The sequence below is a fragment of the Chiloscyllium punctatum genome, chromosome 41 (assembly GCF_047496795.1).
Source record: "Chiloscyllium punctatum isolate Juve2018m chromosome 41, sChiPun1.3, whole genome shotgun sequence".
In the NCBI taxonomy this organism is placed as follows: domain Eukaryota; kingdom Metazoa; phylum Chordata; class Chondrichthyes; order Orectolobiformes; family Hemiscylliidae; genus Chiloscyllium; species Chiloscyllium punctatum.
In genome coordinates this window covers 145138-214873 of record NC_092779.1, presented here as the reverse complement: position 1 = coordinate 214873, position 69736 = coordinate 145138, and positions in this window count along the sequence as shown.

The window sequence follows — 69736 nt, the reverse complement described above, 5'->3', positions numbered from 1 at the left end:
GGCTGAAACAGAGGGCGAGAAACAGAGGGGCTAAAACAGAGGGCGATAAACAGAGGGGCTGAAACAGAGGGCAAGAAACAGAGGGGCTGAAACCGAGTGGCTGAAACAGAAGGGCTGAAACAGAGGGGCTGAAACAGAGGGCGAGAAACAGAGGAGCTGAATCAGAGGGGCTGAAACAGAGGGGCTGAAACAGAGGGGCTGAATCACAGGGGCTGAAACAGAAGGCGAGAAACAGACGGGCTGAAACAGAGGGCGAGAAACAGAGGGGCAGAAACAGAGGGCGAGAAACAGTGGGGCTGAAACAGAGGGGCTGAAACAGAGGGCAAGAAACAGAGGGGCTGAAACAGAGGGCGAGAAACAGAGGTGCTGAAACAGAGGGGCTGAAACAGAGGGGCTGAAACAGAGGGCGAGAAACAGAGGGGCTGAAACAAAGGGCGAGAAACAGAGGGGCGGAAACAGAGGGGCAGAAACAGAGGGGCTGAAACAGAGGGGCTGAATCGGAGGGGCTGAAACAGAGGGGCTGAAACAGAGGGGCTGAAACAGAGGGCAAGAAACAGAGGGGCTGAAACAGAGGGGCTGAAACAGAGGGGCAGAAACAGAGGACGAGAAACAGAGGGGCTGAATCAGAGGGGCTGAATCAGAGGGGCTGAAACAGAGGGGCTGAAACAGAGGGCGATAAACAGAGGGGCTGAATCAGAGGGGCTGAATCAGAGGGGCTGAAACAGAGGGGCTAAAACAGAGGGCGAGAAACTAAGGGACTGAATCAGAGGGGCTGAAACAGTGGGGCTGAAACAGACGGGCTGAAACAGAGAGCCTGAAACAGAGGGGCCGAAACAGCGGGGCTGAAATAGAGGGGCTGAAACAGAGGGGCTGAAACAGAGGGCGAGAAACTAAGGTACTGAAGCAGAGGGGCTGAAACAGAGGGGCTGAATCAGAGGGGCTGAAACAGAGGGGCTGAATCAGAGGGGCTGAAACAGAGGGGCTGAAACAGAGGGCGAGAAACAGAGGGGCTGAAACAGAGGGCGAGAAACAGAGGGGCTGAAACAGAGGGGCTGAAACAGAGGGGCTGAAACAGTGGGTGAGAAACAGAGGGGCTGAAACAGATGGCGAGAAACAGAGGGGCTGAAACAGAGGGCGAGAAACAGCGGGGCTGAATCAGAGGGGCTGAAACAGAGGGCGAGAAACAGAGGGGCTGAAACAGAGGGCGAGAAACAGAGGGGCTGAAACAGAGGTGCTGAAACAGAGGGTGAGAAACAGAGGGGCTGAAACAGAGGGCGAGAAACAGAGGGGCTGAAACAGAGGGGCTGATTCAGCGGGGCTGAACAGAGGGGCTGAATCAGAGGGGCTGAAACAGAGGGCGAGAAACAGAGGGGCTGAAACAGAGGGCGAGAAACAGAGGAGCAGAAACAGAGTGCGAGAAACAGAGGGGCTGAAACAGAGGGGCTGAAACAGAGAGTGCGAAACAGAGGGGCTGAAACAGAGGGCGAGAAACAGAGGGGCTGAAACAGAGGGCGAGAAACAGAGGGGCTGAAACAGAGGGCAAGAAACAGAGGGGCTGAAACCGAGTGGCTGAAACAGAAGGGCTGAAACAGAGGGGTTGAAACAGAGGGCGAGAAACAGAGGGGCTGAATCAGAGGGGCTGAATCAGAGGGGCTGAAACAGAGGGGCTGAATCAGAGGGGCTGAAACAGAAGGCGAGAAACAGAGGGGCTGAAACAGAGGGCGAGAAACAGAGGGGCAGAAACAGAGGGCGAGAAACAGAGGGGCTGAAACAGAGGGGCTGAAACAGAGGGGCTGAAACAGAGGGCAAGAAACAGAGGGGCTGAAACAGAGGGCGAGAAACAGAGGGGCTGAAACAGAGGGGCTGAAACAGAGGGGCTGAAACAGAGGGCGAGAAACAGAGGGGCTGAAACAAAGGGCGAGAAACAGAGGGGCTGAAACAGAGGGGCAGAAACAGAGGGGCTGAAACAGAGGGGCTGAATCGGAGGGGCTGAAACAGAGCGGCTGAAACAGAGGGCAAGAAACAGAGGGGCTGAAACAGAGGGGCTGAAACAGAGGGGCAGAAACAGAGGGCGAGAAATAGAGGGGCTGAAACAGAGGGGCTGAAACAGAGGGCGAGAAACAGAGGGGCTGAATCAGAGGGTCAGAATCAGAGGGGCTGAAACAGAGGGGCTGAAACAGAGGGGCTGAAACAGAGGGCGAGAAACAGAGGGGCTGAATCAGAGGGGCTGAATCAGAGGGGCTGAATCAGAGGGGCTGAAACAGAGGGCGAGAAACAGAGGGGCTGAAACAGAGGGGCTGGAACAGAGGGGCTGAAACAGAGGGCAAGAAACAGAGGGGCTGAAACAGAGGGCGAGAAACAGAGGGGCTGAAACAGAGGGGCTGAAACAGAGAGCGAGAAACAGAGGGGCTGAAACAGAGGGCCAGAAACAGAGGGGCTGAAACCGAGTGGCTGAAACAGAAGGGCTGAAACAGAGGGGCTGAAACAGAGGGCGAGAAACAGAGGGGCTGAATCAGAGGGGCTGAATCAGAGGGGCTGAAACAGAGGGCCTGAATCAGAGGGGCTGAAACAGAAGGCGAGAAACAGAGGGGCTGAAAGAGAGGGCCTGAATCAGAGGGGCTGAAACAGAAGGCGAGAAACAGAGGGGCTGAAACAGAGGGCGAGAAACAGAGGGGCTGAAACAGAGGGGCTGAAGCAGAGGATCTGAAACAGAGGGCGAGAAACAGACGGGCTGAAACAAAGGGCGAGAAACAGAGGGGCTGAAACAGAGGGGCAGAAACAGAGGGGCTGAAACAGAGGGGCTGAATCGGAGGGGCTGAAACAGAGGGGCTGAAACAGAGGGGCTGAAACAGAGAGTGCGAAACAGAGGGGCTGAAACAGAGGTGCTGAAACAGTGGGGCTAAAACAGAGGGCGATAAACAGAGGGGCTGAAACAGAGGGCAAGAAACAGAGGGGCTGAAACCGAGTGGCTGAAACAGAAGGGCTGAAACAGAGGGGCTGAAACAGAGGGCGAGAAACAGAGGGGCTGAATCAGAGGGGCTGAAACAGAGGGGCTGAAACAGAGGGGCTGAATCAGAGGGGCTGAAACAGAAGGCGAGAAACAGACGGGCTGAAACAGAGGGCGAGAAACAGAGGGGCAGAAACAGAGGGCGACAAACAGAGGGGCTGAAACAGAGGGGCTGAAACAGAGGGCAAGAAACAGAGGGGCTGAGACAGAGGGCGAGAAACAGAGGGGCTGAAACAGAGGGGCTGAAACAGAGGGTCTGAAACAGAGGGCGAGAAACAGAGGGGCTGAAACAAAGGGCGAGAAACAGAGGGGCGGAAACAGAGGGGCAGAAACAGAGGGGCTGAAACAGAGGGGCTGAATCGGAGGGGCTGAAACAGAGGGGCTGAAACAGAGGGGCTGAAACAGAGGGCAAGAAACAGAGGGGCTGAAACAGAGGGGCAGAAACAGAGGGCGAGAAACAGAGGGGCTAAATCAGAGGGGCTGAATCAGAGGGGCTGAAACAGAGGGGCTGAAACAGAGGGCGAGAAACAGAGGGGCTGAATCAGAGGGGCTGAATCAGAGGGGCTGAAACAGAGGGGCTAAAACAGAGGGCGAGAAACTAAGGGACTGAATCAGAGGGGCTGAAACAGTGGGGCTGAAACAAACGGGCTGAAACAGAGAGCCTGAAACAGAGGGGCTGAAACAGAGGGGCTGAAATATAGGGGCTGAAACAGAGGGGCTGAAACAGAGGGCGAGAAACTAAGGTACTGAATCAGAGGGGCTGAAACAGAGGGGCTGAATCAGAGGGGCTGAAACAGAGGGGCTGAATCAGAGGGGCTGAAACAGAGGGGCTGAAACAGAGGGCGAGAAACAGAGGGGCTGAAACAGAGGGCGAGAAACAGAGGGGCTGAAACAGAGGGGCTGAAACAGAGGGGCTGAAACAGAGGGCGAGAAACAGAGGGGCTGAAACAGATGGCGAGAAACAGAGGGGCTGAAACAGAGGGCGAGAAACAGCGGGGCTGAATCAGAGGGGCTGAAACAGAGGGCGAGAAACAGAGGGGCTGAAACAGAGGGCGAGAAACAGAGGGGCTGAAACAGAGGTGCTGAAACAGAGGGTGAGAATCAGAGGGGCTGAAACAGAGGGCGACAAACAGAGGGGCTGAAACAGAGGGCGAGAAACAGAGGAGCAGAAACAGAGGGCGAGAAACAGAGTGGCTGAAACAGAGGGGCTGAAACAGAGAGTGCGAAACAGAGGGGCTGAAACAGAGGGCGAGAAACAGAGGGGCTGAAACAGAGGGCGAGAAACAGAGGGGCTGAAACAGAGGGCGAGAAACAGAGGGGCTGAAACCGAGTGGCTGAAACAGAAGGGCTGAAACAGAGGGGCTGAAACAGAGGGCGAGAAACAGAGGGGCTGAATCAGAGGGGCTGAATCAGAGGGGCTGAAACAGAGGGGCTGAATCAGAGGGGCTGAAACAGAAGGCGAGAAACAGAGGGGCTGAAACAGAGGGCGAGAAACAGAGGGGCAGAAACAGAGGGCGAGAAACAGAGGGGCTGAAACAGAGGGGCTGAAACAGAGGGGCTGAAACAGAGGGCAAGAAACAGAGGGGCTGAAACAGAGGGCGAGAAACAGAGGGGCTGAAACAGAGGGGCTGAAACAGAGGGGCTGAAACAGAGGGCGAGAAACAGAGGGGCTGAAACAAAGGGCGAGAAACAGAGGGGCTGAAACAGAGGGGCAGAAACAGAGGGGCTGAAACAGAGGGGCTGAATTGGAGGGGCTGAAACAGAGGGGCTGAAACAGAGCGGCTGAAACAGAGGGCAAGAAACAGAGGGGCTGAAACAGAGGGGCTGAAACAGAGGGGCAGAAACAGAGGGCGAGAAATAGAGGGGCTGAAACAGAGGGGCTGAAACAGAGGGCGAGAAACAGAGGGGCTGAATCAGAGGGGCTGAATCAGAGGGGCTGAAACAGAGGGGCTGAAACAGTGGGCGAGAAACAGAGGGGCTGAAACAGAGGGGCTGAAACAGAGGGCAAGAAATAGAGGCGCTGAAAAAGAGGGCAAGAAACAGAGGGGCTGAAACAGAGGGTGAGAAACAGAGGGGCTGAATCAGAGGGGCTGAAACAAATGCCGAGAAACAGAGGGGCTGAAACAGACGGCGAGAAACAGAGGGGCTGAAACAGAGGGGCTGAAACAGAGGGTGAGAAACAGAGGGGCTGAAACAGAGGGCGAGAAACAGAGGGGCTGAAACAGAGGGGCAGAAACAGAGGGGCTGAATCAGAGTGGCTGATTCAGAGGGTCTGAAACAGAGATGCTGAATCAGAGGGGCGGAAACAGAGGGCGAGAAACAGAGGGGCAGAAACAGAGGGCAAGAAACAGAGGGGCTGAAACAGAGGGCGAGAAACAGACGGGCAGAAACAGAGAGCGAGAAACAGAGGGACTGAAACAGAGGGGCTGAAAAAGAGAGCGCGAAACAGAGGGACTGAAACAGAGGGCGAGAAACAGAGGGGCTGAAACAGTGGGTGAGAAACAGAGGGGCTGAAACAGAGGGCGACAAACAGAGGGGCTGAAACAGAGGGCGAGAAACAGACGGGCCGAAACAGAGGGCGAGAAACAGAGGGACTGAAACAAAGGGGCTGAAACAGAGAGCGCGAAACAGAGGTACTGAAACAGAGGGCGAGAAACAGAGGGGCTGAAACAGCGGGCAAGAAACAGAGGGGCTGAAACAGAGGGGCTGAAACAGAGGGGCAGAAACAGAGGGCGAGAAATAGAGGGGCTGAAACAGAGGGGCTGAAACAGAGGGCGAGAAACAGAGGGGCTGAATCAGAGGGGCTGAATCAGAGGGGCTGAAACAGAGGGGCTGAAACAGAGGGCGAGAAACAGAGGGGCTGAATCAGAGGGGCTGAATCAGAGGGGCTGAATCAGAGGGGCTGAAACAGAGGGCGAGAAACAGAGGGGCTGCAACAGAGGGGCTGAAACAGAGGGGCTGAAACAGAGGGCAAGAAACAGAGGGGCTGAAACAGAGGGCGAGAAACAGAGGGGCTGAAACAGAGGGGCTGAAACAGAGGGGCTGAAACAGAGAGCGAGAAACAGAGGGGCTGAAACAGAGGGCCAGAAACAGAGGGGCTGAAACCGAGTGGCTGAAACAGAAGGGCTGAAACAGAGGGGCTGAAACAGAGGGCGAGAAACAGAGGGGCTGAATCAGAGGGGCTGAATCAGAGGGGCTGAAACAGAGGGCCTGAATCAGAGGGGCTGAAACAGAAGGCGAGAAACAGAGGGGCTGAAAGAGAGGGCCTGAATCAGAGGGGCTGAAACAGAAGGCGAGAAACAGAGGGGCTGAAACAGAGGGCGAGAAACAGAGGGGCTGAAACAGAGGGGCTGAAGCAGAGGATCTGAAACAGAGGGCGAGAAACAGACGGGCTGAAACAAAGGGCGAGAAACAGAGGGGCTGAAACAGAGGGGCAGAAACAGAGGGGCTGAAACAGAGGGGCTGAATCGGAGGGGCTGAAACAGAGGGGCTGAAACAGAGGGGCTGAAACAGAGAGTGCGAAACAGAGGGGCTGAAACAGAGGGCGAGAAACAGAGGGGCTAAAACAGAGGGCGATAAACAGAGGGGCTGAAACAGAGGGCAAGAAACAGAGGGGCTGAAACCGAGTGGCTGAAACAGAAGGGCTGAAACAGAGGGGCTGAAACAGAGGGCGAGAAACAGAGGAGCTGAATCAGAGGGGCTGAAACAGAGGGGCTGAAACAGAGGGGCTGAATCAGAGGGGCTGAAACAGAAGGCGAGAAACAGACGGGCTGAAACAGAGGGCGAGAAACAGAGGGGCAGAAACAGAGGGCGAGAAACAGTGGGGCTGAAACAGAGGGGCTGAAACAGAGGGGATAAGACAGAGGGCGAGAAACAGAGGGGCTGAAACAGAGGGGCTGAAACAGAGGGGCTGAAACAGAAGGCGAGAAACAGAGGGGCTGAAACAAAGGGCGAGAAACAGAGGGGCTGAAACAAAGGGCGAGAAACAGAGGGGCGGAAACAGAGGGGCAGAAACAGAGGGGCTGAAACAGAGGGGCTGAATCGGAGGGGCTGAAACAGAGGGGCTGAAACAGAGGGGCTGAAACAGAGTGCAAGAAACAGAGGGGCTGAAACAGAGGGGCTGAAACAGAGGGGCAGAAACAGAGGGCGAGAAACAGAGGGGCTGAATCAGAGGGGCTGAATCAGAGGGGCTGAAACAGAGGGGCTGAAACAGAGGGCGAGAAACAGAGGGGCTGAAACAGAGGGGCTGAAACAGAGGGCAAGAAATAGAGGCGCTGAAAAAGAGGGCAAGAAACAGAGGGGCTGAAACAGAGGGTGAGAAACAGAGGGGCTGAATCAGAGGGGCTGAAACAAATGCCGAGAAACAGAGGGGCTGAAACAGAGGGCGAGAAACAGAGGGGCTGAAACAGAGGGGCTGAAACAGAGGGTGAGAAACAGAGGGGCTGAAACAGAGGGCGAGAAACAGAGGGGCTGAAACAGAGGGGCAGAAAGAGAGGGGCTGAATCAGAGTGGCTGATTCAGAGGGTCTGAAACAGAGATGCTGAATCAGAGGGGCGGAAACAGAGGGCGAGAAACAGAGGGGCAGAAACAGAGGGCAAGAAACAGAGGGGCTGAAACAGAGGGCGAGAAACAGACGGGCAGAAACAGAGAGCGAGAAACAGAGGGACTGAAACAGAGGGGCTGAAAAAGAGAGCGCGAAACAGAGGGACTGAAACAGAGGGCGAGAAACAGAGGGGCTGAAACAGTGGGTGAGAAACAGAGGGGCTGAAACAGAGGGCGACAAACAGAGGGGCTGAAACAGAGGGCGAGAAACAGACGGGCAGAAACAGAGGGCGAGAAACAGAGGGACTGAAACAAAGGGGCTGAAACAGAGAGCGCGAAACAGAGGTACTGAAACAGAGGGCGAGAAACAGAGGGGCTGAAACAGCGGGCAAGAAACAGAGGGGCTGAAACAGAGGGGCTGAAACAGAGGGGCAGAAACAGAGGGCGAGAAATAGAGGGGCTGAAACAGAGGGGCTGAAACAGAGGGCGAGAAACAGAGGGGCTGAATCAGAGGGGCTGAATCAGAGGGGCTGAAACAGAGGGGCTGAAACAGAGGGCGAGAAACAGAGGGGCTGAATCAGAGGGGCTGAATCAGAGGGGCTGAATCAGAGGGGCTGAAACAGAGGGCGAGAAACAGAGGGGCTGCAACAGAGGGGCTGAAACAGAGGGGCTGAAACAGAGGGCAAGAAACAGAGGGGCTGAAACAGAGGGCGAGAAACAGAGGGGCTGAAACAGAGGGGCTGAAACAGAGGGGCTGAAACAGAGAGCGAGAAACAGAGGGGCTGAAACAGAGGGCCAGAAACAGAGGGGCTGAAACCGAGTGGCTGAAACAGAAGGGCTGAAACAGAGGGGCTGAAACAGAGGGCGAGAAACAGAGGGGCTGAATCAGAGGGGCTGAATCAGAGGGGCTGAAACAGAGGGCCTGAATCAGAGGGGCTGAAACAGAAGGCGAGAAACAGAGGGGCTGAAAGAGAGGGCCTGAATCAGAGGGGCTGAAACAGAAGGCGAGAAACAGAGGGGCTGAAACAGAGGGCGAGAAACAGAGGGGCTGAAACAGAGGGGCTGAAGCAGAGGATCTGAAACAGAGGGCGAGAAACAGACGGGCTGAAACAAAGGGCGAGAAACAGAGGGGCTGAAACAGAGGGGCAGAAACAGAGGGGCTGAAACAGAGGGGCTGAATCGGAGGGGCTGAAACAGAGGGGCTGAAACAGAGGGGCTGAAACAGAGAGTGCGAAACAGAGGGGCTGAAACAGAGGGCGAGAAACAGAGGGGCTAAAACAGAGGGCGATAAACAGAGGGGCTGAAACAGAGGGCAAGAAACAGAGGGGCTGAAACCGAGTGGCTGAAACAGAAGGGCTGAAACAGAGGGGCTGAAACAGAGGGCGAGAAACAGAGGAGCTGAATCAGAGGGGCTGAAACAGAGGGGCTGAAACAGAGGGGCTGAATCAGAGGGGCTGAAACAGAAGGCGAGAAACAGACGGGCTGAAACAGAGGGCGAGAAACAGAGGGGCAGAAACAGAGGGCGAGAAACAGTGGGGCTGAAACAGAGGGGCTGAAACAGAGGGGATAAGACAGAGGGCGAGAAACAGAGGGGCTGAAACAGAGGGGCTGAAACAGAGGGGCTGAAACAGAAGGCGAGAAACAGAGGGGCTGAAACAAAGGGCGAGAAACAGAGGGGCTGAAACAAAGGGCGAGAAACAGAGGGGCGGAAACAGAGGGGCAGAAACAGAGGGGCTGAAACAGAGGGGCTGAATCGGAGGGGCTGAAACAGAGGGGCTGAAACAGAGGGGCTGAAACAGAGGGCAAGAAACAGAGGGGCTGAAACAGAGGGGCTGAAACAGAGGGGCAGAAACAGAGGGCGAGAAACAGAGGGGCTGAATCAGAGGGGCTGAATCAGAGGGGCTGAAACAGAGGGGCTGAAACAGAGGGCGAGAAACAGAGGGGCTGAATCAGAGGGGCTGAATCAGAGGGGCTGAAACAGAGGGGCTAAAACAGAGGGAGAGAAACTAAGGGACTGAATCAGAGGGGCTGAAACAGTGGGGCTGAAACAGACGGGCTGAAACAGAGAGCCTGAAACAGAGGGGCTGAAACAGAGGGGCTGAAATAGAGGGGCTGAAACAGAGGGGCTGAAACAGAGGGCGAGAAACTAAGGTACTGAATCAGAGGGGCTGAAACAGAGGGGCTGAATCAGAGGGGCTGAAACAGAGGGGCTGAATCAGAGGGGCTGAAACAGAGGGGCTGAAACAGAGGGCGAGAAACAGAGGGGCTGAAACAGAGGGCGAGAAACAGAGGGGCTGAAACAGAGGGGCTGAAACAGAGGGGCTGAAACAGAGGGCGAGAAACAGAGGGGCTGAAACAGATGGCGAGAACAGAGGGGCTGAAACAGAGGGCGAGAAACAGCGGGGCTGAATCAGAGGGGCTGAAACAGAGGGCGAGAAACAGAGGGGCTGAAACAGAGGGCGAGAAACAGCGGGGCTGAAACAGAGGTGCTGAAACAGAGGGTGAGAAACAGAGGGGCTGAAACAGAGGGCGAGAAACAGAGGGGCTGAAACAGAGGGGCTGATTCAGAGGGGCTGAAACAGAGGGGCTGAATCAGAGGGGCTGAAACAGAGGGCGAGAAACAGAGGGGCTGAAACAGAGGGCGAGAAACAGAGGAGCAGAAACAGAGGGCGAGAAACAGAGTGGCTGAAACAGAGGGGCTGAAACAGAGAGTGCGAAACAGAGGGGCTGAAACAGAGGGCGAGAAACAGAGGGGCTGAAACAGAGGGCGAGAAACAGAGGGGCTGAAACAGAGGGCAAGAAACAGAGGGGCTGAAACCGAGTGGCTGAAACAGAAGGGCTGAAACAGAGGGGCTGAAACAGAGGGCGAGAAACAGAGGGGCTGAATCAGAGGGGCTGAATCAGAGGGGCTGAAACAGAGGGGCTGAATCAGAGGGGCTGAAAAAGAAGGCGAGAAACAGAGGGGCTGAAACAGAGGGCGAGAAACAGAGGGGCAGAAACAGAGGGCGAGAAACAGAGGGGCTGAAACAGAGGGGCTGAAACAGAGGGGCTGAAACAGAGGGCAAGAAACAGAGGGGCTGAAACAGAGGGCGAGAAACAGAGGGGCTGAAACAGAGGGGCTGAAACAGAGGGGCTGAAACAGAGGGCGAGAAACAGAGGGGCTGAAACAAAGGGCGAGAAACAGAGGGGCTGAAACAGAGGGGCAGAAACAGAGGGGCTGAAACAGAGGGGCTGAATTGGAGGGGCTGAAACAGAGGGGCTGAAACAGAGCGGCTGAAACAGAGGGCAAGAAACAGAGGGGCTGAAACAGAGGGGCTGAAACAGAGGGGCAGAAACAGAGGGCGAAAAATAGAGGGGCTGAAACAGAGGGGCTGAAACAGAGGGCGAGAAACAGAGGGTCTGAATCAGAGGGGCTGAATCAGAGGGGCTGAAACAGAGGGGCTGAAACAGAGGGCGAGAAACTAAGGGACTGAATCAAAGGGGCTGAAACAGAGGGGCTGAAACAGACGGGCTGAAACAGAGAGCCTGAAACAGAGGGGCTGAAACAGAGGGGCTGAAATAGAGGGGCTGAAACAGAGGGGCTGAATCAGAGGGGCTGAAACAGAGGGGCTGAATCAGAGGGGCTGAAACAGAGGGCGAGAAACAGAGGGGCTGAAACAGAGGGGCTGAATCAGAGGGGCTGAAACAGAGGGGCTGAAACAGAGGGCGAGAAACAGAGAGGCTGAAACAGAGGGCGAAAAACAGAGGTGCTGAAACAGAGGGCAAGAAACAGAGGGGCTGAAACAGAGGGCGAGAAACAGAGGGGCTGAAACAGAGGGGCTTAAACAGAGGGCAAGAAACTGAGGGGCTGAAACAGAGGGCGAGAAACAGAGGGGCTGAAACAGAGGGGCTGAAACAGAGGGGCTGAAACAGAGGGGCTGAAACAGAGGGCGAGAAACAGAGGGGCTGAAACAGAGGGCGAGAAACAGAGGGGCTGAAACAGAGGGCGAGAAACAGAGGGCGAGAAACAGAGGGACTGAAACAGAGGGTCTGAAACAGAGGGGCTGAAACAGAGGGCGAGAAACAGAGGGGCTGAAACGGAGGGCGAGAAACAGAGGGGCTGAAACAGAGGGCGAGAAACAGAGGGGCTGAATCAGAGGGGCTGAATCAGAGGGGCTGAAACAGAGGGCCTGAATCAGAGGGGCTGAAACAGAAAGCGAGAAACACAGGGGCTGAAAGAGAGGGCCTGAATCAGAGGGGCTGAAACAGAAGGCGAGAAACAGAGGGGCTGAAACAGAGGGCGAGAAACAGAGGGGCAGAAACAGAGGGCGAGAAACAGTGGGGCTGAAACAGAGGGGCTTAAACAGAGGGCAAGAAACCGAGGGGCTGAAACAGAGGGCGAGAAACAGAGGGGCTGAAACAGAGGGGCTGAAGCAGAGGGGCTGAAACAGAGGGCGAGAAACAGAAGGGCTGAAACAAAGGGCGAGAAACAGAGGGGCTGAAACAGAGGGGCAGAAACAGAGGGGCTGAAACAGAGGGGCTGAATCGGAGGGGCTGAAACAGAGGGGCTGAAACAGAGGGGCTGAAACAGAGAGTGCGAAACAGAGGGGCTGAAACAGAGGGCGAGAAACAGAGGGGCTAAAACAGAGGGCGATAAACAGAGGGGCTGAAACAGAGGGCAAGAAACAGAGGGGCTGAAACCGAGTGGCTGAAACAGAAGGGCTGAAACAGAGGGGCTGAAACAGAGGGCGAGAAACAGAGGCGCTGAATCAGAGGGGCTGAAACAGAGGGGCTGAAACAGAGGGGCTGAATCAGAGGGGCTGAAACAGAAGGCGAGAAACAGACGGGCTGAAACAGAGGGCGAGAAACAGAGGGGCAGAAACAGAGGGCGAGAAACAGAGGGGCTGAAACAGAGGGGCTGAAACAGAGGGCAAGAAACAGAGGGGCTGAAACAGAGGGCGAGAAACAGAGGGGCTGAAACAGAGGGGCTGAAACAGAGGGGCTGAAACAGAGGGCGAGAAACAGAGGGGCTGAAACAAAGGGCGAGAAACAGAGGGGCGGAAACAGAGGGGCAGAAACAGAGGGGCTGAAACAGAGGGGCTGAATCGGAGGGGCTGAAACAGAGGGGCTGAAACAGAGGGGCTGAAACAGAGGGCAAGAAACAGAGGGGCTGAAACAGAGGGGCTGAAACAGAGGGGCAGAAACAGAGGGCGAGAAACAGAGGGGCTGAATCAGAGGGGCTGAATCAGAGGGGCTGAAACAGAGGGGCTGAAACAGAGGGCGAGAAACAGAGGGGCTGAATCAGAGGGGCTGAAATAGAGGGGCTGAAACAGAGGGGCTGAAACAGAGGGCGAGAAACTAAGGTACTGAATCAGAGGGGCTGAAACAGAGGGGCTGAATCAGAGGGGCTGAAACAGAGGGGCTGAATCAGAGGGGCTGAAACAGAGGGGCTGAAACAGAGGGCGAGAAACTAAGGTACTGAATCAGAGGGGCTGAAACAGAGGGGCTGAAACAGAGGGCGAGAAACAGAGGGGCTGAAACAGAGGGGCTGAAACAGAGGGGCTGAAACAGAGAGTGCGAAACAGAGGGGCTGAAACAGATGTCGAGAAACAGAGGGGCTGAAACAGAGGGCGAGAAACAGAGGGGCTGAATCAGTGGGGCTGAAACAGAGGGCGAGACACAGAGGGGCTGAAACAGAGGGCGAGAAACAGAGGGGCTGAAACAGAGGTGCTGAAACAGAGGGTGAGAAACAGAGGGCAGAAACAGAGGGCGAGAAACAGAGGGGCTGAAACAGAGGGGCTGAAACAGAGGGGCTGATTCAGAGGGGCTGAAACAGAGGGGCTGAATCAGAGGGGCTGAAACAGAGGGCGAGAAACAGAGGGGCTGAAACAGAGGGCGAGAAACAGAGGAGCAGAAACAGGGGGCGAGAAACAGAGGGGCTGAAACAGAGGGGCTGAAACAGAGAGTGCGAAACAGAGGGGCTGAAACAGAGGGCGAGAAACAGAGGGGCTGAAACAGAGGGCGAGAAACAGAGGGGCTGAAACAGAGGGCAAGAAACAGAGGGGCTGAAACCGAGTGGCTGAAACAGAAGGGCTGAAACAGAGGGGCTGAAACAGAGGGCGAGAAACAGAGGGGCTGAATCAGAGGGGCTGAATCAGAGGGGCTGAAACAGAGGGGCTGAATCAGAGGGGCTGAAACAGAAGGCGAGAAACAGAGGGGCTGAAACAGAGGGCGAGAAGCAGAGGGGCAGAAACAGAGGGCGAGAAACAGAGGGGCCGAAACAGAGGGGCTGAAACAGAGGGGCTGAAACAGAGGGCAAGAAACAGAGTGGCTGAAACAGAGGGCGAGAAACAGAGGGGCTGAAACAGAGGGGCTGAAACAGGGGGGCTGAAACAGAGGGCGAGAAACAGAGGGGCTGAAACAAAGGGCGAGAAACAGAGGGGCTGAAACAGAGGGGCAGAAACAGAGGGGCTGAAACAGAGGGGCTGAATCGGAGGGGCTGAAACAGAGGGGCTGAAACAGAGGGGCTGAAACAGAGGGCAAGAAACAGAGGGGCTGAAACAGAGGGGCTGAAACAGAGGGGCAGAAACAGAGGGCGAGAAACAAAGGGGCTGAAACAGAGGGGCTGAAACAGAGGGCGAGAAATAGAGGGGCTGAATCAGAGGGGCTGAATCAGAGGGGCTGAAACAGAGCGCATGAAACAGAGGGCGACAAACTAAGGGACTGAATCAGAGGGGCTGAAACAGAGGGGCTGAAACAGACGGGCTGAAACAGAGAGCCTGAAACAGAGGGGCTGAAACAGAGGGACTGAAATAGAGGGGCTGAAACAGAGGGGCTGAATCAGAGGGTCTGAAACAGACGGGCTGAATCAGAGGGGCTGAAACACAGGGCGAGAAACAGAGTGGCTGAAACAGAGGGGCTGAATCAGAGGGGCTTAAACAGAGGGGCTGAAACAGAGGGCGAGAAACAGAGAGGCTGAAACAGAGGGCGAGAAACAGAGGGGCTGAAACAGAGGGCAAGAAACAGAGGGGCTGAAACAGAGGGCGAGAAACATAGGGGCTGAAACAGAGGGGCTGAAACAGAGGGGCTGAAACAGAGGGGCTGAAACAGAGGGCGAGAAACAGAGGGGCTGAAACAGAGGGCGAGAAACAGAGGGGCTGAAACAGAGGCGAGAAACAGAGGGCGAGAAACAGAGGGACTGAAACAGAGGGTCTGAAACAGAGGGGCTGAAACAGAGGGCGAGAAACAGAGGGGCTGAAACGGAGGGCGAGAAACAGAGGGGCTGAAACAGAGGGCGAGAAACAGAGGGGCTGAAACAGAGGGGCTGAAACAGTGGAGCTGAAACAGAGGGGCTGAAACAGAGGGTGAGAAATAAAGGGGCTGAAACAGAGGGCGAGAAACAGAGGGGCTGAAACAGAGGGCGAGAAACAGAGGGGCTGAAACAGAGGGCGAGAAACAGAGGGGCTGAAACAGAGGGGCTGAAACAGAGGGGCTGAAACAGAGGGCAAGAAATTGAGGGGCTGAAACAGAGGGCGAGAAACAGAGGGGCTGAAACAGAGGGTGAGAAACAGAGGGGCTGAATCAGAGGGGCTGAAACAAATACCGAGAAACAGAGGGGCTGAAACAGAGGGCGAGAAACAGAGGGGCTGAAACAGAGGGGCTGAAACAGAGGGTGAGAAACAGAGGGGCTGAAACAGAGGGCGAGAAACAGAGGGGCTGAAACAGAGGGGCAGAAGCAGAGGGGCTGAATCAGAGTGGCTGATTCAGAGGGTCTGAAACAGAGATGCTGAATCAGAGGGGCGGAAACAGAGGGCGAGAAACAGAGGGGCAGAAACAGAGGGCAAGAAACAGAGGGGCTGAAACAGAGGGCGAGAAACTGACGGGCAGAAACAGAGAGCGAGAAACAGAGGGACTGAAACAGAGGGGCTGAAAAAGAGAGCGCGAAGCAGAGGGACTGAAACAGAGGGCGAGAAACAGAGGGGCTGTAACAGTGGGCGAGAAACAGAGGGGCTGAAACAGAGGGCGACAAACAGAGGGGCTGAAACAGAGGGCGAGAAACAGACGGGCAGAAACAGAGGGCGAGAAACAGAGGGACTGAAACAAAGGGGCTGAAACAGAGAGCGCGAAACAGAGGTACTGAAACAGAGGGCGAGAAACAGAGGGGCTGAAACAGCGGGCAAGAAACAGAGGGGCTGAAACAGAGGGCGAGAAACAGAGGGGCTGAAACAGAGGGCAAGAAACAGAGGGGCTGAAACAGAGTGGCTGAAACAGAGGGCGAGAAACAGAGGGGCTGAATCAGACAGGCTGAATCAGATGGGCTGAAACAGAGGGGCTGAAACAGAGGGCGAGAAACAGAGTGGCTGAAACAGAGGGCGAGAAACAGAGGGCGAGAAACAGAGGGGCTGAAAAAGTGGGGCTGAAACAAAGGGGCTGAAACAAAGCGCCTGATACAGAGGGCGAGAAACAGAGGGGCTGAAACAGAGGGCGAGAAACAGAGGGGCTGAAACAGAGGGGCTGAAACAGTGGGGCTGAAACAGAGGGTGAGAAACAGAGAGGCTGAAACACAGGGCGAGAAACAGAGGGGCTGAAACAGAGGGCGAGAAACAGAGGGGCTGAAACAGAGGGACTGAAACAGAGGGGCTGAAACAGAGGGGCTGAAACAGAGGGCAAGAAACAGAGGGGCTGAAACAGAGAGCGAGAAACAGAGTGGCTGAAACAGAGGGCAAGAAACAGAGGGGCTGAAACAGAGGGCGAGAAACAGAGGGGCTGAAACAGAGAGCGAGAAACAGAGGGGCTGAAACAGAGGGGCTGAACCAGAGGGCGAGAAACAGAGGGGCTGAAACAGAGGGCGAGAAACAGAGGGGCTGAAACAGAGGGCGAGAAACAGAGGGCGAGAAACAGAGGGACTGAAACAGAGGGTCTGAAACAGAGGGGCTGAAACAGAGGGCGAGAAACAGAGTGGCTGAAACAGAGGGCGAGAAACAGAGGGGCTGAAACAGAGGGCGAGAAACAGAGTGGCTGAAACAGAGGGGCTGAAACAGAGGGGCGGAAACAGAGGGGCTGAAACAGGGAGCGAGAAACAGAGGGGCTGAAACAGAGGGGCGGAAACAGAGGGGCTGAAACAGAGGGTGAGATACATAGTGGCTGAAACAAAGGGGCTGAAACAGTGGGGCTAAAATTGAGGGGCTGAAACAGAGGGCGAGAAATAGAGGGGCTGAAACAGAGGGCGAGAAACAGAGGGGCAGAAACAGAGGGTGAGAAACAGTGGGGCTGAAACAGAGGGGCTGAAATAGAGGGCAAGAAACAGAGGGGCTGAAAAAGAGGGGCTGAAACAGAGGGCAAGAAATAGAGGGGCTGAAAAAGAGGGCGAGAAACAGAGGGGTTGAAACAGAGGGTGAGAAACAGAGGGGCTGAATCAGAGGGGCTGAAACAAATGCCGAGAAACAGAGGGGCTGAAACAGAGGGCGAGAAACAGAGGGGCTGAAACAGAGGGGCTGAAACAGAGGACGAGAAATAGAGGGGCTGAAACAGAGGGGCTGAAGCAGAGGGGCTGAAACAGAGGGCGAGAAACAGAGGGGCTGAAACAAAGGGCGAGAAACAGAGGGGCTGAAACAGAGGGGCAGAAACAGAGGGGCTGAAACAGAGGGGCTGAATCGGAGGGGCTGAAACAGAGGGGCTGAAACAGAGGGGCTGAAACAGAGAGTGCGAAACAGAGGGGCTGAAACAGAGGGCGAGAAACAGAGGGGCTAAAACAGAGGGCGATAAACAGAGGGGCTGAAACAGAGGGCAAGAAACAGAGGGGCTGAAACCGAGTGGCTGAAACAGAAGGGCTGAAACAGAGGGGCTGAAACAGAGGGGCTGAATCAGAGGGGCTGAAACAGAGGGGCTGAAACAGAGGGGCTGAATCAGAGTGGCTGAAACAGAAGGCGAGAAACAGACGGGCTGAAACAGAGGGCGAGAAACAGAGGGGCAGAAACAGAGGGCGAGAAACAGAGGGGCTGAAACAGAGGGGCTGAAACAGAGGGCGAGAAACAGAGGGGCTGAAACAGAGGGGCTGAAACAGAGGGGCTGAAACAGAGGGGCTGATACAGAGGGGCTGAATCAGAGGGCGAGAAACAGAGGGGCTGAAACAGAGGGCGAGAAACAGAGGGCGAGAAACAGAGGGCCAGAAACAGAGGGTCTGAAACAGAGGGGCTGAAACAGAGGGCGAGAAACAGAGTGGCTGAAACAGAGGGCGAGAAACAGAGGGGCTGAATCAGAGGGGCTGAAACAGAGGGGCTGAATCAGAGGGGCTGAAACAGAAGGCGAGAAACAGAGGGGCTGAAACAGAGGGCGAGAAACAGAGGGGCAGAAACAGAGGGCGACAAACAGAGGGGCTGAAACAGAGGGGCTGAAACAGAGGGCAAGAAACAGAGGGGCTGAAACAGAGGGCGAGAAACAGAGGGGCTGAAACAGAGGGGCTGAAACAGAGGGGCTGAAACAGAGGGCGAGAAACAGAGGGGCTGAAACAAAGGGCGAGAAACAGAGGGGCTGAAACAGAGGGGCAGAAACAGAGGGGCTGAAACAGAGGGGCTGAAGCGGAGGGGCTGAAACAGAGGGGCTGAAACAGAGGGCAAGAAACAGAGGGGCTGAAACAGAGGGGCTGAAACAGAGGGGCAGAAACAGAGGGGCTGAAAAAGAGGGCGAGAAACAGAGGGGTTGAAACAGAGGGTGAGAAACAGAGGGGCTGAATCAGAGGGGCTGAAACAAATGCCGAGAAACAGAGGGGCTGAAACAGAGGGCGAGAAACAGAGGGGCTGAAACAGAGGGGCTGAAACAGAGGACGAGAAATAGAGGGGCTGAAACAGAGGGGCTGAAGCAGAGGGGCTGAAACAGAGGGCGAGAAACAGAGGGGCTGAAACAAAGGGCGAGAAACAGAGGGGCTGAAACAGAGGGGCAGAAACAGAGGGGCTGAAACAGAGGGGCTGAATCGGAGGGGCTGAAACAGAGGGGCTGAAACAGAGGGGCTGAAACAGAGAGTGCGAAACAGAGGGGCTGAAACAGAGGGCGAGAAACAGAGGGGCTAAAACAGAGGGCGATAAACAGAGGGGCTGAAACAGAGGGCAAGAAACAGAGGGGCTGAAACCGAGTGGCTGAAACAGAAGGGCTGAAACAGAGGGGCTGAAACAGAGGGGCTGAATCAGAGGGGCTGAAACAGAGGGGCTGAAACAGAGGGGCTGAATCAGAGTGGCTGAAACAGAAGGCGAGAAACAGACGGGCTGAAACAGAGGGCGAGAAACAGAGGGGCAGAAACAGAGGGCGAGAAACAGAGGGGCTGAAACAGAGGGGCTGAAACAGAGGGCGAGAAACAGAGGGGCTGAAACAGAGGGGCTGAAACAGAGGGGCTGAAACAGAGGGGCTGATACAGAGGGGCTGAATCAGAGGGCGAGAAACAGAGGGGCTGAAACAGAGGGCGAGAAACAGAGGGCGAGAAACAGAGGGCCAGAAACAGAGGGTCTGAAACAGAGGGGCTGAAACAGAGGGCGAGAAACAGAGTGGCTGAAACAGAGGGCGAGAAACAGAGGGGCTGAATCAGAGGGGCTGAAACAGAGGGGCTGAATCAGAGGGGCTGAAACAGAAGGCGAGAAACAGAGGGGCTGAAACAGAGGGCGAGAAACAGAGGGGCAGAAACAGAGGGCGACAAACAGAGGGGCTGAAACAGAGGGGCTGAAACAGAGGGCAAGAAACAGAGGGGCTGAAACAGAGGGCGAGAAACAGAGGGGCTGAAACAGAGGGGCTGAAACAGAGGGGCTGAAACAGAGGGCGAGAAACAGAGGGGCTGAAACAAAGGGCGAGAAACAGAGGGGCTGAAACAGAGGGGCAGAAACAGAGGGGCTGAAACAGAGGGGCTGAAGCGGAGGGGCTGAAACAGAGGGGCTGAAACAGAGGGCAAGAAACAGAGGGGCTGAAACAGAGGGGCTGAAACAGAGGGGCAGAAACAGAGGGGCTGAAACAGAGGGCGAGAAACAGAGGGGCTGAATCAGAGGGGCTGAATCAGAGGGGCTGAAACAGAGTGGCTGAAACAGAGGGCGAGAAACAGAGGGGCTGAAACAGAGGGAGAGAAACAGAGGGGCTGAAACAGACGGGCTGAAACAGAGAGCCTGAAACAGAGGGGCTGAAACAGAGGAGCTGAAATAGAGGGGCTGAAACAGAGGGGCTGAAACAGAGGGCGTGAAACTAAGGTACTGAATCAGAGGGGCTGAAACAGAGGGGCTGAAACAGACGGGCTGAAACAGAGAGCCTGAAACAGAGTGGCTGAAACAGAGGGGCTGAAATAGAGGGTCTGAAACAGAGGGGCTGATTCAGAGGGGCTGAAACAGAGGGGCTGAATCAGAGGGGCTGAAACAGAGGGGCTGAAACAGAGGGCGAGAAACAGAGAGGCTGAAACAGAGGGCGAGAAACAGAGGGGCTGAAACAGAGGGCGAGAAACAGAGGGGCTGAAACAGAGGGGCTGAAACAGAGGGGCTGAAACAGAGGGCGAGAAACAGAGGGGCTGAAACAGATGGCGAGAAACAGAGGGGCTGAAACAGAGGGCGAGAAACAGAGGGGCTGAATCAGAGGGGCTGAAACAGAGGGCGAGAAACAGAGGGGCTGAAACAGAGGGGCTGAAACAGAGGGGCTGAAACAGAGGGCGAGAAACAGAGGGGCTGAAACAGAGGGCGAGAAACAGAGGGGCTGAATCAGAGGGGCTGAAACAGAGGGCGAGAAAAAGAGGGGCTGAAACAGAGGGGCTGAAACAGAGGGGCTGAAACAGAGGGCAAGAAACAGAGGGGCTGAAACAGAGGGCGAGAAACAGAGGGGCTGAAACAGAGGGGCTGAAACAGAGGGGCTGAAACAGAGAGCGAGAAACAGAGGGGCTTAAACAGAGGGCCAGAAACAAAGGGGCTGAAACCGAGTGGCTGAAACAGAAGGGCTGAAACAGAGGGGCTGAAACAGAGGGCGAGAAACAGAGGGGCTGAATCAGAGGGGCTGAATCAGAGGGGCTGAAACAGAGGGCATGAATCAGAGGGGCTGAAACAGAAGGCGAGAAACAGAGGGGCTGAAAGAGAGGGCCTGAATCAGAGGGGCTGAAACAGAAGGCGAGAAACAGAGGGGCAGAAACAGAGGGCGAGAAGCAGTGGGGCTGAAACAGAGGGGCTGAAACAGAGGGCAAGAAACAGAGGGGCTGAAACAGAGGGCGAGAAACAGAGGGGCTGAAACAGAGGGGCTGAAGCAGAGGATCTGAAACAGAGGGCGAGAAACAGACGGGCTGAAACAAAGGGCGAGAAACAGAGGGGCTGAAACAGAGGGGCAGAAACAGAGGGGCTGAAACAGAGGGGCTGAATCGGAGGGGCTGAAACAGAGGGGCTGAAACAGAGGGGCTGAAACAGAGAGTGCGAAACAGAGGGGCTGAAGCAGAGGGCGAGAAACAGAGGGGCTAAAACAGAGGGCGATAAACAGAGGGGCTGAAACAGAGGGCAAGAAACAGAGGGGCTGAAACCGAGTGGCTGAAACAGAAGGGCTGAAACAGAGGGGCTGAAACAGAGGGCGAGAAACAGAGGAGCTGAATCAGAGGGGCTGAAACAGAGGGGCTGAAACAGAGGGGCTGAATCAGAGGGGCTGAAACAGAAGGCGAGAAACAGACGGGCTGAAACAGAGGGCGAGAAACAGAGGGGCAGAAACAGAGGGCGAGAAACAGTGGGGCTGAAACAGAGGGGCTGAAACAGAGGGCAAGAAACAGAGGGGCTGAAACAGAGGGCGAGAAACAGAGGGGCTGAAACAGAGGGGCTGAAACAGAGGGTCTGAAACAGAGGGCGAGAAACAGAGGGGCTGAAACAAAGGGCGAGAAACAGAGGGGCGGAAACAGAGGGGCAGATACAGAGGGGCTGAAACAGAGGGGCTGAATCGGAGGGGCTGAAACAGAGGGTCTGAAACAGAGGGGCTGAAACAGAGGGCAAGAAACAGAGGGGCTGAAACATAGGGGCTGAAACAGAGGGGCAGAAACAGAGGGCGAGAAACAGAGGGGCTGAATCAGAGGGGCTGAATCAGAGGGGCTGAAACAGAGGGGCTGAAACAGAGGGCGAGAAACAGAGGGGCTAAATCAGAGGGGCTGAATCAGAGGGGCTGAAACAGAGGGGCTAAAACAGAGGGCGAGAAACTAAGGGTCTGAATCAGAGGGTCTGAAACAGTGGGGCTGAAACAGACGGGCTGAAAAAGAGAGCCTGAAACAGAGGGGCTGAAACAGAGGGGCTGAAATAGAGGGGCTGAAACAGAGGGGCTGAAACAGAGGGCGAGAAACTAAGGTACTGAATCAGAGGGGCTGAAACAGAGGGGCTGAATCAGAGGGGCTGAAACAGAGGGGCTGAATCAGAGGGGCTGAAACAGAGGGGCTGAAACAGAGGGCGAGAAACAGAGAGGCTGAAACAGAGGGCAAGAAACAGAGGGGCTGAAACAGAGGGCGAGAAACAGAGGGGCTGAAACAGATGGCGAGAAACAGAGGGGCTGAAACAGAGGGCGAGAAACAGAGGGGCTGAATCAGAGGGGCTGAAACAGAGGGCGAGAAACAGAGGGGCTGAAACAGAGGGGCTGAAACAGAGGGGCTGAAACAGAGGGCGAGAAACAGAGGGGCTGAAACAGAGGGCGAGAAACAGAGGGGCTGAATCAGAGGGGCTGAAACAGAGGGCGAGAAACAGAGGGGCTGAAACAGAGGGGCTGAAACAGAGGGGCTGAAACAGAGGGCAAGAAACAGAGGGGCTGAAACAGAGGGCGAGAAACAGAGGGGCTGAAACAGAGGGGCTTAAACAGAGGGGCTGAAACAGAGAGCGAGAAACAGAGGTGCTGAAACAGAGGGCCAGAAACAGAGGGGCTGAAACCGAGTGGCTGAAACAGAAGGGCTGAAACAGAGGGGCTGAAACAGAGGGCGAGAAACAGAGGGGCTGAATCAGAGGGGCTGAATCAGAGGGCCTGAAACAGAGGGCCTGAATCAGAGGGGCTGAAACAGAAGGCGAGAAACAGAGGGGCTGAAAGAGAGGGCCTGAATCAGAGGGGCTGAAACAGAAGGCGAGAAACAGAGTGGCAGAAACAGAGGGCGAGAAACAGTGGGGCTGAAACAGAGGGGCTGAAACAGTGGGCAAGAAACAGAGGGGCTGAAACAGAGGGCGAGAAACAGAGGGGCTGAAACAGAGGGGCTGAAGCAGAGGATCTGAAACAAAGGGCGAGAAACAGAGGGGCTGAAACAAAGGGCGAGAAACAGAGGGGCTGAAACAGAGGGCGAGAAACAGAGGGGCTGAATCAGAGGGGCTGAAACAGAGGGCGAGAAACAGAGGGGCTGAAACAGAGGGGCTGAAACAGAGGGGCTGAAACAGAGGGCGAGAAACAGAGGGGCTGAAACAGAGGGCGAGAAACAGAGGGGCTGAATCAGAGGGGCTGAAACAGAGGGCGAGAAACAGAGGGGCTGAAACAGAGGGGCTGAAACAGAGGGGCTGAAACAGAGGGCAAGAAACAGAGGGGCTGAAACAGAGGGCGAGAAACAGAGGGGCTGAAACAGAGGGGCTTAAACAGAGGGGCTGAAACAGAGAGCGAGAAACAGAGGTGCTGAAACAGAGGGCCAGAAACAGAGGGGCTGAAACCGAGTGGCTGAAACAGAAGGGCTGAAACAGAGGGGCTGAAACAGAGGGCGAGAAACAGAGGGGCTGAATCAGAGGGGCTGAATCAGAGGGCCTGAAACAGAGGGCCTGAATCAGAGGGGCTGAAACAGAAGGCGAGAAACAGAGGGGCTGAAAGAGAGGGCCTGAATCAGAGGGGCTGAAACAGAGGGCGAGAAACAGAGTGGCAGAAACAGAGGGCGAGAAACAGTGGGGCTGAAACAGAGGGGCTGAAACAGAGGGCAAGAAACAGAGGGGCTGAAACAGAGGGCGAGAAACAGAGGGGCTGAAACAGAGGGGCTGAAGCAGAGGATCTGAAACAAAGGGCGAGAAACAGAGGGGCTGAAACAAAGGGCGAGAAACAGAGGGGCTGAAACAGAGGGGCAGAAACAGAGGGGCTGAAACAGAGGGGCTGAATCGGAGGGGCTGAAACAGAGGGGCTGAAACAGAGGGGCTGAAACAGAGAGTGCGAAACAGAGGGGCTGAAACAGAGGGCGAGAAACAGAGGGGCTAAAACAGAGGGCGATAAACAGAGGGGTTGAAACAGAGGGCAAGAAACAGAGGGGCTGAAACCGAGTGGCTGAAACAGAAGGGCTGAAACAGAGGGGCTGAAACAGAGGGGCTGAAAGAGAGCGGCTGAAACAGAGGGGCTGAATCAGAGGGGCTGAAACAAAGGGCGAGAAACAGAGGGGCTGAAACAGAGGGGTAGAAACAGAGGGGCTGAAACAGAGGGGCTGAATCGGAGGGGCTGAAACACAGGGGCTGAAACAGAGGGGCTGAAACAGAGAGTGCGAAACAGAGGGGCTGAAACAGAGGGCGAGAAACAGAGGGGCTAAAACAGAGGGCGATAAACAGAGGGGTTGAAACAGAGGGGTAGAAACAGAGGGGCTGAAACAGAGGGGCTGAATCGGAGGGGCTGAAACAGAGGGGCTGAAACAGAGGGCGAGAAACAGAGGGGCTGAATCAGAGGGGCTGAATCAGAGGGGCTGAAACAGAGCGGCTGAAACAGAGGGCGACAAACTAAGGGACTGAATCAGAGGGGCTGAAACAGAGGGGCTGAAACAGACGGGCTGAAACAGAGAGCCTGAAACAGAGGGGCTGAAACAGAGGGGCTGAAATAGAGGGGCTGAAACAGAGGGGCTGAATCAGAGGGGCTGAAACAGAGGGGCTGAATCAGAGGGGCTGAAACAGAGGGCGAGAAACAGAGTGCCTGAAACAGAGGGGCTGAATCAGAGGGGCTTAAACAGAGGGGCTTAAACAGAGGGGCTGAAACAGAGGGCGAGAAACAGAGAGGCTGAAACAGAGGGTGAGAAACAGCGGGGCTGAAACAGAGGGCAAGAAACAGAGGGGCTGAAACAGAGGGCGAGAAACAGAGGGGCTGAAACAGAGGGGCTGAAACAGAGGGGCTGAAACAGAGGGGCTGAAACTGAGGGCGAGAAACAGAGGGGCTGAAACAGAGGGCGAGAAACAGAGGGGCTGAAACAGAGGGGCTGAAACAGAGGGCGAGAAACAGAGGGACTGAAACAGAGGGTCTGAAACAGAGGGGCTGAAACAGAGGGCGAGAAACAGAGGGGCTGAAACGGAGGGCGAGAAACAGAGGGGCTGAAACAGAGGGCGAGAAACAGAGGGGCTGAAACAGAGGGGCTGAAACAGTGGGGCTGAAACAGAGGGGCTGAAACAGAGGGTGAGAAATAAAGGGGCTGAAACAGAGGGCGAGAAACAGAGGGGCTGAAACAGAGGGCGAGAAACAGAGGGGCTGAAACAGAGGGCGAGAAACAGAGGGGCTGAAACAGAGGGGCTGAAACAGAGGGGCTGAAACAGAGGGCAAGAAATAGAGGGGCTGAAAAAGAAGGCGAGAAACAGAGGGGCTGAAACAGAGGGTGAGAAACAGAGGGGCTGAATCAGAGGGGCTGAAACAAATGCCGAGAAACAGAGGGGCTGAAACAGAGGGCGAGAAACAGAGGGGCTGAAACAGAGGGGCTGAAACAGAGGGTGAGAAACAGAGGGGCTGAAACAGAGGGCGAGAAACAGAGGGGCTGAAACAGAGGGGCAGAAACAGAGGGGCTGAATCAGAGTGGCTGATTCAGAGGGTCTGAAACAGAGATGCTGAATCAGAGGGGCGGAAACAGAGGGCGAGAAACAGAGGGTCAGAAACAGAGGGCAAGAAACAGAGGGGCTGAAACAGAGGGCGAGAAACAGACGGGCAGAAACAGAGAGCGAGAAACAGAGGGACTGAAACAGAGGGGCTGAAAAAGAGAGCGCGAAACAGAGGGACTGAAACAGAGGGCGAGAAACAGAGGCGCTGAAACAGTGGGCGAGAAACAGAGGGGCTGAAACAGAGGGCGACAAACAGAGGGGCTGAAACAGAGGGCGAGAAACAGACGGGCAGAAACAGAGGGCGAGAAACAGAGGGACTGAAACAAAGGGGCTGAAACAGAGAGCGCGAAACAGAGGTACTGAAACAGAGGGCGAGAAACAGAGGGGCTGAAACAGCGGGCAAGAAACAGAGGGGCTGAAACAGAGGGCGAGAAACAGAGGGGCTGAAACAGAGGGCAAGAAACAGAGGGGCTGAAACAGAGTGGCTGAAACAGAGGGCGAGAAACAGAGGGGCTGAATCAGACAGGCTGAATCAGATGGGCTGAAACAGAGGGGCTGAAACAGAGGGCGAGAAACAGAGTGGCTGAAACAGAGGGCGAGAAACAGAGGGCGAGAAACAGAGGGGCTGAAAAAGTGGGGCTGAAACAAAGGGGCTGAAACAAAGCGCCTGATACAGAGGGCGAGAAACAGAGGGGCTGAAACAGAGGGCGAGAAACAGAGGGGCTGAAACAGAGGGGCTGAAACAGTGGGGCTGAAACAGAGGGCGAGAAACAGAGAGGCTGAAACACAGGGCGAGAAACATAGGGGCTGAAACAGAGGGCGAGAAACAGAGGGGCTGAAACAGAGGGACTGAAACAGAGGGGCTGAAACAGAGGGGCTGAAACAGAGGGCAAGAAACAGAGGGGCTGAAACAGAGAGCGAGAAACAGAGTGGCTGAAACAGAGGGCAAGAAACAGAGGGGCTGAAACAGAGGGCGAGAAACAGAGGGGCTGAAACAGAGGGGCTGACACAGAGGGGCGGAAACAGAGGGGCTGAAACAGAGAGCGAGAAACAGATGGGCTGAAATAGAGGGGCTGAACCAGAGGGCGAGAAACAGAGGGGCTGAAACAGAGGGCGAGAAACAGAGGGGCTGAAACAGAGGGCGAGAAACAGAGGGCGAGAAACAGAGGGACTGAAACAGAGGGTCTGAAACAGAGGGGCTGAAACAGAGGGCGAGAAACAGAGTGGCTGAAACAGAGGGCGAGAAACAGAGGGGCTGAAACAGAGGGCGAGAAACAGAGTGGCTGAAACAGAGGGGCTGAAACAGAGGGGCGGAAACAGAGGGGCTGAAACAGAGAGCGAGAAACAGAGGGGCTGAAACAGAGGGGCGGAAACAGAGGGGCTGAAACAGAGGGTGAGATACATAGTGGCTGAAACAAAGGGGCTGAAACAGTGGGGCTAAAATAGAGGGGCTGAAACAGAGGGCGAGAAATAGAGGGGCTGAAACAGAGGGCGAGAAACAGAGGGGCAGAAACAGAGGGCGAGAAACAGTGGGGCTGAAACAGAGGGGCTGAAACAGAGGGCAAGAAACAGAGGGGCTGAAAAAGAGGGGCTGAAACAGAGGGCAAGAAATAGAGGGGCTGAAAAAGAGGGCGAGAAACAGAGGGGCTGAAACATAGGGTGAGAAACAGAGGGGCTGAATCAGAGGGGCTGAAACAAATGCCGAGAAACAGAGGGGCTGAAACAGAGGGCGAGAAACAGAGGGGCTGAAACAGAGGGGCTGAAACAGAGGACGAGAAACAGAGGGGCTGAAACAGAGGGGCTGAAGCAGAGGGGCTGAAACAGAGGGCGAGAAACAGAGGGGCTGAAACAAAGGGCGAGAAACAGAGGGGCTGAAACAGAGGGGCAGAAACAGAGGGGCTGAAACAGAGGGGCTGAATCGGAGGGGCTGAAACAGAGGGGCTGAAACAGAGGGGCTGAAACAGAGAGTGCGAAACAGAGGGGCTGAAACAGAGGGCGAGAAACAGAGGGGCTAAAACAGAGGGCGATAAACAGAGGGGCTGAAACAGAGGGCAAGAAACAGAGGGGCTGAAACCGAGTGGCTGAAACAGAAGGGCTGAAACAGAGGGGCTGAAACAGAGCGCGAGAAACAGAGGGGCTGAATTAGAGGGGCTGAAACAGAGGGGCTGAAACAGAGGGGCTGAATCAGAGGGGCTGAAACAGAAGGCGAGAAACAGAGGGGCTGAAACAGAGGGCGAGAAACAGAGGGGCAGAAACAGAGGGCGAGAAACAGAGGGGCTGAAACAGAGGGCAAGAAACAGAGGGGCTGAAACAGAGGGCGAGAAACAGAGGGGCTGAAACAGAGGGGCTGAAACAGAGGGGCTGAAACAGAGGGGCTGATACAGAGGGGCTGAATCAGAGGGCGAGAAACAGAGGGGCTGAAACAGAGGGCGAGAAACTGAGGGCGAGAAACAGAGGGCCAGAAACAGAGGGTCTGAAACAGAGGGGCTGAAACAGAGGGCGAGAAACAGAGTGGCTGAAACAGAGGGCGAGAAACAGAGGGGCTGAATCAGAGGGGCTGAAACAGAGGGGCTGAATCAGAGGGGCTGAAACAGAAGGCGAGAAACAGAGGGGCTGAAACAGAGGGCGAGAAACAGAGGGGCAGAAACAGAGGGCGACAAACAGAGGGGCTGAAACAGAGGGGCTGAAACAGAGGGCAAGAAACAGAGGGGCTGAAACAGAGGGCGAGAAACAGAGGGGCTGAAACAGAGGGGCTGAAACAGAGGGGCTGAAACAGAGGGCGAGAAACAGAGGGTCTGAAACAAAGGGCGAGAAACAGAGGGGCTGAAACAGAGGGCGAGAAACAGAGGGGCTGAAACAGAGGGGCTGAATCGGAGCGGCTGAAACAGAGGGGCTGAAACAGAGGGGCTGAAACAGAGGGCAAGAAACAGAGGGGCTGAAACAGAGGGGCTGAAACAGAGGGGCAGAAACAGAGGGCGAGAAACAGAGGGGCTGAATCAGAGGGGTTGAATCAGAGGGGCTGAAACAGAGGGGCTGAAACAGAGGGCGAGAAACAGAGGGGCTGAATCAGAGGTGCTGAATCAGAGGGGCTGAAACAGAGGGGCTGAAACAGAGGGCGAGAAACAGAGGGGCTGAAACAGAGGGAGAGAAACAGAGGGGCTGAAACAGAGGGGCTGAAACAGAGGGGCTGAAACAGAGGGGCTGAAACAGAGGGGCTGAAATAGAAGGGCTGAAATAGAGGGGCTGAAACAGAGGGCGTGAAACTAAGGTACTGAATCAGAGGGGCTGAAACAGAGGGGCTGAAACAGACGGGCTGAAACAGAGAGCCTGAAACAGAGTGGCTGAAACAGAGGGTCTGAAACAGAGGGGCTGATTCAGAGGGGCTGAAACAGAGGGGCTGAATCAGAGGGGCTGAAACAGAGGGGCTGAAACAGAGGGCGAGAAACAGAGAGGCTGAAACAGAGGGCGAGAAACAGAGGGGCTGAAACAGAGGGCGAGAAACAGAGGGGCTGAAACAGAGGGGCTGAAACAGAGGGGCTGAAACAGAGGGCGAGAAACAGAGGGGCTGAAACAGATGGCGAGAAACAGAGGGGCTGAAACAGAGGGCGAGAAACAGAGGGGCTGAATCAGAGGGGCTGAAACAGAGGGCGAGAAACAGAGGGGCTGAAACAGAGGGGCTGAAACAGAGGGGCTGAAACAGAGGGCGAGAAACAGAGGGGCTGAACCAGAGGGCGAGAAACAGAGGGGCTGAATCAGAGGGGCTGAAACAGAGGGTGAGAAACAGAGGGGCTGAAACAGAGGGGCTGAAACAGAGGGCAAGAAACAGAGGGGCTGAAACAGAGGGCGAGAAACAGAGGGGCTGAAACAGAGGGGCTGAAACAGAGGGGCTGAAAAAGAGAGCGAGAAACAGAGGGGCTTAAACAGAGGGCAAGAAACAGAGGGGCTGAAACCGAGTGGCTGAAACAGAAGGGCTGAAACAGAGGGGCTGAAACAGAGGGCGAGAAACAGAGGGGCTGAATCAGAGGGGCTGAATCAGAGGGGCTGAAACAGAGGGCCTGAATCAGAGGGGCTGAAACAGAAGGCGAGAAACAGAGGGGCTGAAAGAGAGGGCCTGAATCAGAGGGGCTGAAACAGAAGGCGAGAAACAGAGGGGCAGAAACAGAGGGCGAGAAGCAGTGGGGCTGAAACAGAGGGGCTGAAACAGAGGGCAAGAAACAGAGGGGCTGAAACAGAGGGCGAGAAACAGAGGGGCTGAAACAGAGGGGCTGAAGCAGAGGGGCTGAAACAGAGGGGCTGAATCGGAGGGGCTGAAACAGAGGGGCTGAAACAGAGGGGCTGAAACAGAGAGTGCGAAACAGAGGGGCTGAAACAGAGGGCGAGAAACAGAGGGGCTAAAACAGAGGGCGATAAACAGAGGGGCTGAAACAGAGGGCAAGAAACAGAGGGGCTGAAACCGAGTTGCTGAAACAGAAGGGCTGAAACAGAGGGGCTGAAACAGAGGGCGAGAAACAGAGGAGCTGAATCAGAGGGGCTGAAACAGAGGGGCTGAAACAGAGGGGCTGAAACAGAGGGCAAGAAACAGAGGGGCTGAAACAGAGGGCGAGAAACAGAGGGGCTGAAACAGAGGGGCTGAAGCAGAGGGGCTGAAACAGAGGGGCTGAATCGGAGGGGCTGAAACAGAGGGGCTGAAACAGAGGGGCTGAAACAGAGAGTGCGAAACAGAGGGGCTGAAACAGAGGGCGAGAAACAGAGGGGCTAAAACAGAGGGCGATAAACAGAGGGGCTGAAACAGAGGGCAAGAAACAGAGCGGCTGAAACCGAGTGGCTGAAACAGAAGGGCTGAAACAGAGGGGCTGAAACAGAGGGCGAGAAACAGAGGAGCTGAATCAGAGGGGCTGAAACAGAGGGGCTGAAACAGAGGGGCTGAATCAGAGGGGCTGAAACAGAAGGCGAGAAACAGACGGGCTGAAACAGAGGGCGAGAAACAGAGGGGCAGAAACAGAGGGCGAGAAACAGTGGGGCTGAAACAGAGGGGCTGAAACAGAGGGCAAGAAACAGAGGGGCTGAAACAGAGGGCAAGAAACACAGGGGCTGAAACAGAGGGGCTGAAACAGAGGGTCTGAAACAGAGGGCGAGAAACAGAGGGGCTGAAACAGAGGGGCTGAATCGGAGGGGCTGAAACAGAGGGTCTGAAACAGAGGGGCTGAAACAGAGGGCAAGAAACAGAGGGGCTGAATCAGAGGGGCTGAATCAGAGGGGCTGAAACAGAGGGGCTGAAACAGAGGGCGAGAAACAGAGGGGCTAAATCAGAGGGGCTGAATCAGAGGGGCTGAAACAGAGGGGCTAAAACAGAGGGCGAGAAACAGAGGGGCTGAAACAGAGGGGCTGAAACAGAGGGGCAGAAACAGAGGGCGAGAAACAGAGGGGCTGAATCAGAGGGGCTGAATCAGAGGGGCTGAAACAGAGGGGCTGAAACAGAGGGCGAGAAACAGAGGGGCTAAATCAGAGGGGCTGAATCAGAGGGGCTGAAACAGAGGGGCTAAAACAGAGGGCGAGAAACTAAGGGACTGAATCAGAGGGGCTGAAACAGAGGGCGAGAAACAGAGGGGCTGAAACAGAGGGGCTGAAACAGAGGGGCTGAAACAGAGGGCGAGAAACAGAGGGGCTGAAACAGAGGGCGAGAAACAGAGGGGCTGAATCAGAGGGGCTGAAACAGAGGGCGAGAAACAGAGGGGCTGAAACAGAGGGGCTGAAACAGAGGGGCTGAAACAGAGGGCAAGAAACAGAGGGGCTGAAACAGAGGGCGAGAAACAGAGGGGCTGAAACAGAGGGGCTGAAACAGAGGGGCTGAAACAGAGAGCGAGAAACAGAGGGGCTGAAACAGAGGGCCAGAAACAGAGGGGCTGAAACCGAGTGGCTGAAACAGAAGGGCTGAAACAGAGGGGCTGAAACAGAGGGCGAGAAACAGAGGGGCTGAATCAGAGGGGCTGAATCAGAGGGCCTGAAACAGAGGGCCTGAATCAGAGGGGCTGAAACAGAAGGCGAGAAACAGAGGGGCTGAAAGAGAGGGCCTGAATCAGAGGGGCTGAAACAGAAGGCGAGAAACAGAGGGGCAGAAACAGAGGGCGAGAAACAGTGGGGCTGAAACAGAGGGGCTGAAACAGAGGGCAAGAAACAGAGGGGCTGAAACAGAGGGCGAGAAACAGAGGGGCTGAAACAGAGGGGCTGAAGCAGAGGATCTGAAACAGAGGGCGAGAAACAGAGGGGCTGAAACAAAGGGCGAGAAACAGAGGGGCTGAAACAGAGGGGCAGAAACAGAGGGGCTGAAACAGAGGGGCTGAAACAGAGGGGCTGAAACAGAGTGTGCGAAACAGAGGGGCTGAAACAGAGGGCGAGAAACAGAGGGGCTAAAACAGAGGGCGATAAACAGAGGGGTTGAAACAGAGGGCAAGAAACAGAGGGGCTGAAACCGAGTGGCTGAAACAGAAGGGCTGAAACAGAGGGGCTGAAACAGAGGGCGAGAAACAGAGGAGCTGAATCAGAGGGGCTGAAACAGAGGGGCTGAAACAGAGGGGCTGAATCAGAGGGGCTGAAATAGAGGGCGAGAAACAGACGGGCTGAAACAGAGGGCGAGAAACAGAGGGGCAGAAACAGTGGGCGAGAAACAGTGGGGCTGAAACAGAGGGGCTGAAACAGAGGGCAAGAAACATAGGGGCTGAAACAGAGGGCGAGAAACAGAGGGGCTGAAACAGAGGGGCTGAAACAGAGGGGCTGAAACAGAGGGCGAGAAACAGAGGGGCTGAAACAAAGGGCGAGAAACAGAGGGGCGGAAACAGAGGGGCAGAAACAGAGGGGCTGAAACAGAGGGGCTGAATCGGAGGGGCTGAAACAGAGGGGCTGAAACAGAGGGGCTGAAACAGAGGGCAAGAAACAGAGGGGCTGAAACAGAGGGGCTGAAACAGAGGGGCAGAAACAGAGGGCGAGAAACAGAGGGGCTGAATCAGAAGGGCTGAATCAGAGGGGCTGAAACAGAGGGGCTGAAACAGAGGGCGAGAAACAGAGGGGCTGAATCAGAGGGGCTGAATTAGAGGGGCTGAAACAGAGGGGCTAAAACAGAGGGTGAGAAACTAAGGGACTGAATCAGAGGGGCTGAAACAGTGGGGCTGAAACAGACGGGCTGAAACAGAGAGCCTGAAACAGAGGGGCTGAAACAGAGGGGCTGAAATAGAGGGGCTGAAACAGAGGGGCTGAAACAGAGGGCGAGAAACTAAGGTACTGAATCAGACGGGCTGAAACAGAGGGGCTGAATCAGAGGGGCTGAAACAGAGGGGCTGAATCAGAGGGGCTGAAACAGAGGGGCTGAAACAGAGGGCGAGAAACAGAGGGGCTGAAACAGAGGGCGAGAAACAGAGGGGCTGAAACAGAGGGGCTGAAACAGAGGGGCTGAAACAGAGGGCGAGAAACAGAGGGGCTGAAACAGATGGCGAGAAACAGAGGGGCTGAAACAGAGGGCGAGAAACAGCGGGGCTGAATCAGAGGGGCTGAAACAGAGGGCGAGAAACAGAGGGGCTGAAACAGAGGGCGAGAAACAGAGGGGCTGAAACAGAGGTGCTGAAACAGAGGGTGAGAAATAGAGGGGCTGAAACAGAGGGCGAGAAACAGAGGGGCTGAAACAGAGGGGCTGATTCAGAGGGGCTGAAACAGAGGGGCTGAATCAGAGGGGCTGAAACAGAGGGCGAGAAACAGAGGGGCTGAAACAGAGGGCGAGAAACAGAGGAGCAGAAACAGAGGGCGAGAAACAGAGGGGCTGAAACAGAGGGGCTGAAACAGAGAGTGCGAAACAGAGGGGCTGAAACAGAGGGCGAGAAACAGAGGGGTTGAAACAGAGGGCGAGAAACAGAGGGGCTGAAACAGAGGGCAAGAAACAGAGGGGCTGAAACCGAGTGGCTGAAACAGAAGGGCTGAAACAGAGGGGCTGAAACAGACGGCGAGAAACAGAGGGGCTGAATCGGAGGGGCTGAATCAGAGGGGCTGAAACAGAGTGGCTGAATCAGAGGGGCTGAAACAGAAGGCGAGAAACAGAGGGGCTGAAACAGAGGGCGAGAAACAGAGGGGCAGAAACAGAGGGCGAGAAACAGAGGGGCTGAAACAGAGGGGCTGAAACAGAGGGGCTGAAACAGAGGGCAAGAAACAGAGGGGCTGAAACAGAGGGCGAGAAGCAGAGGGGCTGAAACAGAGCGGCTGAAACAGAGGGGCTGAAACAGAGGGCGAGAAACAGAGGGGCTGAAACAAAGGGCGAGAAACAGAGGGGCTGAAACAGAGGGGCAGAAACAGAGGGGCTGAAACAGAGGGGCTGAATCGGAGCGGCTGAAACAGAGGGGCTGAAACAGAGCGGCTGAAACAGAGGGCAAGAAACAGAGGGGCTGAAACAGAGGGGCTGAAACAGAGGGGCAGAAACAGAGGGCGAGAAATAGAGGGGCTGAAACAGAGGGGCTGAAACAGAGGGCGAGAAACAGAGGGGCTGAATCAGAGGGTCTGAATCAGAGGGGCTGAAACAGAGGGGCTGAAACAGAGGGCGAGAAACTAAGGGACTGAATCAGAGGGGCTGAAACAGAGGGGCCGAAACAGACGGGCTGAAACAGAGAGCCTGAAACAGAGGGGCTGAAACAGAGGGGCTGAAATAGAGGGGCTGAAACAGAGGGGCTGAATCAGAGGGGCTGAAACAGAGGGGCTGAATCAGAGGGGCTGAAACAGAGGGCGAGAAACAGAGGGGCTGAAACAGAGGGGCTGAATCAGAGGGGCTGAAACAGAGGGGCTGAAACAGAGGGCGAGAAACAGAGAGGCTGAAACAGAGGGCGAGAAACAGAGGGGCTGAAACAGAGGGCAAGAAACAGAGGGGCTGAAACAGAGGGCGAGAAACAGAGGGGCTGAAACAGAGGGGCTGAAACAGAGGGGCTGAAACAGAGGGGCTGAAACAGAGGGCGAGAAACAGAGGGGCTGAAACAGAGGGCGAGAAACAGAGGGGCTGAAACAGAGGGCGAGAAACAGAGGGCGAGAAACAGAGGGACTGAAACAGAGGGTCTGAAACAGAGGGGCTGAAACAGAGGGCGAGAAACAGAGGGGCTGAAACGGAGGGCGAGAAACAGAGGGGCTGAAACAGAGGGCGAGAAACAGAGGGGCTGAATCAGAGGGGCTGAATCAGAGGGGCTGAAACAGAGGGCCTGAATCAGAGGGGCTGAAACAGAAAGCGAGAAACACAGGGGCTGAAAGAGAGGGCCTGAATCAGAGGGGCTGAAACAGAAGGCGATAAACAGAGGGGCTGAAACAGAGGGCGAGAAACAGAGGGGCTGAAACAGAGGGGCTGAAACAGAGGGGCTGAAACAGAGGGCAAGAAACAGTGGGGCTGAAACAGAGGGGCTGAAACAGAGGGCAAGAAACAGAGGGGCTGAAACAGAGGGCGAGAAACAGAGGGGCAGAAGCAGAGGGCAAGAAACAGAGGGGCTGAAACAGAGGGCGAGAAACAGACGGGCAGAAACAGAGAGCGAGAAACAGAGGGACTGAAACAGAGGGGCTGAAAAAGAGAGCGCGAAACAGAGGGACTGAAACAGAGGGCGAGAAACAGAGGGGCTGAAACAGTGGGCGAGAAACAGAGGGGCTGAAACAGAGGGCGACAAACAGAGGGGCTGAAACAGAGGGCGAGAAACAGACGGGCAGAAACAGAGGGCGAGAAACAGAGGGACTGAAACAAAGGGGCTGAAACAGAGAGCGCGAAACAGAGGTACTGAAACAGAGGGCGAGAAACAGAGGGGCTGAAACAGAGTGGCTGAAACAGAGGGCGAGAAACAGAGGGGCTGAATCAGACAGGCTGAATCAGATGGGCTGAAACAGAGGGGCTGAAACAGAGGGCGAGAAACAGAGTGGCTGAAACAGAGGGCGAGAAACAGAGGGCGAGAAACAGAGGGGCTGAAAAAGTGGGGCTGAAACAAAGGGGCTGAAACAAAGCGCCTGATACAGAGGGCGAGAAACAGAGGGGCTGAAACAGAGGGCGAGAAACAGAGGGGCTGAAACAGAGGGGCTGAAACAGTGGGGCTGAAACAGAGGGCGAGAAACTGAGAGGCTGAAACACAGGGCGAGAAACATAGGGGCTGAAACAGAGGGCGAGAAACAGAGGGGCTGAAACAGAGGGACTGAAACAGAGGGGCTGAAACAGAGGGGCTGAAACAGAGGGCAAGAAACAGAGGGGCTGAAACAGAGAGCGAGAAACAGAGTGGCTGAAACAGAGGGCAAGAAACAGAGGGGCTGAAACAGAGGGCGAGAAACAGAGAGGCTGAAACAGAGGGGCTGAAACAGAGGGGCGGAAACAGAGGGGCTGAAACAGAGAGCGAGAAACAGACGGGCTGAAACAGAGGGGCTGAACCAGAGGGCGAGAAACAGAGGGGCTGAAACAGAGGGCGAGAAACAGAGGGGCTGAAACAGAGGGCGAGAAACAGAGGGGCTGAAACAGAGGGACTGAAACAGAGGGAGAGAAACAGAGGGGCTGAATCAGAGGTGCTGAATCAGAGGGGCTGAAACAGAGGGGCTGAAACAGAGGGCGAGAAACAGAGGGGCTGAAACAGAGGGAGAGAAACAGAGGGGCTGAAACAGACGGGCTGAAACAGAGAGCCTGAAACAGAGGGGCTGAAACAGAGGGGCTGAAATAGAAGGGCTGAAACAGAGGGGCTGAAACAGAGGGCGTGAAACTAAGGTACTGAATCAGAGGGGCTGAAACAGAGGGGCTGAAACAGACGGGCTGAAACAGAGAGCCTGAAACAGAGTGGCTGAAACAGAGGGTCTGAAACAGAGGGGCTGATTCAGAGGGGCTGAAACAGAGGGGCTGAATCAGAGGGGCTGAAACAGAGGGGCTGAAACAGAGGGCGAGAAACAGAGAGGCTGAAACAGAGGGCGAGAAACAGAGGGGCTGAAACAGAGGGGCTGAAACAGAGGGGCTGAAACAGAGGGCGAGAAACAGAGGGGCTGAAACAGAGGGCGAGAAACAGAGGGCGAGAAACAGAGGGACTGAAGCAGAGGGTCTGAAACAGAGGGGCTGAAACAGAGGGCGAGAAACAGAGGGGCTGAAACGGAGGGCGAGAAACAGAGGGGCTGAAACAGAGGGCGAGAAACAGAGGGGCTGAATCAGAGGGGCTGAATCAGAGGGGCTGAAACAGAGGGCCTGAATCAGAGGGGCTGAAACAGAAAGCGAGAAACACAGGGGCTGAAAGAGAGGGCCTGAATCAGAGGGGCTGAAACAGAAGGCGAGAAACAGAGGGGCTGAAACAGAGGGCGAGAAACAGAGGGGCAGAAACAGAGGTCGAGAAACAGTGGGGCTGAAACAGAGGGGCTGAAACAGAGGGCAAGAAACAGAGGGGCTGAAACAGAGGGCGAGAAACAGAGGGGCTGAAACAGAGGGGCTGAAGCAGAGGGGCTGAAACAGAGGGCGAGAAACAGAGGGGCTGAAACAAAGGGCGAGAAACAGAGGGGCTGAAACAGAGGGGCAGAAACAGAGGGGCTGAATCGGAGGGGCTGAAACAGAGGGGCTGAAACAGAGGGGCTGAAACAGAGAGCCTGAAACAGAGGGGCTGAAACAGAGGGGCTGAAATAGAGGGGCTGAAACAGAGGGGCTGAAACAGAGGGCGAGAAACTAAGGTACTGAATCAGACGGGCTGAAACAGAGGGGCTGAATCAGAGGGGCTGAAACAGAGGGGCTGAATCAGAGGGGCTGAAACAGAGGGGCTGAAACAGAGGGCGAGAAACAGAGGGGCTGAAACAGAGGGCGAGAAACAGAGGGGCTGAAACAGAGGGGCTGAAACAGAGGGGCTGAAACAGAGGGCGAGAAACAGAGGGGCTGAAACAGATGGCGAGAAACAGAGGGGCTGAAACAGAGGGCGAGAAACAGCGGGGCTGAATCAGAGGGGCTGAAACAGAGGGCGAGAAACAGAGGGGCTGAAACAGAGGGCGAGAAACAGAGGGGCTGAAACAGAGGTGCTGAAACAGAGGGTGAGAAATAGAGGGGCTGAAACAGAGGGCGAGAAACAGAGGGGCTGAAACAGAGGGGCTGATTCAGAGGGGCTGAAACAGAGGGGCTGAATCAGAGGGGCTGAAACAGAGGGCGAGAAACAGAGGGGCTGAAACAGAGGGCGAGAAACAGAGGAGCAGAAACAGAGGGCGAGAAACAGAGGGGCTGAAACAGAGGGGCTGAAACAGAGAGTGCGAAACAGAGGGGCTGAAACAGAGGGCGAGAAACAGAGGGGTTGAAACAGAGGGCGAGAAACAGAGGGGCTGAAACAGAGGGCAAGAAACAGAGGGGCTGAAACCGAGTGGCTGAAACAGAAGGGCTGAAACAGAGGGGCTGAAACAGACGGCGAGAAACAGAGGGGCTGAATCGGAGGGGCTGAATCAGAGGGGCTGAAACAGAGTGGCTGAATCAGAGGGGCTGAAACAGAAGGCGAGAAACAGAGGGGCTGAAACAGAGGGCGAGAAACAGAGGGGCAGAAACAGAGGGCGAGAAACAGAGGGGCTGAAACAGAGGGGCTGAAACAGAGGGGCTGAAACAGAGGGCAAGAAACAGAGGGGCTGAAACAGAGGGCGAGAAGCAGAGGGGCTGAAACAGAGCGGCTGAAACAGAGGGGCTGAAACAGAGGGCGAGAAACAGAGGGGCTGAAACAAAGGGCGAGAAACAGAGGGGCTGAAACAGAGGGGCAGAAACAGAGGGGCTGAAACAGAGGGGCTGAATCGGAGCGGCTGAAACAGAGGGGCTGAAACAGAGCGGCTGAAACAGAGGGCAAGAAACAGAGGGGCTGAAACAGAGGGGCTGAAACAGAGGGGCAGAAACAGAGGGCGAGAAATAGAGGGGCTGAAACAGAGGGGCTGAAACAGAGGGCGAGAAACAGAGGGGCTGAATCAGAGGGTCTGAATCAGAGGGGCTGAAACAGAGGGGCTGAAACAGAGGGCGAGAAACTAAGGGACTGAATCAGAGGGGCTGAAACAGAGGGGCCGAAACAGACGGGCTGAAACAGAGAGCCTGAAACAGAGGGGCTGAAACAGAGGGGCTGAAATAGAGGGGCTGAAACAGAGGGGCTGAATCAGAGGGGCTGAAACAGAGGGGCTGAATCAGAGGGGCTGAAACAGAGGGCGAGAAACAGAGGGGCTGAAACAGAGGGGCTGAATCAGAGGGGCTGAAACAGAGGGGCTGAAACAGAGGGCGAGAAACAGAGAGGCTGAAACAGAGGGCGAGAAACAGAGGGGCTGAAACAGAGGGCAAGAAACAGAGGGGCTGAAACAGAGGGCGAGAAACAGAGGGGCTGAAACAGAGGGGCTGAAACAGAGGGGCTGAAACAGAGGGGCTGAAACAGAGGGCGAGAAACAGAGGGGCTGAAACAGAGGGCGAGAAACAGAGGGGCTGAAACAGAGGGCGAGAAACAGAGGGCGAGAAACAGAGGGACTGAAACAGAGGGTCTGAAACAGAGGGGCTGAAACAGAGGGCGAGAAACAGAGGGGCTGAAACGGAGGGCGAGAAACAGAGGGGCTGAAACAGAGGGCGAGAAACAGAGGGGCTGAATCAGAGGGGCTGAATCAGAGGGGCTGAAACAGAGGGCCTGAATCAGAGGGGCTGAAACAGAAAGCGAGAAACACAGGGGCTGAAAGAGAGGGCCTGAATCAGAGGGGCTGAAACAGAAGGCGATAAACAGAGGGGCTGAAACAGAGGGCGAGAAACAGAGGGGCTGAAACAGAGGGGCTGAAACAGAGGGGCTGAAACAGAGGGCAAGAAACAGTGGGGCTGAAACAGAGGGGCTGAAACAGAGGGCAAGAAACAGAGGGGCTGAAACAGAGGGCGAGAAACAGAGGGGCAGAAGCAGAGGGCAAGAAACAGAGGGGCTGAAACAGAGGGCGAGAAACAGACGGGCAGAAACAGAGAGCGAGAAACAGAGGGACTGAAACAGAGGGGCTGAAAAAGAGAGCGCGAAACAGAGGGACTGAAACAGAGGGCGAGAAACAGAGGGGCTGAAACAGTGGGCGAGAAACAGAGGGGCTGAAACAGAGGGCGACAAACAGAGGGGCTGAAACAGAGGGCGAGAAACAGACGGGCAGAAACAGAGGGCGAGAAACAGAGGGACTGAAACAAAGGGGCTGAAACAGAGAGCGCGAAACAGAGGTACTGAAACAGAGGGCGAGAAACAGAGGGGCTGAAACAGAGTGGCTGAAACAGAGGGCGAGAAACAGAGGGGCTGAATCAGACAGGCTGAATCAGATGGGCTGAAACAGAGGGGCTGAAACAGAGGGCGAGAAACAGAGTGGCTGAAACAGAGGGCGAGAAACAGAGGGCGAGAAACAGAGGGGCTGAAAAAGTGGGGCTGAAACAAAGGGGCTGAAACAAAGCGCCTGATACAGAGGGCGAGAAACAGAGGGGCTGAAACAGAGGGCGAGAAACAGAGGGGCTGAAACAGAGGGGCTGAAACAGTGGGGCTGAAACAGAGGGCGAGAAACTGAGAGGCTGAAACACAGGGCGAGAAACATAGGGGCTGAAACAGAGGGCGAGAAACAGAGGGGCTGAAACAGAGGGACTGAAACAGAGGGGCTGAAACAGAGGGGCTGAAACAGAGGGCAAGAAACAGAGGGGCTGAAACAGAGAGCGAGAAACAGAGTGGCTGAAACAGAGGGCAAGAAACAGAGGGGCTGAAACAGAGGGCGAGAAACAGAGGGGCTGAAACAGAGGGGCTGAAACAGAGGGGCGGAAACAGAGGGGCTGAAACAGAGAGCGAGAAACAGACGGGCTGAAACAGAGGGGCTGAACCAGAGGGCGAGAAACAGAGGGGCTGAAACAGAGGGCGAGAAACAGAGGGGCTGAAACAGAGGGCGAGAAACAGAGGGGCTGAAACAGAGGGACTGAAACAGAGGGAGAGAAACAGAGGGGCTGAATCAGAGGTGCTGAATCAGAGGGGCTGAAACAGAGGGGCTGAAACAGAGGGCGAGAAACAGAGGGGCTGAAACAGAGGGAGAGAAACAGAGGGGCTGAAACAGACGGGCTGAAACAGAGAGCCTGAAACAGAGGGGCTGAAACAGAGGGGCTGAAATAGAAGGGCTGAAACAGAGGGGCTGAAACAGAGGGCGTGAAACTAAGGTACTGAATCAGAGGGGCTGAAACAGAGGGGCTGAAACAGACGGGCTGAAACAGAGAGCCTGAAACAGAGTGGCTGAAACAGAGGGTCTGAAACAGAGGGGCTGATTCAGAGGGGCTGAAACAGAGGGGCTGAATCAGAGGGGCTGAAACAGAGGGGCTGAAACAGAGGGCGAGAAACAGAGAGGCTGAAACAGAGGGCGAGAAACAGAGGGGCTGAAACAGAGGGGCTGAAACAGAGGGGCTGAAACAGAGGGCGAGAAACAGAGGGGCTGAAACAGAGGGCGAGAAACAGAGGGCGAGAAACAGAGGGACTGAAGCAGAGGGTCTGAAACAGAGGGGCTGAAACAGAGGGCGAGAAACAGAGGGGCTGAAACGGAGGGCGAGAAACAGAGGGGCTGAAACAGAGGGCGAGAAACAGAGGGGCTGAATCAGAGGGGCTGAATCAGAGGGGCTGAAACAGAGGGCCTGAATCAGAGGGGCTGAAACAGAAAGCGAGAAACACAGGGGCTGAAAGAGAGGGCCTGAATCAGAGGGGCTGAAACAGAAGGCGAGAAACAGAGGGGCTGAAACAGAGGGCGAGAAACAGAGGGGCAGAAACAGAGGTCGAGAAACAGTGGGGCTGAAACAGAGGGGCTGAAACAGAGGGCAAGAAACAGAGGGGCTGAAACAGAGGGCGAGAAACAGAGGGGCTGAAACAGAGGGGCTGAAGCAGAGGGGCTGAAACAGAGGGCGAGAAACAGAGGGGCTGAAACAAAGGGCGAGAAACAGAGGGGCTGAAACAGAGGGGCAGAAACAGAGGGGCTGAATCGGAGGGGCTGAAACAGAGGGGCTGAAACAGAGGGGCTGAAACAGAGAGTGCGAAACAGAGGGGCTGAAACAGAGGGCGAGAAACAGAGGGGCTAAAACAGAGGGCGATAAACAGAGGGGCTGAAACAGAGGGCAAGAAACAGAGGGGCTGAAACCGAGTGGCTGAAACAGAAGGGCTGAAACAGAGGGGCTGAAACAGAGGGCGAGAAACAGAGGGGCTGAATCAGAGGGGCTGAAACAGAGGGGCTGAAACAGAGGGGCTGAATCAGAGGGGCTGAAACAGAAGGCGAGAAACAGACGGGCTGAAACAGAGGGCGAGAAACAGAGGGGCAGAAACAGAGGGCGAGAAACAGAGGGGCTGAAACAGAGGGCAAGAAACAGAGGGGCTGAAACAGAGGGCGAGAAACAGAGGGGCTGAAACAGAGGGCGAGAAACAGAGGGGCAGAAACAGAGGGCGAGAAACAGAGGGGCTGAAACAGAGGGGCTGAAACAGAGAGTGCGAAACAGAGGGGCTGAAACAGAGGGCGAGAAACAGAGGGGTTGAAACAGAGGGCGAGAAACAGAGGGGCTGAAACAGAGGGCAAGAAACAGAGGGGCTGAAACCGAGTGGCTGAAACAGAAGGGCTGAAACAGAGGGGCTGAAACAGAGGGCGAGAAACAGAGGGGCTGAATCAGAGGGGCTGAATCAGAGGGGCTGAAACAGAGGGGCTGAATCAGAGGGGCTGAAACAGAAGGCGAGAAACAGAGGGGCTGAAACAGAGGGCGAGAAACAGAGGGGCAGAAACAGAGGGCGAGAAACAGAGGGGCTGAAACAGAGGGGCTGAAACAGAGGGGCTGAAACAGAGGGCAAGAAACAGAGGGGCTGAAACAGAGGGCGAGAAGCAGAGGGGCTGAAACAGAGCGGCTGAAACAGAGGGGCTGAAACAGAGGGCGAGAAACAGAGGGGCTGAAACAAAGGGCGAGAAACAGAGGGGCTGAAACAGAGGGGCAGAAACAGAGGGGCTGAAACAGAGGGGCTGAATCGGAGGGGCTGAAACAGAGGGGCTGAAACAGAGCGGCTGAAACAGAGGGCAAGAAACAGAGGGGCTGAAACAGAGGGGCTGAAACAGAGGGGCAGAAACAGAGGGCGAGAAATAGAGGGGCTGAAACAGAGGGGCTGAAACAGAGGGCGAGAAACAGAGGGGCTGAATCAGAGGGGCTGAATCAGAGGGGCTGAAACAGAGGGGCTGAAACAGAGGGCGAGAAACTAAGGGACTGAATCAGAGGGGCTGAAACAGAGGGGCTGAAACAGACGGGCTGAAACAGAGAGCCTGAAACAGAGGGGCTGAAACAGAGGGGCTGAAATAGAGGGGCTGAAACAGAGGGGCTGAATCAGAGGGGCTGAAACAGAGGGGCTGAATCAGAGGGGCTGAAACAGAGGGCGAGAAACAGAGGGGCTGAAACAGAGGGGCTGAATCAGAGGGGCTGAAACAGAGGGGCTGAAACAGAGGGCGAGAAACAGAGAGGCTGAAACAGAGGGCGAGAAACAGAGGGGCTGAAACAGAGGGCAAGAAACAGAGGGGCTGAAACAGAGGGCGAGAAACAGAGGGGCTGAAACAGAGGGGCTGAAACAGAGGGGCTGAAACAGAGGGGCTGAAACAGAGGGCGAGAAACAGAGGGGCTGAAACAGAGGGCGAGAAACAGAGGGGCTGAAACAGAGGGCGAGAAACAGAGGGCGAGAAACAGAGGGACTGAAACAGAGGGTCTGAAACAGAGGGGCTGAAACAGAGGGCGAGAAACAGAGGGGCTGAAACGGAGGGCGAGAAACAGAGGGGCTGAAACAGAGGGCGAGAAACAGAGGGGCTGAATCAGAGGGGCTGAATCAGAGGGGCTGAAACAGAGGGCCTGAATCAGAGGGGCTGAAACAGAAAGCGAGAAACACAGGGGCTGAAAGAGAGGGCCTGAATCAGAGGGGCTGAAACAGAAGGCGATAAACAGAGGGGCTGAAACAGAGGGCGAGAAACAGAGGGGCTGAAACAGAGGGGCTGAAACAGAGGGGCTGAAACAGAGGGCAAGAAACAGTGGGGCTGAAACAGAGGGGCTGAAACAGAGGGCAAGAAACAGAGGGGCTGAAACAGAGGGCGAGAAACAGAGGGGCAGAAGCAGAGGGCAAGAAACAGAGGGGCTGAAACAGAGGGCGAGAAACAGACGGGCAGAAACAGAGAGCGAGAAACAGAGGGACTGAAACAGAGGGGCTGAAAAAGAGAGCGCGAAACAGAGGGACTGAAACAGAGGGCGAGAAACAGAGGGGCTGAAACAGTGGGCGAGAAACAGAGGGGCTGAAACAGAGGGCGACAAACAGAGGGGCTGAAACAGAGGGCGAGAAACAGACGGGCAGAAACAGAGGGCGAGAAACAGAGGGACTGAAACAAAGGGGCTGAAACAGAGAGCGCGAAACAGAGGTACTGAAACAGAGGGCGAGAAACAGAGGGGCTGAAACAGAGTGGCTGAAACAGAGGGCGAGAAACAGAGGGGCTGAATCAGACAGGCTGAATCAGATGGGCTGAAACAGAGGGGCTGAAACAGAGGGCGAGAAACAGAGTGGCTGAAACAGAGGGCGAGAAACAGAGGGCGAGAAACAGAGGGGCTGAAAAAGTGGGGCTGAAACAAAGGGGCTGAAACAAAGCGCCTGATACAGAGGGCGAGAAACAGAGGGGCTGAAACAGAGGGCGAGAAACAGAGGGGCTGAAACAGAGGGGCTGAAACAGTGGGGCTGAAACAGAGGGCGAGAAACTGAGAGGCTGAAACACAGGGCGAGAAACATAGGGGCTGAAACAGAGGGCGAGAAACAGAGGGGCTGAAACAGAGGGACTGAAACAGAGGGGCTGAAACAGAGGGGCTGAAACAGAGGGCAAGAAACAGAGGGGCTGAAACAGAGAGCGAGAAACAGAGTGGCTGAAACAGAGGGCAAGAAACAGAGGGGCTGAAACAGAGGGCGAGAAACAGAGGGGCTGAAACAGAGGGCGAGAAACAGACGGGCAGAAACAGAGGGCGAGAAACAGAGGGACTGAAACAAAGGGGCTGAAACAGAGAGCGCGAAACAGAGGTACTGAAACAGAGGGCGAGAAACAGAGGGGCTGAAACAGAGTGGCTGAAACAGAGGGCGAGAAACAGAGGGGCTGAATCAGACAGGCTGAATCAGATGGGCTGAAACAGAGGGGCTGAAACAGAGGGCGAGAAACAGAGTGGCTGAAACAGAGGGCGAGAAACAGAGGGCGAGAAACAGAGGGGCTGAAAAAGTGGGGCTGAAACAAAGGGGCTGAAACAAAGCGCCTGATACAGAGGGCGAGAAACAGAGGGGCTGAAACAGAGGGCGAGAAACAGAGGGGCTGAAACAGAGGGGCTGAAACAGTGGGGCTGAAACAGAGGGCGAGAAACTGAGAGGCTGAAACACAGGGCGAGAAACATAGGGGCTGAAACAGAGGGCGAGAAACAGAGGGGCTGAAACAGAGGGACTGAAACAGAGGGGCTGAAACAGAGGGGCTGAAACAGAGGGCAAGAAACAGAGGGGCTGAAACAGAGAGCGAGAAACAGAGTGGCTGAAACAGAGGGCAAGAAACAGAGGGGCTGAAACAGAGGGCGAGAAACAGAGGGGCTGAAACAGAGGGGCTGAAACAGAGGGGCGGAAACAGAGGGGCTGAAACAGAGAGCGAGAAACAGACGGGCTGAAACAGAGGGGCTGAACCAGAGGGCGAGAAACAGAGGGGCTGAAACAGAGGGCGAGAAACAGAGGGGCTGAAACAGAGGGCGAGAAACAGAGGGCGAGAAACAGAGGGACTGAAACAGAGGGAGAGAAACAGAGGGGCTGAATCAGAGGTGCTGAATCAGAGGGGCTGAAACAGAGGGGCTGAAACAGAGGGCGAGAAACAGAGGGGCTGAAACAGAGGGAGAGAAACAGAGGGGCTGAAACAGACGGGCTGAAACAGAGAGCCTGAAACAGAGGGGCTGAAACAGAGGGGCTGAAATAGAAGGGCTGAAACAGAGGGGCTGAAACAGAGGGCGTGAAACTAAGGTACTGAATCAGAGGGGCTGAAACAGAGGGGCTGAAACAGACGGGCTGAAACAGAGAGCCTGAAACAGAGTGGCTGAAACAGAGGGTCTGAAACAGAGGGGCTGATTCAGAGGGGCTGAAACAGAGGGGCTGAATCAGAGGGGCTGAAACAGAGGGGCTGAAACAGAGGGCGAGAAACAGAGAGGCTGAAACAGAGGGCGAGAAACAGAGGGGCTGAAACAGAGGGCGAGAAACAGAGGGGCTGAAACAGAGGGGCTGAAACAGAGGGGCTGAAACAGAGGGCGAGAAACAGAGGGGCTGAAACAGATGGCGAGAAACAGAGGGGTTGAAACAGAGGGCGAGAAACAGAGGGGCTGAATCAGAGGGGCTGATACAGAGGGCGAGAAACAGAGGGGCTGAAACAGAGGGGCTGAAACAGAGGGCGAGAAACAGAGGGGCTGAACCAGAGGGCGAGAAACAGAGGGGCTGAATCAGAGGGGCTGAAACAGAGGGTGAGAAACAGAGGGGCTGAAACAGAGGGGCTGAAACAGAGGGGCTGAAACAGAGGGCAAGAAACAGAGGGGCTGAAACAGAGGGCGAGAAACAGAGGGGCTGAAACAGAGGGCGAGAAACAGAGGGGCTGAAACAGAGGGGCTGAAACAGAGGGGCGGAAACAGAGGGGCTGAAACAGAGAGCGAGAAACAGACGGGCTGAAACAGAGGGGCTGAACCAGAGGGCGAGAAACAGAGGGGCTGAAACAGAGGGCGAGAAACAGAGGGGCTGAAACAGAGGGCGAGAAACAGAGGGGCTGAAACAGAGGGACTGAAACAGAGGGAGAGAAACAGAGGGGCTGAATCAGAGGTGCTGAATCAGAGGGGCTGAAACAGAGGGGCTGAAACAGAGGGCGAGAAACAGAGGGGCTGAAACAGAGGGAGAGAAACAGAGGGGCTGAAACAGACGGGCTGAAACAGAGAGCCTGAAACAGAGGGGCTGAAACAGAGGGGCTGAAATAGAAGGGCTGAAACAGAGGGGCTGAAACAGAGGGCGTGAAACTAAGGTACTGAATCAGAGGGGCTGAAACAGAGGGGCTGAAACAGACGGGCTGAAACAGAGAGCCTGAAACAGAGTGGCTGAAACGGAGGGTCTGAAACAGAGGGGCTGATTCAGAGGGGCTGAAACAGAGGGGCTGAATCAGAGGGGCTGAAACAGAGGGGCTGAAACAGAGGGCGAGAAACAGAGAGGCTGAAACAGAGGGCGAGAAACAGAGGGGCTGAAACAGAGGGCGAGAAACAGAGGGGCTGAAACAGAGGGGCTGAAACAGAGGGGCTGAAACAGAGGGCGAGAAACAGAGGGGCTGAAACAGAGGGCGAGAAACAGAGGGGCTGAAACAGAGGGCGAGAAACAGAGGGCGAGAAACAGAGGGACTGAAGCAGAGGGTCTGAAACAGAGGGGCTGAAACAGAGGGCGAGAAACAGAGGGGCTGAAACGGAGGGCGAGAAACAGAGGGGCTGAAACAGAGGGCGAGAAACAGAGGGGCTGAATCAGAGGGGCTGAATCAGAGGGGCTGAAACAGAGGGCCTGAATCAGAGGGGCTGAAACAGAAAGCGAGAAACACAGGGGCTGAAAGAGAGGGCCTGAATCAGAGGGGCTGAAACAGAAGGCGAGAAACAGAGGGGCTGAAACAGAGGGCGAGAAACAGAGGGGCAGAAACAGAGGTCGAGAAACAGTGGGGCTGAAACAGAGGGGCTGAAACAGAGGGCAAGAAACAGAGGGGCTGAAACAGAGGGCGAGAAACAGAGGGGCTGAAACAGAGGGGCTGAAGCAGAGGGGCTGAAACAGAGGGCGAGAAACAGAGGGGCTGAAACAAAGGGCGAGAAACAGAGGGGCTGAAACAGAGGGGCAGAAACAGAGGGGCTGAAACAGAGGGGCTGAATCGGAGGGGCTGAAACAGAGGGGCTGAAACAGAGGGGCTGAAACAGAGAGTGCGAAACAGAGGGGCTGAAACAGAGGGCGAGAAACAGAGGGGCTAAAACAGAGGGCGATAAACAGAGGGGCTGAAACAGAGGGCAAGAAACAGAGGGGCTGAAACCGAGTGGCTGAAACAGAAGGGCTGAAACAGAGGGGCTGAAACAGAGGGCGAGAAACAGAGGGGCTGAATCAGAGGGGCTGAAACAGAGGGGCTGAAACAGAGGGGCTGAATCAGAGGGGCTGAAACAGAAGGCGAGAAACAGACGGGCTGAAACAGAGGGCGAGAAACAGAGGGGCAGAAACAGAGGGCGAGAAACAGAGGGGCTGAAACAGAGGGGCTGAAACAGAGGGCAAGAAACAGAGGGGCTGAAACAGAGGGCGAGAAACAGAGGGGCTGAAACAGAGGGCGAGAAACAGAGGGGCAGAAACAGAGGGCGAGAAACAGAGGGGCTGAAACAGAGGGGCTGAAACAGAGAGTGCGAAACAGAGGGGCTGAAACAGAGGGCGAGAAACAGAGGGGTTGAAACAGAGGGCGAGAAACAGAGGGGCTGAAACAGAGGGCAAGAAACAGAGGGGCTGAAACCGAGTGGCTGAAACAGAAGGGCTGAAACAGAGGGGCTGAAACAGAGGGCGAGAAACAGAGGGGCTGAATCAGAGGGGCTGAATCAGAGGGGCAGAAACAGAGGGGCTGAATCAGAGGGGCTGAAACAGAAGGCGAGAAACAGAGGGGCTGAAACAGAGGGCGAGAAACAGAGGGGCAGAAACAGAGGGCGAGAAACAGAGGGGCTGAAAGAGAGGGGCTGAAACAGAGGGGCTGAAACAGAGGGCAAGAAACAGAGGGGCTGAAACAGAGGGCGAGAAGCAGAGGGGCTGAAACAGAGCGGCTGAAACAGAGGGGCTGAAACAGAGGGCGAGAAACAGAGGGGCTGAAACAAAGGGCGAGAAACAGAGGGGCTGAAACAGAGGGGCAGAAACAGAGGGGCTGAAACAGAGGGGCTGAATCGGAGGGGCTGAAACAGAGGGGCTGAAACAGAGCGGCTGAAACAGAGGGCAAGAAACAGAGGGGCTGAAACAGAGGGGCTGAAACAGAGGGGCAGAAACAGAGGGCGAGAAATAGAGGGGCTGAAACAGAGGGGCTGAAACAGAGGGCGAGAAACAGAGGGGCTGAATCAGAGGGGCTGAATCAGAGGGGCTGAAACAGAGGGGCTGAAACAGAGGGCGAGAAACTAAGGGACTGAATCAGAGGGGCTGAAACAGAGGGGCTGAAACAGACGGGCTGAAACAGAGAGCCTGAAACAGAGGGGCTGAAACAGAGGGGCTGAAATAGAGGGGCTGAAACAGAGGGGCTGAATCAGAGGGGCTGAAACAGAGGGGCTGAATCAGAGGGGCTGAAACAGAGGGCGAGAAACAGAGGGGCTGAAACAGAGGGGCTGAATCAGAGGGGCTGAAACAGAGGGGCTGAAACAGAGGGCGAGAAACAGAGAGGCTGAAACAGAGGGCGAGAAACAGAGGGGCTGAAACAGAGGGCAAGAAACAGAGGGGCTGAAACAGAGGGCGAGAAACAGAGGGGCTGAAACAGAGGGGCTGAAACAGAGGGGCTGAAACAGAGGGGCTGAAACAGAGGGCGAGAAACAGAGGGGCTGAAACAGAGGGCGAGAAACAGAGGGGCTGAAACAGAGGGCGAGAAACAGAGGGCGAGAAACAGAGGGACTGAAACAGAGGGTCTGAAACAGAGGGGCTGAAACAGAGGGCGAGAAACAGAGGGGCTGAAACGGAGGGCGAGAAACAGAGGGGCTGAAACAGAGGGCGAGAAACAGAGGGGCTGAATCAGAGGGGCTGAATCAGAGGGGCTGAAACAGAGGGCCTGAATCAGAGGGGCTGAAACAGAAAGCGAGAAACACAGGGGCTGAAAGAGAGGGCCTGAATCAGAGGGGCTGAAACAGAAGGCGATAAACAGAGGGGCTGAAACAGAGGGCGAGAAACAGAGGGGCTGAAACAGAGGGGCTGAAACAGAGGGGCTGAAACAGAGGGCAAGAAACAGTGGGGCTGAAACAGAGGGGCTGAAACAGAGGGCAAGAAACAGAGGGGCTGAAACAGAGGGCGAGAAACAGAGGGGCAGAAGCAGAGGGCAAGAAACAGAGGGGCTGAAACAGAGGGCGAGAAACAGACGGGCAGAAACAGAGAGCGAGAAACAGAGGGACTGAAACAGAGGGGCTGAAAAAGAGAGCGCGAAACAGAGGGACTGAAACAGAGGGCGAGAAACAGAGGGGCTGAAACAGTGGGCGAGAAACAGAGGGGCTGAAACAGAGGGCGACAAACAGAGGGGCTGAAACAGAGGGCGAGAAACAGACGGGCAGAAACAGAGGGCGAGAAACAGAGGGACTGAAACAAAGGGGCTGAAACAGAGAGCGCGAAACAGAGGTACTGAAACAGAGGGCGAGAAACAGAGGGGCTGAAACAGAGTGGCTGAAACAGAGGGCGAGAAACAGAGGGGCTGAATCAGACAGGCTGAATCAGATGGGCTGAAACAGAGGGGCTGAAACAGAGGGCGAGAAACAGAGTGGCTGAAACAGAGGGCGAGAAACAGAGGGCGAGAAACAGAGGGGCTGAAAAAGTGGGGCTGAAACAAAGGGGCTGAAACAAAGCGCCTGATACAGAGGGCGAGAAACAGAGGGGCTGAAACAGAGGGCGAGAAACAGAGGGGCTGAAACAGAGGGGCTGAAACAGTGGGGCTGAAACAGAGGGCGAGAAACTGAGAGGCTGAAACACAGGGCGAGAAACATAGGGGCTGAAACAGAGGGCGAGAAACAGAGGGGCTGAAACAGAGGGACTGAAACAGAGGGGCTGAAACAGAGGGGCTGAAACAGAGGGCAAGAAACAGAGGGGCTGAAACAGAGAGCGAGAAACAGAGTGGCTGAAACAGAGGGCAAGAAACAGAGGGGCTGAAACAGAGGGCGAGAAACAGAGGGGCTGAAACAGAGGGGCTGAAACAGAGGGGCGGAAACAGAGGGGCTGAAACAGAGAGCGAGAAACAGACGGGCTGAAACAGAGGGGCTGAACCAGAGGGCGAGAAACAGAGGGGCTGAAACAGAGGGCGAGAAACAGAGGGGCTGAAACAGAGGGCGAGAAACAGAGGGCGAGAAACAGAGGGACTGAAACAGAGGGAGAGAAACAGAGGGGCTGAATCAGAGGTGCCGAATCAGAGGGGCTGAAACAGAGGGGCTGAAACAGAGGGCGAGAAACAGAGGGGCTGAAACAGAGGGAGAGAAACAGAGGGGCTGAAACAGACGGGCTGAAACAGAGAGCCTGAAACAGAGGGGCTGAAACAGAGGGGCTGAAATAGAAGGGCTGAAACAGAGGGGCTGAAACAGAGGGCGTGAAACTAAGGTACTGAATCAGAGGGGCTGAAACAGAGGGGCTGAAACAGACGGGCTGAAACAGAGAGCCTGAAACAGAGTGGCTGAAACAGAGGGTCTGAAACAGAGGGGCTGATTCAGAGGGGCTGAAACAGAGGGGCTGAATCAGAGGGGCTGAAACAGAGGGGCTGAAACAGAGGGCGAGAAACAGAGAGGCTGAAACAGAGGGCGAGAAACAGAGGGGCTGAAACAGAGGGCGAGAAACAGAGGGGCTGAAACAGAGGGGCTGAAACAGAGGGGCTGAAACAGAGGGCGAGAAACAGAGGGGCTGAAACAGATGGCGAGAAACAGAGGGGTTGAAACAGAGGGCGAGAAACAGAGGGGCTGAATCAGAGGGGCTGATACAGAGGGCGAGAAACAGAGGGGCTGAAACAGAGGGGCTGAAACAGAGGGGCTGAAACAGAGGGCGAGAAACAGAGGGGCTGAACCAGAGGGCGAGAAACAGAGGGGCTGAATCAGAGGGGCTGAAACAGAGGGTGAGAAACAGAGGGGCTGAAACAGAGGGGCTGAAACAGAGGGGCTGAAACAGAGGGCAAGAAACAGAGGGGCTGAAACAGAGGGCGAGAAACAGAGGGGCTGAAACAGAGGGCGAGAAACAGAGGGGCTGAAACAGAGGGGCTGAAACAGAGGGGCGGAAACAGAGGGGCTGAAACAGAGAGCGAGAAACAGACGGGCTGAAACAGAGGGGCTGAACCAGAGGGCGAGAAACAGAGGGGCTGAAACAGAGGGCGAGAAACAGAGGGGCTGAAACAGAGGGCGAGAAACAGAGGGGCTGAAACAGAGGGACTGAAACAGAGGGAGAGAAACAGAGGGGCTGAATCAGAGGTGCTGAATCAGAGGGGCTGAAACAGAGGGGCTGAAACAGAGGGCGAGAAACAGAGGGGCTGAAACAGAGGGAGAGAAACAGAGGGGCTGAAACAGACGGGCTGAAACAGAGAGCCTGAAACAGAGGGGCTGAAACAGAGGGGCTGAAATAGAAGGGCTGAAACAGAGGGGCTGAAACAGAGGGCGTGAAACTAAGGTACTGAATCAGAGGGGCTGAAACAGAGGGGCTGAAACAGACGGGCTGAAACAGAGAGCCTGAAACAGAGTGGCTGAAACAGAGGGTCTGAAACAGAGGGGCTGATTCAGAGGGGCTGAAACAGAGGGGCTGAATCAGAGGGGCTGAAACAGAGGGGCTGAAACAGAGGGCGAGAAACAGAGAGGCTGAAACAGAGGGCGAGAAACAGAGGGGCTGAAACAGAGGGCGAGAAACAGAGGGGCTGAAACAGAGGGGCTGAAACAGAGGGGCTGAAACAGAGGGCGAGAAACAGAGGGGCTGAAACAGAGGGCGAGAAACAGAGGGGCTGAAACAGAGGGCGAGAAACAGAGGGCGAGAAACAGAGGGACTGAAGCAGAGGGTCTGAAACAGAGGGGCTGAAACAGAGGGCGAGAAACAGAGGGGCTGAAACGGAGGGCGAGAAACAGAGGGGCTGAAACAGAGGGCGAGAAACAGAGGGGCTGAATCAGAGGGGCTGAATCAGAGGGGCTGAAACAGAGGGCCTGAATCAGAGGGGCTGAAACAGAAAGCGAGAAACACAGGGGCTGAAAGAGAGGGCCTGAATCAGAGGGGCTGAAACAGAAGGCGAGAAACAGAGGGGCTGAAACAGAGGGCGAGAAACAGAGGGGCAGAAACAGAGGTCGAGAAACAGTGGGGCTGAAACAGAGGGGCTGAAACAGAGGGCAAGAAACAGAGGGGCTGAAACAGAGGGCGAGAAACAGAGGGGCTGAAACAGAGGGGCTGAAGCAGAGGGGCTGAAACAGAGGGCGAGAAACAGAGGGGCTGAAACAAAGGGCGAGAAACAGAGGGGCTGAAACAGAGGGGCAGAAACAGAGGGGCTGAAACAGAGGGGCTGAATCGGAGGGGCTGAAACAGAGGGGCTGAAACAGAGGGGCTGAAACAGAGAGTGCGAAACAGAGGGGCTGAAACAGAGGGCGAGAAACAGAGGGGCTAAAACAGAGGGCGATAAACAGAGGGGCTGAAACAGAGGGCAAGAAACAGAGGGGCTGAAACCGAGTGGCTGAAACAGAAGGGCTGAAACAGAGGGGCTGAAACAGAGGGGCTGAAACAGAGGGGCGGAAACAGAGGGGCTGAAACAGAGAGCGAGAAACAGACGGGCTGAAACAGAGGGGCTGAACCAGAGGGCGAGAAACAGAGGGGCTGAAACAGAGGGCGAGAAACAGAGGGGCTGAAACAGAGGGCGAGAAACAGAGGGCGAGAAACAGAGGGACTGAAACAGAGGGAGAGAAACAGAGGGGCTGAATCAGAGGTGCTGAATCAGAGGGGCTGAAACAGAGGGGCTGAAACAGAGGGCGAGAAACAGAGGGGCTGAAACAGAGGGAGAGAAACAGAGGGGCTGAAACAGACGGGCTGAAACAGAGAGCCTGAAACAGAGGGGCTGAAACAGAGGGGCTGAAATAGAAGGGCTGAAACAGAGGGGCTGAAACAGAGGGCGTGAAACTAAGGTACTGAATCAGAGGGGCTGAAACAGAGGGGCTGAAACAGACGGGCTGAAACAGAGAGCCTGAAACAGAGTGGCTGAAACAGAGGGTCTGAAACAGAGGGGCTGATTCAGAGGGGCTGAAACAGAGGGGCTGAATCAGAGGGGCTGAAACAGAGGGGCTGAAACAGAGGGCGAGAAACAGAGAGGCTGAAACAGAGGGCGAGAAACAGAGGGGCTGAAACAGAGGGCGAGAAACAGAGGGGCTGAAACAGAGGGGCTGAAACAGAGGGGCTGAAACAGAGGGCGAGAAACAGAGGGGCTGAAACAGATGGCGAGAAACAGAGGGGTTGAAACAGAGGGCGAGAAACAGAGGGGCTGAATCAGAGGGGCTGATACAGAGGGCGAGAAACAGAGGGGCTGAAACAGAGGGGCTGAAACAGAGGGGCTGAAACAGAGGGCGAGAAACAGAGGGGCTGAACCAGAGGGCGAGAAACAGAGGGGCTGAATCAGAGGGGCTGAAACAGAGGGTGAGAAACAGAGGGGCTGAAACAGAGGGGCTGAAACAGAGGGGCTGAAACAGAGGGCAAGAAACAGAGGGGCTGAAACAGAGGGCGAGAAACAGAGGGGCTGAAACAGAGGGCGAGAAACAGAGGGGCTGAAACAGAGGGGCTGAAACAGAGGGGCGGAAACAGAGGGGCTGAAACAGAGAGCGAGAAACAGACGGGCTGAAACAGAGGGGCTGAACCAGAGGGCGAGAAACAGAGGGGCTGAAACAGAGGGCGAGAAACAGAGGGGCTGAAACAGAGGGCGAGAAACAGAGGGGCTGAAACAGAGGGACTGAAACAGAGGGAGAGAAACAGAGGGGCTGAATCAGAGGTGCTGAATCAGAGGGGCTGAAACAGAGGGGCTGAAACAGAGGGCGAGAAACAGAGGGGCTGAAACAGAGGGAGAGAAACAGAGGGGCTGAAACAGACGGGCTGAAACAGAGAGCCTGAAACAGAGGGGCTGAAACAGAGGGGCTGAAATAGAAGGGCTGAAACAGAGGGGCTGAAACAGAGGGCGTGAAACTAAGGTACTGAATCAGAGGGGCTGAAACAGAGGGGCTGAAACAGACGGGCTGAAACAGAGAGCCTGAAACAGAGTGGCTGAAACAGAGGGTCTGAAACAGAGGGGCTGATTCAGAGGGGCTGAAACAGAGGGGCTGAATCAGAGGGGCTGAAACAGAGGGGCTGAAACAGAGGGCGAGAAACAGAGAGGCTGAAACAGAGGGCGAGAAACAGAGGGGCTGAAACAGAGGGCGAGAAACAGAGGGGCTGAAACAGAGGGGCTGAAACAGAGGGGCTGAAACAGAGGGCGAGAAACAGAGGGGCTGAAACAGAGGGCGAGAAACAGAGGGGCTGAAACAGAGGGCGAGAAACAGAGGGCGAGAAACAGAGGGACTGAAGCAGAGGGTCTGAAACAGAGGGGCTGAAACAGAGGGCGAGAAACAGAGGGGCTGAAACGGAGGGCGAGAAACAGAGGGGCTGAAACAGAGGGCGAGAAACAGAGGGGCTGAATCAGAGGGGCTGAATCAGAGGGGCTGAAACAGAAGGCGAGAAACAGAGGGGCTGAAACAGAGGGCGAGAAACAGAGGGGCAGAAACAGAGGTCGAGAAACAGTGGGGCTGAAACAGAGGGGCTGAAACAGAGGGCAAGAAACAGAGGGGCTGAAACAGAGGGCGAGAAACAGAGGGGCTGAAACAGAGGGGCTGAAGCAGAGGGGCTGAAACAGAGGGCGAGAAACAGAGGGGCTGAAACAAAGGGCGAGAAACAGAGGGGCTGAAACAGAGGGGCAGAAACAGAGGGGCTGAAACAGAGGGGCTGAATCGGAGGGGCTGAAACAGAGGGGCTGAAACAGAGGGGCTGAAACAGAGAGTGCGAAACAGAGGGGCTGAAACAGAGGGCGAGAAACAGAGGGGCTAAAACAGAGGGCGATAAACAGAGGGGCTGAAACAGAGGGCAAGAAACAGAGGGGCTGAAACCGAGTGGCTGAAACAGAAGGGCTGAAACAGAGGGGCTGAAACAGAGGGGCTGAAACAGAGGGGCGGAAACAGAGGGGCTGAAACAGAGAGCGAGAAACAGACGGGCTGAAACAGAGGGGCTGAACCAGAGGGCGAGAAACAGAGGGGCTGAAACAGAGGGCGAGAAACAGAGGGGCTGAAACAGAGGGCGAGAAACAGAGGGCGAGAAACAGAGGGACTGAAACAGAGGGAGAGAAACAGAGGGGCTGAATCAGAGGTGCTGAATCAGAGGGGCTGAAACAGAGGGGCTGAAACAGAGGGCGAGAAACAGAGGGGCTGAAACAGAGGGAGAGAAACAGAGGGGCTGAAACAGACGGGCTGAAACAGAGAGCCTGAAACAGAGGGGCTGAAACAGAGGGGCTGAAATAGAAGGGCTGAAACAGAGGGGCTGAAACAGAGGGCGTGAAACTAAGGTACTGAATCAGAGGGGCTGAAACAGAGGGGCTGAAACAGACGGGCTGAAACAGAGAGCCTGAAACAGAGTGGCTGAAACAGAGGGTCTGAAACAGAGGGGCTGATTCAGAGGGGCTGAAACAGAGGGGCTGAATCAGAGGGGCTGAAACAGAGGGGCTGAAACAGAGGGCGAGAAACAGAGAGGCTGAAACAGAGGGCGAGAAACAGAGGGGCTGAAACAGAGGGCGAGAAACAGAGGGGCTGAAACAGAGGGGCTGAAACAGAGGGGCTGAAACAGAGGGCGAGAAACAGAGGGGCTGAAACAGATGGCGAGAAACAGAGGGGTTGAAACAGAGGGCGAGAAACAGAGGGGCTGAATCAGAGGGGCTGATACAGAGGGCGAGAAACAGAGGGGCTGAAACAGAGGGGCTGAAACAGAGGGGCTGAAACAGAGGGCGAGAAACAGAGGGGCTGAACCAGAGGGCGAGAAACAGAGGGGCTGAATCAGAGGGGCTGAAACAGAGGGTGAGAAACAGAGGGGCTGAAACAGAGGGGCTGAAACAGAGGGGCTGAAACAGAGGGCAAGAAACAGAGGGGCTGAAACAGAGGGCGAGAAACAGAGGGGCTGAAACAGAGGGCGAGAAACAGAGGGGCTGAAACAGAGGGGCTGAAACAGAGGGGCGGAAACAGAGGGGCTGAAACAGAGAGCGAGAAACAGACGGGCTGAAACAGAGGGGCTGAACCAGAGGGCGAGAAACAGAGGGGCTGAAACAGAGGGCGAGAAACAGAGGGGCTGAAACAGAGGGCGAGAAACAGAGGGGCTGAAACAGAGGGACTGAAACAGAGGGAGAGAAACAGAGGGGCTGAATCAGAGGTGCTGAATCAGAGGGGCTGAAACAGAGGGGCTGAAACAGAGGGCGAGAAACAGAGGGGCTGAAACAGAGGGAGAGAAACAGAGGGGCTGAAACAGACGGGCTGAAACAGAGAGCCTGAAACAGAGGGGCTGAAACAGAGGGGCTGAAATAGAAGGGCTGAAACAGAGGGGCTGAAACAGAGGGCGTGAAACTAAGGTACTGAATCAGAGGGGCTGAAACAGAGGGGCTGAAACAGACGGGCTGAAACAGAGAGCCTGAAACAGAGTGGCTGAAACAGAGGGTCTGAAACAGAGGGGCTGATTCAGAGGGGCTGAAACAGAGGGGCTGAATCAGAGGGGCTGAAACAGAGGGGCTGAAACAGAGGGCGAGAAACAGAGAGGCTGAAACAGAGGGCGAGAAACAGAGGGGCTGAAACAGAGGGCGAGAAACAGAGGGGCTGAAACAGAGGGGCTGAAACAGAGGGGCTGAAACAGAGGGCGAGAAACAGAGGGGCTGAAACAGAGGGCGAGAAACAGAGGGGCTGAAACAGAGGGCGAGAAACAGAGGGCGAGAAACAGAGGGACTGAAGCAGAGGGTCTGAAACAGAGGGGCTGAAACAGAGGGCGAGAAACAGAGGGGCTGAAACGGAGGGCGAGAAACAGAGGGGCTGAAACAGAGGGCGAGAAACAGAGGGGCTGAATCAGAGGGGCTGAATCAGAGGGGCTGAAACAGAGGGCCTGAATCAGAGGGGCTGAAACAGAAAGCGAGAAACACAGGGGCTGAAAGAGAGGGCCTGAATCAGAGGGGCTGAAACAGAAGGCGAGAAACAGAGGGGCTGAAACAGAGGGCGAGAAACAGAGGGGCAGAAACAGAGGTCGAGAAACAGTGGGGCTGAAACAGAGGGGCTGAAACAGAGGGCAAGAAACAGAGGGGCTGAAACAGAGGGCGAGAAACAGAGGGGCTGAAACAGAGGGGCTGAAGCAGAGGGGCTGAAACAGAGGGCGAGAAACAGAGGGGCTGAAACAAAGGGCGAGAAACAGAGGGGCTGAAACAGAGGGGCAGAAACAGAGGGGCTGAAACAGAGGGGCTGAATCGGAGGGGCTGAAACAGAGGGGCTGAAACAGAGGGGCTGAAACAGAGAGTGCGAAACAGAGGGGCTGAAACAGAGGGCGAGAAACAGAGGGGCTAAAACAGAGGGCGATAAACAGAGGGGCTGAAACAGAGGGCAAGAAACAGAGGGGCTGAAACCGAGTGGCTGAAACAGAAGGGCTGAAACAGAGGGGCTGAAACAGAGGGCGAGAAACAGAGGGGCTGAATCAGAGGGGCTGAAACAGAGGGGCTGAAACAGAGGGGCTGAATCAGAGGGGCTGAAACAGAAGGCGAGAAACAGACGGGCTGAAACAGAGGGCGAGAAACAGAGGGGCAGAAACAGAGGGCGAGAAACAGAGGGGCTGAAACAGAGGGGCTGAAACAGAGGGCAAGAAACAGAGGGGCTGAAACAGAGGGCGAGAAACAGAGGGGCTGAAACAGAGGGCGAGAAACAGAGGGGCAGAAACAGAGGGCGAGAAACAGAGGGGCTGAAACAGAGGGGCTGAAACAGAGAGTGCGAAACAGAGGGGCTGAAACAGAGGGCGAGAAACAGAGGGGTTGAAACAGAGGGCGAGAAACAGAGGGGCTGAAACAGAGGGCAAGAAACAGAGGGGCTGAAACCGAGTGGCTGAAACAGAAGGGCTGAAACAGAGGGGCTGAAACAGAGGGCGAGAAACAGAGGGGCTGAATCAGAGGGGCTGAATCAGAGGGGCTGAAACAGAGGGGCTGAATCAGAGGGGCTGAAACAGAAGGCGAGAAACAGAGGGGCTGAAACAGAGGGCGAGAAACAGAGGGGCAGAAACAGAGGGCGAGAAACAGAGGGGCTGAAACAGAGGGGCTGAAACAGAGGGGCTGAAACAGAGGGCAAGAAACAGAGGGGCTGAAACAGAGGGCGAGAAGCAGAGGGGCTGAAACAGAGCGGCTGAAACAGAGGGGCTGAAACAGAGGGCGAGAAACAGAGGGGCTGAAACAAAGGGCGAGAAACAGAGGGGCTGAAACAGAGGGGCAGAAACAGAGGGGCTGAAACAGAGGGGCTGAATCGGAGGGGCTGAAACAGAGGGGCTGAAACAGAGCGGCTGAAACAGAGGGCAAGAAACAGAGGGGCTGAAACAGAGGGGCTGAAACAGAGGGGCAGAAACAGAGGGCGAGAAATAGAGGGGCTGAAACAGAGGGGCTGAAACAGAGGGCGAGAAACAGAGGGGCTGAATCAGAGGGGCTGAATCAGAGGGGCTGAAACAGAGGGGCTGAAACAGAGGGCGAGAAACTAAGGGACTGAATCAGAGGGGCTGAAACAGAGGGGCTGAAACAGACGGGCTGAAACAGAGAGCCTGAAACAGAGGGGCTGAAACAGAGGGGCTGAAATAGAGGGGCTGAAACAGAGGGGCTGAATCAGAGGGGCTGAAACAGAGGGCGAGAAACAGAGGGGCTGAAACAGAGGGGCTGAATCAGAGGGGCTGAAACAGAGGGGCTGAAACAGAGGGCGAGAAACAGAGAGGCTGAAACAGAGGGCGAGAAACAGAGGGGCTGAAACAGAGGGCAAGAAACAGAGGGGCTGAAACAGAGGGCGAGAAACAGAGGGGCTGAAACAGAGGGGCTGAAACAGAGGGGCTGAAACAGAGGGGCTGAAACAGAGGGCGAGAAACAGAGGGGCTGAAACAGAGGGCGAGAAACAGAGGGGCTGAAACAGAGGGCGAGAAACAGAGGGCGAGAAACAGAGGGACTGAAACAGAGGGTCTGAAACAGAGGGGCTGAAACAGAGGGCGAGAAACAGAGGGGCTGAAACGGAGGGCGAGAAACAGAGGGGCTGAAACAGAGGGCGAGAAACAGAGGGGCTGAATCAGAGGGGCTGAATCAGAGGGGCTGAAACAGAGGGCCTGAATCAGAGGGGCTGAAACAGAAAGCGAGAAACACAGGGGCTGAAAGAGAGGGCCTGAATCAGAGGGGCTGAAACAGAAGGCGATAAACAGAGGGGCTGAAACAGAGGGCGAGAAACAGAGGGGCTGAAACAGAGGGGCTGAAACAGAGGGGCTGAAACAGAGGGCAAGAAACAGTGGGGCTGAAACAGAGGGGCTGAAACAGAGGGCAAGAAACAGAGGGGCTGAAACAGAGGGCGAGAAACAGAGGGGCAGAAGCAGAGGGCAAGAAACAGAGGGGCTGAAACAGAGGGCGAGAAACAGACGGGCAGAAACAGAGAGCGAGAAACAGAGGGACTGAAACAGAGGGGCTGAAAAAGAGAGCGCGAAACAGAGGGACTGAAACAGAGGGCGAGAAACAGAGGGGCTGAAACAGTGGGCGAGAAACAGAGGGGCTGAAACAGAGGGCGACAAACAGAGGGGCTGAAACAGAGGGCGAGAAACAGACGGGCAGAAACAGAGGGCGAGAAACAGAGGGACTGAAACAAAGGGGCTGAAACAGAGAGCGCGAAACAGAGGTACTGAAACAGAGGGCGAGAAACAGAGGGGCTGAAACAGAGTGGCTGAAACAGAGGGCGAGAAACAGAGGGGCTGAATCAGACAGGCTGAATCAGATGGGCTGAAACAGAGGGGCTGAAACAGAGGGCGAGAAACAGAGTGGCTGAAACAGAGGGCGAGAAACAGAGGGCGAGAAACAGAGGGGCTGAAAAAGTGGGGCTGAAACAAAGGGGCTGAAACAAAGCGCCTGATACAGAGGGCGAGAAACAGAGGGGCTGAAACAGAGGGCGAGAAACAGAGGGGCTGAAACAGAGGGGCTGAAACAGTGGGGCTGAAACAGAGGGCGAGAAACTGAGAGGCTGAAACACAGGGCGAGAAACATAGGGGCTGAAACAGAGGGCGAGAAACAGAGGGGCTGAAACAGAGGGACTGAAACAGAGGGGCTGAAACAGAGGGGCTGAAACAGAGGGCAAGAAACAGAGGGGCTGAAACAGAGAGCGAGAAACAGAGTGGCTGAAACAGAGGGCAAGAAACAGAGGGGCTGAAACAGAGGGCGAGAAACAGAGGGGCTGAAACAGAGGGGCTGAAACAGAGGGGCGGAAACAGAGGGGCTGAAACAGAGAGCGAGAAACAGACGGGCTGAAACAGAGGGGCTGAACCAGAGGGCGAGAAACAGAGGGGCTGAAACAGAGGGCGAGAAACAGAGGGGCTGAAACAGAGGGCGAGAAACAGAGGGCGAGAAACAGAGGGACTGAAACAGAGGGAGAGAAACAGAGGGGCTGAATCAGAGGTGCTGAATCAGAGGGGCTGAAACAGAGGGGCTGAAACAGAGGGCGAGAAACAGAGGGGCTGAAACAGAGGGAGAGAAACAGAGGGGCTGAAACAGACGGGCTGAAACAGAGAGCCTGAAACAGAGGGGCTGAAACAGAGGGGCTGAAATAGAAGGGCTGAAACAGAGGGGCTGAGACAGAGGGCGTGAAACTAAGGTACTGAATCAGAGGGGCTGAAACAGAGGGGCTGAAACAGACGGGCTGAAACAGAGAGCCTGAAACAGAGTGGCTGAAACAGAGGGTCTGAAACAGAGGGGCTGATTCAGAGGGGCTGAAACAGAGGGGCTGGATCAGAGGGGCTGAAACAGAGGGGCTGAAACAGAGGGCGAGAAACAGAGAGGCTGAAACAGAGGGCGAGAAACAGAGGGGCTGAAACAGAGGGCGAGAAACAGAGGGGCTGAAACAGAGGGGCTGAAACAGAGGGGCTGAAACAGAGGGCGAGAAACAGAGGGGCTGAAACAGATGGCGAGAAACAGAGGGGTTGAAACAGAGGGCGAGAAACAGAGGGGCTGAATCAGAGGGGCTGATACAGAGGGCGAGAAACAGAGGGGCTGAAACAGAGGGGCTGAAACAGAGGGGCTGAAACAGAGGGCGAGAAACAGAGGGGCTGAACCAGAGGGCGAGAAACAGAGGGGCTGAATCAGAGGGGCTGAAACAGAGGGTGAGAAACAGAGGGGCTGAAACAGAGGGGCTGAAACAGAGGGGCTGAAACAGAGGGCAAGAAACAGAGGGGCTGAAACAGAGGGCGAGAAACAGAGGGGCTGAAACAGAGGGGCTGAAACAGAGGGGCTGAAACAGAGAGCGAGAAACAGAGGGGCTTAAACAGAGGGCAAGAAACAGAGGGGCTGAAACCGAGTGGCTGAAACAGAAGGGCTGAAACAGAGGGGCTGAAACAGAGGGTGAGAAACAGAGGGGCTGAATCAGAGGGGCTGAATCAGAGGGGCTGAAACTGAGGGCCTGAATCAGAGGGGCTGAAACAGAAGGCGAGAAACAGAGGGGCTGAAAGAGAGGGCCTGAATCAGAGGGGCTGAAACAGAAGGCGAGAAACAGAGGGGCAGAAACAGAGGGCGAGAAGCAGTGGGGCTGAAACAGAGGGGCTGAAACAGAGGGCAAGAAACAGAGGGGCTGAAACAGAGGGCGAGAAACAGAGGGGCTGAAACAGAGGGGCTGAAGCAGAGGATCTGAAACAGAGGGCGAGAAAGAGAGGGGCTGAAACAAAGGGCGAGAAACAGAGGGGCTGAAGCAGAGGGGCAGAAACAGAGGGGCTGAAACAGAGGGGCTGAATCGGAGGGGCTGAAACAGAGGGGCTGAAACAGAGGGGCTGAAACAGAGAGTGCGAAACAGAGGGGCTGAAACAGAGGGCGAGAAACAGAGGGGCTAAAACAGAGGGCGATAAACAGAGGGGCTGAAACAGAGGGCAAGAAACAGAGGGGCTGAAACCGAGTGGCTGAAACAGAAGGGCTGAAACAGAGGGGCTGAAACAGAGGGCGAGAAACAGAGGAGCTGAATCAGAGGGGCTGAAACAGAGGGGCTGAAACAGAGGGGCTGAATCAGAGGGGCTGAAACAGAAGGCGAGAAACAGACGGGCTGAAACAGAGGGCGAGAAACAGAGGGGCAGAAACAGAGGGCGAGAAACAGTGGGGCTGAAACAGAGGGGCTGAAACAGAGGGCAAGAAACAGAGGGGCTGAAACAGAGGGCGAGAAACAGAGGGGCTGAAACAGAGGGGCTGAAACAGAGGGTCTGAAACAGAGGGCGAGAAACAGAGGGGCTGAAACAAAGGGCGAGAAACAGAGGGGCGGAAACAGAGGGGCAGAAACAGAGGGGCTGAAACAGAGGGGCTGAATCGGAGGGGCTGAAACAGAGGGTCTGAAACAGAGGGGCTGAAACAGAGGGCAAGAAACAGAGGGGCTGAAACAGAGGGGCTGAAACAGAGGGGCAGAAACAGAGGGCGAGAAACAGAGGGGCTGAATCAGAGGGGCTGAATCAGAGGGGCTGAAACAGAGGGGCTGAAACAGAGGGCGAGAAACAGAGGGGCTAAATCAGAGGGGCTGAATCAGAGGGGCTGAAACAGAGGGGCTAAAACAGAGGGCGAGAAACTAAGGGACTGAATCAGAGGGGCTGAAACAGAGGGCGAGAAACAGAGGGGCTGAAACAGAGGGGCTGAAACAGAGGGGCTGAAACAGAGGGCGAGAAACAGAGGGGCTGAAACAGAGGGCGAGAAACAGAGGGGCTGAATCAGAGGGGCTGAAACAGAGGGCGAGAAACAGAGGGGCTGAAACAGAGGGGCTGAAACAGAGGGGCTGAAACAGAGGGCAAGAAACAGAGGGGCTGAAACAGAGGGCGAGAAACAGAGGGGCTGAAACAGAGCGGCTGAAACAGAGGGGCTAAAACAGAGGGCGAGAAACAGAGGGGCTGAAACAAAGGGCGAGAAACAGAGGGGCTGAAACAGAGGGGCAGAAACAGAGGGGCTGAAACAGAGGGGCTGAATCGGAGGGGCTGAAACAGAGGGGCTGAAACAGAGCGGCTGAAACAGAGGGCAAGAAACAGAGGGGCTGAAACAGAGGGGCTGAAACAGAGGGGCAGAAACAGAGGGCGAGAAATAGAGGGGCTGAAACAGAGGGGCTGAAACAGAGGGCGAGAAACAGAGGGGCTGAATCAGAGGGGCTGAATCAGAGGGGCTGAAACAGAGGGGCTGAAACAGAGGGCGAGAAACTAAGGGACTGAATCAGAGGGGCTGAAACAGAGGGGCTGAAACAGACGGGCTGAAACAGAGAGCCTGAAACAGAGGGGCTGAAACAGAGGGGCTGAAATAGAGGGGCTGAAACAGAGGGGCTGAATCAGAGGGGTTGAAACAGAGGGGCTGAATCAGAGGGGCTGAAACAGAGGGCGAGAAACAGAGGGGCTGAAACAGAGGGGCTGAATCAGAGGGGCGGAAACAGAGGGGCTGAAACAGAGGGCGAGAAACAGAGAGGCTGAAACAGAGGGCGAGAAACAGAGGGGCTGAAACAGAGGGCAAGAAACAGAGGGGCTGAAACAGAGGGCGAGAAACAGAGGGGCTGAAACAGAGGGGCTGAAACAGAGGGGCTGAAACAGAGGGGCTGAAACAGAGGGCGAGAAACAGAGGGGCTGAAACAGAGGGCGAGAAACAGAGGGGCTGAAACAGAGGGCGAGAAACAGAGGGCGAGAAACAGAGGGACTGAAGCAGAGGGTCTGAAACAGAGGGGCTGAAACAGAGGGCGAGAAACAGAGGGGCTGAAACGGAGGGCGAGAAACAGAGGGGCTGAATCAGAGGGGCTGAATCAGAGGGGCTGAAACAGAGGGCCTGAATCAGTGGGGCTGAAACAGAAAGCGAGAAACACAGGGGCTGAAAGAGAGGGCCTGAATCAGAGGGGCTGAAACAGAAGGCGAGAAACAGAGGGGCTGAAACAGAGGGCGAGAAACAGAGGGGCAGAAACAGAGGGCGAGAAACAGTGGGGCTGAAACAGTGGGCGAGAAACAGAGGGGCTGAAACAGAGGGGCTGAAGCAGAGGGGCTGAAACAGAGGGCGAGAAACAGAGGGGCTGAAACAAAGGGCGAGAAACAGAGGGGCTGAAACAGAGGGGCAGAAACAGAGGGGCTGAAACAGAGGGGCTGAATCGGAGGGGCTGAAACAGAGGGGCTGAAACAGAGGGGCTGAAACAGAGAGTGCGAAACAGAGGGGCTGAAACAGAGGGCGAGAAACAGAGGGGCTAAAACAGAGGGCGATAAACAGAGGGGCTGAAACAGAGGGCAAGAAACAGAGGGGCTGAAACCGAGTGGCTGAAACAGAAGGGCTGAAACAGAGGGGCTGAAACAGAGGGCGAGAAACAGAGGGGCTGAATCAGAGGGGCTGAAACAGAGGGGCTGAAACAGAGGGGCTGAATCAGAGGGGCTGAAACAGAAGGCGAGAAACAGACGGGCTGAAACAGAGGGCGAGAAACAGAGGGGCAGAAACAGAGGGCGAGAAACAGAGGGGCTGAAACAGAGGGGCTGAAACAGAGGGCAAGAAACAGAGGGGCTGAAACAGAGGGCGAGAAACAGAGGGGCTGAAACAGAGGGACTGAAACAGAGGGGCTGAAACAGAGGGCGAGAAACAGAGGGGCTGAAACAGAGGGGCTGAAACAGAGAGTGCGAAACAGAGGGGCTGAAACAGAGGGCGAGAAACAGAGGGGTTGAAACAGAGGGCGAGAAACAGAGGTGCTGAAACAGAGGGCAAGAAACAGAGGGGCTGAAACCGAGTGGCTGAAACAGAAGGGCTGAAACAGAGGGGCTGAAACAGAGGGCGAGAAACAGAGGGGCTGAATCAGAGGGGCTGAATCAGAGGGGCTGAAACAGAGGGGCTGAATCAGAGGGGCTGAAACAGAAGGCGAGAAACAGAGGGGCTGAAACAGAGGGCGAGAAACAGAGGGGCAGAAACAGAGGCGAGAAACAGAGGGGCTGAAACAGAGGGGCTGAAACAGAGGGGCTGAAACAGAGGGCAAGAAACAGAGGGGCTGAAACAGAGGGCGAGAAGCAGAGGGGCTGAAACAGAGCGGCTGAAACAGAGGGGCTGAAACAGAGGGCGAGAAACAGAGGGGCTGAAACAAAGGGCGAGAAACAGAGGGGCTGAAACAGAGGGGCAGAAACAGAGGGGCTGAAACAGAGGGGCTGAATCGGAGGGGCTGAAACAGAGGGGCTGAAACAGAGCGGCTGAAACAGAGGGCAAGAAACAGAGGGGCTGAAACAGAGGGGCTGAAACAGAGGGGCAGAAACAGAGGGCGAGAAATAGAGGGGCTGAAACAGAGGGGCTGAAACAGAGGGCGAGAAACAGAGGGGCTGAATCAGAGGGGCTGAATCAGAGGGGCTGAAACAGAGGGGCTGAAACAGAGGGCGAGAAACTAAGGGACTGAATCAGAGGGGCTGAAACAGAGGGGCTGAAACAGACGGGCTGAAACAGAGAGCCTGAAACAGAGGGGCTGAAACAGAGGGGCTGAAATAGAGGGGCTGAAACAGAGGGGCTGAATCAGAGGGGCTGAAACAGAGGGGCTGAATCAGAGGGGCTGAAACAGAGGGCGAGAAACAGAGGGGCTGAAACAGAGGGGCTGAATCAGAGGGGCTGAAACAGAGGGGCTGAAACAGAGGGCGAGAAACAGAGAGGCTGAAACAGAGGGCGAGAAACAGAGGGGCTGAAACAGAGGGCAAGAAACAGAGGGGCTGAAACAGAGGGCGAGAAACAGAGGGGCTGAAACAGAGGGGCTGAAACAGAGGGGCTGAAACAGAGGGGCTGAAACAGAGGGCGAGAAACAGAGGGGCTGAAACAGAGGGCGAGAAACAGAGGGCGAGAAACAGAGGGACTGAAACAGAGGGTCTGAAACAGAGGGGCTGAAACAGAGGGCGAGAAACAGAGGGGTTAAACGGAGGGCGAGAAACAGAGGGGCTGAAACAGAGGGCGAGAAACAGAGGGGCTGAATCAGAGGGGCTGAATCAGAGGGGCTGAAACAGAGGGCCTGAATCAGAGGGGCTGAAACAGAAAGCGAGAAACACAGGGGCTGAAAGAGAGGGCCTGAATCAGAGGGGCTGAAACAGAAGGCGATAAACAGAGGGGCTGAAACAGAGGGCGAGAAACAGAGGGGCTGAAACAGAGGGGCTGAAACAGAGGGGCTGAAACAGAGGGCAAGAAACAGAGGGGCTGAAACAGAGGGTGAGAAACAGAGGGGCAGAAGCAGAGGGCAAGAAACAGAGGGGCTGAAACAGAGGGCGAGAAACAGACGGGCAGAAACAGAGAGCGAGAAACAGAGGGACTGAAACAGAGGGGCTGAAAAAGAGAGCGCGAAACAGAGGGACTGAAACAGAGGGCGAGAAACAGAGGGGCTGAAACAGTGGGCGAGAAACAGAGGGGCTGAAACAGAGGGCGACAAACAGAGGGGCTGAAACAGAGGGCGAGAAACAGACGGGCAGAAACAGAGGGCGAGAAACAGAGGGACTGAAACAAAGGGGCTGAAACAGAGAGCGCGAAACAGAGGTACTGAAACAGAGGGCGAGAAACAGAGGGGCTGAAACAGCGGGCAAGAAACAGAGGGGCTGAAACAGAGGGCGAGAAACAGAGGGGCTGAAACAGAGGGCAAGAAACAGAGGGGCTGAAACAGAGTGGCTGAAACAGAGGGCGAGAAACAGAGGGGCTGAATCAGACAGGCTGAATCAGATGGGCTGAAACAGAGGGGCTGAAACAGAGGGCGAGAAACAGAGTGGCTGAAACAGAGGGCGAGAAACAGAGGGCGAGAAACAGAGGGGCTGAAAAAGTGGGGCTGAAACAAAGGGGCTGAAACAAAGCGCCTGATACAGAGGGCGAGAAACAGAGGGGCTGAAACAGAGGGCGAGAAACAGAGGGGCTGAAACAGAGGGGCTGAAACAGTGGGGCTGAAACAGAGGGCGAGAAACTGAGAGGCTGAAACACAGGGCGAGAAACATAGGGGCTGAAACAGAGGGCGAGAAACAGAGGGGCTGAAACAGAGGGACTGAAACAGAGGGGCTGAAACAGAGGGGCTGAAACAGAGGGCAAGAAACAGAGGGGCTGAAACAGAGAGCGAGAAACAGAGTGGCTGAAACAGAGGGCAAGAAACAGAGGGGCTGAAACAGAGGGCGAGAAACAGAGGGGCTGAAACAGAGGGGCTGAAACAGAGGGGCGGAAACAGAGGGGCTGAAACAGAGAGCGAGAAACAGACGGGCTGAAACAGAGGGGCTGAACCAGAGGGCGAGAAACAGAGGGGCTGAAACAGAGGGCGAGAAACAGAGGGGCTGAAACAGAGGGCGAGAAACAGAGGGCGAGAAACAGAGGGACTGAAACAGAGGGTCTGAAACAGAGGGGCTGAAACAGAGGGCGAGAAACAGAGTGGCTGAAACAGAGGGCGAGAAACAGAGGGGCTGAAACAGAGGGCGAGAAACAGAGTGGCTGAAACAGAGGGGCTGAAACAGAGGGGCGGAAACAGAGGGGCTGAAACAGAGAGCGAGAAACAGAGGGGCTGAAACAGAGGGGCGGAAACAGAGGGGCTGAAACAGAGGGTGAGATACATAGTGGCTGAATCAAAGGGGCTGAAACAGTGGGGCTAAAATAGAGGGGCTGAAACAGAGGGCGAGAAATAGAGGGGCTGAAACAGAGGGTGAGAAACAGAGGGGCAGAAACAGAGGGCGAGAAACAGTGGGGCTGAAACAGAGGGGCTGAAACAGAGGGCAAGAAACAGAGGGGCTGAAAAAGAGGGGCTGAAACAGAGGGCAAGAAATAGAGGGGCTGAAAAAGAGGGCGAGAAACAGAGGGGCTGAAACAGAGGGTGAGAAACAGAGGGGCTGAATCAGAGGGGCTGAAACAAATGCCGAGAAACAGAGGGGCTGAAACAGAGGGCGAGAAACAGAGGGGCTGAAACAGAGGGGCTGAAACAGAGGACGAGAAACAGAGGGGCTGAAACAGAGGGGCTGAAGCAGAGGGGCTGAAACAGAGGGCGAGAAACAGAGGGGCTGAAACAAAGGGCGAGAAACAGAGGGGCTGAAACAGAGGGGCAGAAACAGAGGGGCTGAAACAGAGGGGCTGAATCGGAGGGGCTGAAACAGAGGGGCTGAAACAGAGGGGATGAAACAGAGAGTGCGAAACAGAGGGGCTGAAACAGAGGGCGAGAAATAGAGGGGCTAAAACAGAGGGCGATAAACAGAGGGGCTGAAACAGAGGGCAAGAAACAGAGGGGCTGAAACCGAGTGGCTGAAACAGAAGGGCTGAAACAGAGGGGCTGAAACAGAGCGCGAGAAACAGAGGGGCTGAATTAGAGGGGCTGAAACAGAGGGGCTGAAACAGAGGGGCTGAATCAGAGGGGCTGAAACAGAAGGCGAGAAACAGAGGGGCTGAAACAGAGGGCGAGAAACAGAGGGGCAGAAACAGAGGGCGAGAAACAGAGGGGCTGAAACAGAGGGGCTGAAACAGAGGGCAAGAAACAGAGGGGCTGAAACAGAGGGCGAGAAACAGAGGGGCTGAAACAGAGGGGCTGAAACAGAGGGGCTGAAACAGAGGGGCTGATACAGAGGGGCTGAATCAGAGGGCGAGAAACAGAGGGGCTGAAACAGAGGGCGAGAAACAGAGGGCGAGAAACAGAGGGCCAGAAACAGAGGGTCTAAAACAGAGGGGCTGAAACAGAGGGCGAGAAACAGAGTGGCTGAAACAGAGAGCGAGAAACAGAGGGGCTGATTCAGAGGGGCTGAAACAGAGGGGCTGAATCAGAGGGGCTGAAACAGAAGGCGAGAAACAGAGGGGCTGAAACAGAGGGTGAGAAACAGAGGGGCAGAAACAGAGGGCGACAAACAGAGGGGCTGAAACAGAGGGGCTGAAACAGAGGGCAAGAAACAGAGAGGCTGAAACAGAGGGCGAGAAACAGAGGGGCTGAAACAGAGGGGCTGAAACAGAGGGGCTGAAACAGAGGGCGAGAAACAGAGGGGCTGAAACAAAGGGCGAGAAACAGAGGGGCTGAAACAGAGGGGCAGAAACAGAGGGGCTGAAACAGAGGGGCTGAATCGGAGCGGCTGAAACAGAGGGGCTGAAACAGAGGGGCTGAAACAGAGGGCAAGAAACAGAGGGGCTGAAACAGAGGGGCTGAAACAGAGGGGCAGAAACAAAGGGCGAGAAACAGAGGGGCTGAATCAGAGGGGTTGAATCAGAGGGGCTGAAACAGAGGGGCTGAAACAGAGGGCGAGAAACAGAGGGTCTGAATCAGAGGGGCTGAATGAGAGGGGCTGAAACAGAGGGGCTGAAACAGAGGGCGAGAAACAGAGGGGCTGAAACAGAGGGAGAGAAACAGAGGGGCTGAAACAGACGGGCTGAAACAGAGAGCCTGAAACAGAGGGGCTGAAACAGAGGGGCTGAAATAGAGGGGCTGAAACAGAGGGGCTGAAACAGAGGGCGTGAAACTAAGGTACTGAAT